Source organism: Sander vitreus, chromosome 3 (assembly GCF_031162955.1).
Source record: "Sander vitreus isolate 19-12246 chromosome 3, sanVit1, whole genome shotgun sequence".
Lineage (NCBI taxonomy): Eukaryota > Metazoa > Chordata > Actinopteri > Perciformes > Percidae > Sander > Sander vitreus.
The window spans coordinates 1,781,881-1,853,389 of NC_135857.1; the positions used below are offsets into that span (position 1 = coordinate 1,781,881).

General features: G+C 40.8%; 5 protein-coding genes across 10 annotated transcripts; 1 reads left to right on the forward strand and 4 right to left on the reverse strand.

Annotated features, from left to right (window-relative positions):
- Positions 1–12,838: 12,838 nt before the first annotated feature.
- Positions 12,839–22,644, reverse strand: LOC144514658 (protein sel-1 homolog 3). Of its 3 annotated transcripts, none has more exons than XM_078245609.1 (23): positions 21,825–22,644; positions 21,260–21,725; positions 20,866–20,992; positions 20,643–20,764; positions 20,427–20,542; positions 20,270–20,331; positions 20,032–20,164; positions 19,820–19,949; positions 19,564–19,701; positions 18,546–18,751; positions 18,275–18,454; positions 16,079–16,198; positions 15,751–15,891; positions 15,553–15,615; positions 15,237–15,410; positions 15,019–15,146; positions 14,847–14,930; positions 14,665–14,755; positions 14,495–14,582; positions 14,318–14,400; positions 14,056–14,183; positions 13,850–13,952; positions 12,839–13,067 (listed from the first exon to the last, which is right to left on the reverse strand). In XM_078245609.1, the coding sequence occupies exons 1-23, from the start codon at positions 21,876–21,878 to the stop codon at positions 12,978–12,980; spliced, it is 3,027 nt and encodes a 1,008-aa protein (XP_078101735.1). In that variant the 5' UTR covers positions 21,879–22,644; the 3' UTR covers positions 12,839–12,977. The 3 variants fall into 3 exon arrangements, with proteins under 3 accessions (XP_078101735.1, XP_078101734.1, XP_078101739.1); XM_078245608.1 differs by having other exon boundaries at positions 14,300–14,400; XM_078245613.1 differs by lacking the exons at positions 12,839–13,067; positions 13,850–13,952; positions 14,056–14,183 and having other exon boundaries at positions 14,310–14,400; positions 14,495–14,578.
- A 773-nt stretch (positions 22,645–23,417) lies between these two features.
- Positions 23,418–50,843, reverse strand: stim1a (stromal interaction molecule 1a). Of its 4 annotated transcripts, XM_078245622.1 has the most exons (14): positions 50,044–50,376; positions 49,770–49,902; positions 45,789–45,919; positions 43,442–43,556; positions 41,521–41,632; positions 40,932–41,047; positions 37,830–38,007; positions 31,190–31,367; positions 30,181–30,348; positions 29,746–29,846; positions 27,417–27,646; positions 26,421–26,501; positions 25,423–25,834; positions 23,418–24,973 (listed from the first exon to the last, which is right to left on the reverse strand). In XM_078245622.1, the coding sequence occupies exons 1-14, from the start codon at positions 50,065–50,067 to the stop codon at positions 24,463–24,465; spliced, it is 2,490 nt and encodes an 829-aa protein (XP_078101748.1). In that variant the 5' UTR covers positions 50,068–50,376; the 3' UTR covers positions 23,418–24,462. The 4 variants fall into 4 exon arrangements, with proteins under 4 accessions (XP_078101748.1, XP_078101745.1, XP_078101744.1 ...); XM_078245619.1 differs by lacking the exons at positions 26,421–26,501; positions 50,044–50,376 and adding an exon at positions 50,676–50,843; XM_078245618.1 differs by lacking the exon at positions 26,421–26,501 and having other exon boundaries at positions 50,044–50,375.
- Positions 50,844–52,419: 1,576 nt separating this feature from the next.
- LOC144512300 (acyltransferase PGAP2-like) lies at positions 52,420–53,884 on the reverse strand. The gene is made up of 5 exons (XM_078242969.1): positions 53,717–53,884; positions 53,381–53,630; positions 52,936–53,042; positions 52,733–52,841; positions 52,420–52,550 (listed from the first exon to the last, which is right to left on the reverse strand). The coding sequence occupies exons 1-5, from the start codon at positions 53,882–53,884 to the stop codon at positions 52,420–52,422; spliced, it is 765 nt and encodes a 254-aa protein (XP_078099095.1).
- Positions 53,885–54,967: 1,083 nt separating this feature from the next.
- chrna10a (cholinergic receptor, nicotinic, alpha 10a) lies at positions 54,968–59,589 on the forward strand. The gene is made up of 5 exons (XM_078242982.1): positions 54,968–55,028; positions 56,629–56,774; positions 56,950–57,104; positions 57,587–58,119; positions 58,889–59,589. Exons 1-5 carry the CDS (start codon positions 54,968–54,970, stop codon positions 59,587–59,589), a joined length of 1,596 nt encoding a protein of 531 aa, XP_078099108.1.
- Positions 59,590–62,180: 2,591 nt separating this feature from the next.
- On the reverse strand, positions 62,181–63,110 carry LOC144512318 (olfactory receptor 13H1-like). Its single transcript, XM_078242991.1, has one exon. The coding sequence runs from the start codon at positions 63,108–63,110 to the stop codon at positions 62,181–62,183; it is 930 nt and encodes a 309-aa protein (XP_078099117.1).
- Between the last annotated feature and the right edge of the window lie 8,399 nt (positions 63,111–71,509).

The following is a 71,509-nucleotide window of genomic DNA, read 5'->3' on the forward strand; positions in this document are numbered from 1 at the left end:
GCTGAAAAAAGATGTCAGTGTGTTGGATACTGTATGTCACTCGCTACTGACTGGATGGGGGGTAAAAAGACGTATTATGTATTTGAGAGCTGAAAAAATGTATTACAATAGTAGGTACATTTTGTAACTAGCTTCCAAACAAGGTGTTGCAGCAATATGAAGTGTGACTTCCGGAGTGACTTCTTTTGAATCGGGACCATCAGTGTCCGCCAAGATGAATCTCAATCCCACAATCAAGTTATGGCGTGTCTGCACAGGAGGCGTTTTAGTCCTCTGTCTCACGTGCAGTATGAAAAGTTTGTATTTTAAATTAATCCAGCTGTCTTCGTAGGCCCGCAAAACGCCTCGCCTTTCACTAGCGCTATTCGTGCGTGAGCGCAACCCACAGCAACATTTTTGCCTATAATATATTTTAAATCTATTCTTGACCATTTTACATAAGCAACGACAGTGACTGTGTGTTGGGCTCTGAGCGCTGCCAAAACAGGAGTGACCTACACGCAACCCTTTGCCTGAATGCATCGTGTGTAGACAAACAGAGGACTGAAGCTGCTGCTCTGCAAACGTGCTGCTGCTTACACTACGCCTCCTGTGTAGAGACTAGGGGTGGAACGGTACATGTATTCGTATTGAACCGAAATGGTACGGGCGTCTCGGTACGGTACATGAATTTACACAGAATACACGGTATAAAAATAAATAAAACTTGCGTGCAAATGAATTAATGTAATGTGGAATTCTGTTACATACGCGTTTCTTAGGGACACCTAATCTGTAGCCCCGCCTTAGCTCTGAAGCTCCCGAGCTCCGCCTACATGTCGAGTCGGTCCAGTGAGTCCACACGAAGCAAACTAGTCCCTTCCATATACAACCAAACACGGACGTAGCTGTATCCCTTCTTGCCTCGACCACAAATGGCTTCCAGGCCCATTTGCTTTGCCGTTAGCTCCACCGTTTGCTGCTAGCTCCGCTGTTAGCGTGTGAAGCTAACACCACAATTCACCAACTGCTCTGGGTAACCGAAGCTGCTCTTTTAACACCCCTGCTCTGTGCATTCACATATGAGAGCAGCGCTTGTCTCCCATATCACACTACTAGCTGATTGTCTTATTATATGTATATAAGTTCCAGATGGAGTCTGGAGATGATGTGGGGTAGCCTACTTATTGTTTACTGTTTACGTCTTACTTTATACGCTTCAGGCTGTTGCAGCTAGCTCAGGGGAGAGACTGGATGACACTAGGTGGTACAGCCTGAGACATGCACAATAAAAAAAATTGCGTTATGCTGTTTTCCCTCCATTGTATTGAACTGAACCGTGATGTCTGAACCGAGGTATGAACCGAACCGTGACTTCAGTGTACCGTTCCACCCCTAGTAGACACTGTGTTACCTTTTCAGCTAGCATTTATTGAATTGTTTGTTTTGTTACACCTAGGGCACACCAATCACATTCAATCAACTCATGTACAACTGCAAAAAACAATGAATTGAGAGCCTACAGTACATTTTGCATCATGTACTCATCTGCTGTATATGTCTAATAAAAGAAATGATTAGGTTTTACTCCAGAGATTCCCTTTTCTGCAGCAATTTGGATTATTTATGATTTATACACTCACAGCAGAATATTAAACAAGAACTGAAAACCATTCAGCTAACTGAATATTCAGAGGGAAAACAATACCTCTTTAAGCATAAAATAGATGTCATTCATGTAACGTGCTCAATAAACTCAATAAAAAAGGTACATAAAGATTTACTTTAAACAATGAAGACAGCTGACACTTTGTCCACATAAATTCCTTTGTTTGTAACTAATTTCTAAAATATGTTAAGTAAATTTTTTAAGTCTCAGTCTTAAATATACTGCAAGGGAAAGGCTAACATTATTCTAATAACAAATCATGAAGAACTCATAATCTAGTTCTACATACAACTACGTTACAGCCCCATCCCCCAAACAAACACACCTGTACTGGTTCTGCACCTCCGCGTTGCCTTTCTGCTGTATATCCCACGAACAAGTCCAGCTCCCACTGCTGCCTGACTGAGTTTCTTCTCTTCGCCTCCGCTGTACACTCAACACTGGCACAGCTCTCTTCCCTTTCACCGGCCAAACAGCCCATCTGCAAAGATAGAGGGAGGGAAAATGAGGGGAATAGGGAAAAAAAGAAAAGGAGAGAAAAACCAATGGATGGGAATGAGAAGAAAAGGAAAAGAGAGACAGATTGCTTTGATAATGTAGATTGTCAGGAGCTGCATTCTTGGTAAGCCAATGTGCACGGGGTAAAAATCGCAGAGTGAAACTAATTTGATTTCACTTTCCTCAGTACTGTGGTTTCCTTTTCTATTCATTTGCTGCATTTCAGCTTTTGAGCTTCAAATCACAAGCCGGGCTTTTGTGCACTTAAATCACAATCTATCTAGGATCTTATTCAAGCACTAGACAGCGTACCCTACAGCCTTTTCAATGCACAAATTAATAGAAAACATTTGAAATTCACAATAAGATGCGGGAAAACAAAAGTATCATGGAAAAACTGAATGGATAAGAACAGGATAGATGTTACATGCCACTGCCAAACAAAAAGAAAAGACAGTAAAGTAGTGGTAATAACACAGGGCAGCAAAAATCTGGAGCTAGACTGAGCCGGCCCGATATATCGGCCATTATACCATGGTCTAGGTGAAAACTCGATTCCAATTGGCTGCAGGGTGTCCATTAAAAGGTGATATATCTACTAAGTAGTTCCGGTGAAAATGTCTGTCCTCTGTTCTAAAAACTGCGCTAAATTAATTGAGAAGTAAAAACAAAATCGGAATCTTATTTCCAAAACTGAGTGTAGTCCTTTAGTGCCTCTGAACACCCCTAAACCTACTTTGTATCACAGGTGGTCATCTCTCATCCCATTCGCTGTTTAACTCCCTACTTCAGGCTGCAGCCAACAGTACACATTGCGTATCACAGTATTTGTTCTTGAAAGTCTGTTGATTTGGGGATAAGGACATGGTTGGATAGTAGGGGTGAAACACTACATGTATTCGTATTGAACCGAAACGGTACGGGCATCTCAGTTCATTTCATGAATTTACACAGAGAAAACACGGTATAAAAATAAATAAAACTTGCGTGCAAATGAATTAATGTAATGTGGAACTACTGTTAGACACGCGGTTCTTTAGGGACACCTAATCTGTAGCCCTGCCCTTAGCTCTGAAGCTCCCGAGCTCCGCCTACATGTCGAGTCAGTCGGTCCAGTGAGTCCGCACAAAGCAAATTAGTACCTTCCATATACAACCAAACACGGACGTAGCTGTATCTCGTCTCGCCCACAAATGGCCTCCAGGCCCGGTTGCTTCACCGTTTGCTCCGGTATTAGCTGTTAGCTCCGCCGTTAGCTCTTAGCTCCGCTATTAGCCGTTAGCTGCTCCGTTAGCTCTTAGCGTCGCCGTTAGCATGTGAAGCTAACACCAAAACTCGTCAACTGCTCTGTGTAACCGAAGCTGCTCTTTTAACACCCCTGCTCTGTGCATTCACATATGAGAGCTGCGCTTGTTTCCCATATCACACTACTAGCTGATTGTCTTATTTTGTTTACAAGTTCCAGATGGAGTCCGGAGATGATGCAGGGTAGCCTACTTATTGTTTACTGTTTACATCTTATTTTATACACTTCAAGCTGTTACAGCTAGCTCAGTGGACAGCCTGAGACATGCACAATAAAAAAATTAGAGGTCGACCGATATGGTTTTCTCTGGCCGATGCCGATCTTTAGAAATCAGGGTCAGCCGATGGCCAATAAATGCTGCCGATTTATTTTGGCCGATATTTGGCCGATATGTGCTTGTTTTTAAACCTCTATTTGAATCAGAATAGCTTTATTGCCAAGTACGTTTTTTACACATACAAGGAATTTGTTTTGGTGTTGTAGGTGCATGTCACACATTCTCTAAAATAAGTTAAACAAACAGGTTAAACAGAACAAACAAGTATATTATTTATATATATATATATATATATACACATATACACACACACACACACTGTATTAAAAATAAGAGAGTAATAGTTAAGATAAAAAGAGCAGATTAAGTACAGTGGCATGTAGAGCCAGAGGTGGGGTGTGGAGAGAGTCAGGGTGGTTTCCGGGCCTTGTTGATAAGGCTAGTGGCAGAGGGGAAAAAACTGTCCTTGTGACGTGAGGTTTTGGTCCTGATGGACCTCAGCCTCCTGCCAGAGGGGAGTATCTCAAAGAGTTTGTTGCCGGGGTGGGAGGGGTCAGCCACAACCTTTTCAGCACGCTTCAGAGTCCTGGTGGTGTAACGGTACTGGCGCGGCGGCAGATTGCAGCCAATCACCTTCTCAGCTGACCGAATGACACGCTGCAGTCTGCCCTTGTCCTTGATTGTGCTAACAGCGTACCAGATGGTGATGGAGGATGTTAGGATGGACTCAATAATGGCTGTGTAGAAGTGCACCATCATTGTCTTTGGCAGGTTGAATTTCTTCAGCTGCCGCAGGAAGTACATCCTCTGTTGTGCTTTCTTGAGGAGGGAGCTGATGTTCAGTTCCCGCTTGAGGTCCTGGGAGATTATAGTTCCCAGGAAGCAGAAAAACTCCACAATGTTAATTGTGGAGCCACAGAGGGTGATGGGGGCAGGTGGGGCTGAGTTCCTCCTGAAGTCCACAACCATCTCCACTGTCTTTAGAGCATTGAGCTCTAGGTTGTTTTGCTTGCACCACTTCACCAGGTGGTCAGCCTCCGACCTGTAGGCGGACTCGTCTCCATCAGAGATGAGTCCGATGAAGGTCCGCAAACTTCAGAAGCTTGACAGCCTGGTGACTGGAGGTGCCGCTGTTGGTGTACAGGGAGAAGAGCAGAGGAGAAAGAACGCAGCCCTGAGGGGATCCGGTGCTGTTGGTCTGTGAGTCGGAGAAGTCTTTCCCCAGCTTCACATGCTGCTTCCTGTCAGACAGGAAGTCAGTGATCCACCTGCAGGTGGAGTCAGGCACACCAAGCTGGGAGAGTTTCTCCTGAAGCAGAGCGGGGATGATGGTGTTAAAGGCAGAGCTGAAGTCCACAAATAGGATCCTGGCGTAGGATCCTGGCGTAGGATCCTGGCGTAGGATCCTGCGGAGTCCAGGTGCCGGAGGATGTAGTGGAGGGCCAGGTTGACTGCATCGTCTACAGACCTATTGGCTCTGTAGGCAAACTGCAGGGGGTCCAGGAGGGGGTCGGTGATGGCTTTGAGGTGTGAAAGCAAAGGACTTCATAACCACAGAGGTCAGGGTGATGGGTCTGAAGTCATTAAGTCCTGTGGTCCTTGGTTTCTTGGGAACAGGGATGATTGTTGAGGTCTTGAAACAGGCTGGCACGTGACATGTCTCCAGTGAGGTGTTGAAAATGTCTGTGAACACTGGAGACAGCTGGTCAGCGCAGTGCTTCAAGCTAGATGGGGAGACAGCATCCAGTCCAGCAGCTTTCCTGGGGTTCTGTCTCCTGAACAGTCTGTTGACATCTTCCTCATTGATGGAGAGAGTCGTCACTGAGGTGGGTGGGGAGGTGGAGATGATGCACTGTAGCTGGAGCTGTTGGGAGGTGTTGCGGGGGATGGTATCAGGGAAGACCCTTTGTTGGGAGGTGTTGAGGGGGATGGTTACAGGACTGACCCGTTGTCCAGGCATCGGTCGTTGGTGGAGTGGGAGACTTTGGGCTTGAAGCTGGTGATCTGTTTGAGCCCTCTCCAGACAGAAGCAGAGTTGTTCGCTGAGAACTGGTGTTGGAGTTTCTCAGATTACCGTTGTTTAGCCTCTTTCACCACCTTGCTAAACTTGTACTTTGCTTCTTTAAGTCTGTCTTTGTCCCCACTCCTGAACGCCTCTGCCTTATCCAACCTTAGCCTTCTGAGTTTGGCTGTGAACCAGGGTTTGTCATTGTTGAAACTCACCCTGGTGCATGATGGAACACAGCAGTCCTCACAGAAGCTGATGTATGACGTCACAGCCTCTGTGTACTCATCCAGACTGTTGGTTGCAGTCCTGAACACATCCCAGTCAGTGGAGTCCAAACACGACTGGCGATCCTCCACAGCTACACTGGTCCACTTCCATGATGTCCTCACTACAGGTTTGCAGAGCTTAAGTTTCTGTCTGTAGGTGGGGATCAGGTGGACCATGACGTGGTCAGATAGTCCCAGTGCAGCACGGGGGACGGCGTGATAAGCATCCCTGACTGTGGCGTAACAGTGATCCAGAATGTTCTCCTCTGTGGTCGGGCATTTAATATGCTGTATATATTTAGGTAGTACATGAGTGAGGTTTCCTTTGTTAAAGTCTCCAAGGACAATAACTAGGGAGTCCGGGTTGGTCCACTCCACACACAGTATCTGGTCGGCGAGCATGCGCTGTGCGTCCTGCACGTTGGCCTGCGGCGGCATGTAAACACCGACCAGAATGAATGAATGGAACTCACGGGGTGAATAAAAGGGCTTACAGTTTATGATGAAAGATTCCAGGTCAGGAGAACAATGCTGCTGGATCACTGTCACATCGTTGCACCAACCGCTGTTGATGTAGAAACAGATTCCTCCACCTTTAGTTTTGCCGGAGAGGTCCGTGTCTCTGTCCGCTCTGTAGAGTTGGAAGCCTGCCAACTGCAGCGCAGAGTCTGGTATTAATCCACAGAACCACGTCTCTGTGAAGCACAAAACAGTAGATGAAGAAAAGTCCCTGTTTTACCCCCAACAGCAGTTGTAATTCTTCCAGTTTGTTGGGCAGTGAACACACGTTAGAGAGAAATATGCCCGGTAACGGTGTGCGTAATCCTCGCTGGCGGAGAAGCACCCGCGCACCAGCCCGTTTCCCTCTCCTCCGACGTTTCACTGCGTGAGCAAAGGTGAGCGCACCTTTGACCAGAATGTCCAAAATTTCCAGTGTAGGGAGAAGAAAAGTAGGAAATAAATCCTCTGGCGTTGTTCCCCTGATGTTCAAGAGCTCTTCTCTGGAGAAAGAGATCCGGGTACCATCGCAAAAAACAAAGTTAAAACACAAAACAACACAACGCGCACAGACACACCGAGTCGACCGTCTGCGTCGCCATCTTAGATCTTTAATAAGATAAAATGTAAAAAGATAAAATGCAACACTAATATACACAGAAAGTGACATGTTATTATTAATCTCAACACTATTTCCTCCTAACTCCTGTTGAATCACATCAGACTAGGGCTCTCTAAAGTCAGTTCTTGTTCACCTTGTTTGTTAGATCATTGTTCATTTGTTGAAGTGTTGTATCTGTGTTTTGGGGATCCTACTGTTACATGTCCTGTTGCACTCATTAGGATCTTATCTGAGCAGATTTCGGTCATTCAAACAACTCTGAGTTAAGGGTTTTATTCGTGCTCGAGTCCATAGATGCAGTTAATGGATACAGGCACGGAGAACTGAAGGCTCTGTTAGAAACAATTAGCTCCGTTAGCGGTTAGCTCCAGTTAGCTCCGTTAGCGGTTAGCTCCAGTTAGCTCCGTTATAGGAGTGGATGAGACTGCCACAGACAGGGGTAACAACCAGACTCTGATAAATGACATTCAGGGAGCTTCCACAGCGCTGTGGCCGTAGTGTTTTGTACGGTTTTATCAGTACAGTTAATCCCAAGGCAAGAACACCAGCAACATGCTACTGCTAACGGTAGCGTCTGAGCCTGAAGTGACTGCGTGAGACACACGGCGCAAGAATTCACGTAATGATGCCAAAAGTCAACCGCTAAAAAAAATTGCTTTCTGCATTTTTGTTTTGCTTTTCCCTCCATTGTACCAAACCAAACTGTGATGTCTGAACCGAGGTATGAACCGAAGCGTGACTTCAGTGTACCGTTCCACCCCTATTGGATAGGTAGCTTGTCTTGTTGTTAAACACACTGTCATATTATTTTTACTGCCTGTCAACCGTACACAATGTCACTGACTTTGAATCTTGCTAGCATAACATTAGCTTTCTGGCTCATAGCTGGGATTCTATGAGCTGAGCGGACTAGAAATATCTCCCGTTGCTAAGTCGTATCTAAGATCTTGAGCAGTGAACGTTTCCATTGCATAAGAACCTTATGGGTTAGGAATGACTGTTCCAGGTATTAGTCAAATCAATGTATAATTCTCAGATTTTGTAAGCTCTCAAATATGGATATCTGTCAGTATTGGTTGGGCTATACACAAAACTGCTGTTCAAAATAATTGAAGGAAGGTGAATGAAAAGTCAAAAATTGATTGGCAATTAAACTTTTGTCAAAGTGCCCTTGTGCAAGCCTTTATTCTCAACTACTCTAATGGAGCTACACAATTGAAAAAGGCAGATTGGTTAGATTGGGTAGCTCTCAAGTGTGTATGCTTTTCTAACTGTAGGTTCTCATCATTTTTAAACCAATGCTTTTGCAATTTAGGCACAAGCTTGGCCTGTTTGAGCTCCGTCAGTTTTCTCAAATAACTTTATAAAAAGGGATTATGAAAACAATGTGCTGATTTCTGGACTTGTTTTACTGCTGAAACATACTTCTAACTGACAGGCAGCATAACTGTACCAACCACTTTGTAATGTAATCACTTTAGAGTTTAGGTCCTTATCAATGTTAACATTATTTCAGCAACCCTCTAATCACGTCACTCCCTATGACGACAGGAAGGTCAGAGAAGAAGTCAGCTACCAGGGTGTAAGAATTCAGCAATTCCACAAAAACATTTGCTGACATAGGGACTTGAACCAGGGTCTAGAGCTGAAGGACACTCTTCCTGCTGACTATACACCCTGCTGTCCAAAAAGTACATTAGTCATATGCCAATGTTCCCTTTCAATTCACAGTTCCTTTCCTTAGAAAACACAATGTGATAACTACGGTGGCAGAGACGTACAGTGGCCGACAGGGGCAAATGCCCTGCAACTTAAGAAAACACACGCAAATAGACAAAACACTTAAGAAAACAACTTCATTAATTTGACAACACATGTGCAGCATTCAGCAAACGCGCTGCATATACACACAACCAAACCAAATACACACAACCAAATACATAAATGCGCTGCAAATATGAAACGATGCAAAAAGAAAAGCACACAAACCCAGAAAACAAATGCAACAAAAAAAACGCAGCATCCAGATTACACAACGGAGGTTCTCCAGACCTCTAGGGGGAGCAGCTAGTGGAACAGCTGGATTTTCGACCCCACGGGGAGAGAGAGCTCTGCCTTTTTATTAGAGTTGGGTATGGCTGCAGCCTGGAGAACTCCATAGACTGTATATTAAATTCATATTATTATTAATAATAACATAATATATTAGTAATATACAGTCTATGCTCTCGGCTTTTCAAAATAAAAGCTTGCGTCTGGTGTTTGTACTTTGGTGTGTTGGATGTTTGTGAACTAAACAGTACGGCAATCATGCTAATGAATACAATAACTTTTTCAGCAGATGTCTTACTTACAACACGTTGGAGTTAGCAAAGCAGTTTTGTGTTTATATGTGCAGGCAGGATTTATTCATTTTGATAAATCCCACGGTAAATTGGCTGGTTTACTAAACAGGGAGGGACTAGAAATCCTGTCTGTTTTTTTGTATTTCAAGAGTGAATTGCTCCACAATATGAATACAGATTGATCACTTATTTTGTTGGTAACCGTTGTTGTATAATCACAATATTACACTTGAGGAGGCCTATACTTCAGTAATGAGCCTTTCGGACCTCGAAATGAAACCCTCTCATGTAATATGGCTTAAACAAACGTCAATGTTAAACGCTGATGCAGTTTTAAATGTTTTATCACCATGAGTTTACAGACGTCTCTGCTGATTGAGTATCACCTGACCTGAGAGACACACCCACCAAATGAGAGAAAACATATCTCAAACATAGACTTCATATTTTCTCTCTCTCTCTCTCTTTTGTTTTTGCATTGTTTTTTATTTGCAGCGCGTTTATGTATTTGGTTGTGTTGTGTGTATTTGCAGGGCGTTTTCTTAAGTTTCAGGGCGTTTGCCCCTGTCGGCCACCGTAGAGACGGTTCAACACAATAACAAAAGCTACAACACAAACGCAAAAGCTACAACACAAACATACAATACAAACGCAAAAGCTACAACACAAATACAGAAGCGACAACGGAAATGAGTGGGTTCTTGACAAATGGAGCCGGAGGAGGAAAGTTCTTGTACGTTTGAGAAGAAAGTGAAACATGGTTCCTGGCTAATTATGATTACTATCGCTACGTGATAGTCACAAATAAGCAATGTTGTTCAATATCTTTGTACTTTCATTATGTATGTACTTTTTATGTATATGTATGTACTTTTATTTGTTATATATAACATATATAATATTTGTTGTGTGTATATATATATATAACACAAATACAAAAGCTATATTTTGTATTGTGTTGTAGCTTTTGTGTTTGTGTTTAAGCTTTTGTATTTGTGTTGAACAGTCTCGGCTACAGTAGATAACACTTCATCACCAGTTCTTATATTTACTGTAAATTCAAGCCTGAATTACATATTGAAAATAGAAATGCTGAGTGACATTAAGTACCCCATAATGTGGCCTGTCTCAATACTGCTCACATGGAAATAAATAGTTCAAGAATCAATGTGCTCATAGACATAAGGGTAATCAAACTGTCTATTCCAGTTTCTAGGTGAAATGCAGATAACAAAAAATAAATGATTTATGTATTATAAAAATGAAAATTGAATTCTTCAACAGTAATCCAACACAATGCTAGAAACCAGTCAGTTCATTATCCATGTCACACCATTCCTACTTCTCATAAAATTGAATCCAGTGGGAGTATTGTCTGCCTCAAAAACTTGAATAGTAGTAAGGATAGGATATAGGGTACAATAAGCAAAGCCAATAACAGGTCATTTATTTAGGAGAACTTCCTTAAAAGCTCCAAAAAGTCAAGATTAGGCAACCGTTTATATTTCTTAAGGCCAGTAACGTACCAACACAGAGGCACATCAACCCTGGATTTTCATCAGACAATGCATAGTCTAGCTATACAAGTCTTTAACTGGAACAAGTACGGAGGCTTAAAACCCAAGACCTAAAGACCTAACATAACCTACATAACGTTATGGTTGATGTTCAATAAGTGAAGTGTTAATAACTAGGCCAGTGTATAGTCAAATCTGAGTACAAGTAGAGTCAGTTCAGATTTGCAACCATATCCAGTAGTAGTAGTAGTATATGCAGTAGTAGGCTACATTAGTAGCCTAGTAGTAGTAGTGTATTTTAGAAGGCTAAAAACCAACAAATATATTACAAAATAGAGTATGTCAATGTCATACTAAATGTAACACAGTATAGCCTATGGCAAACACTTGATATCAGCAGCAACAACATCCAAACAACCAAACATGCAACCAACAAACCTGCTTTCAGTCACATCATTAATGATATTAGCTAGCTTACTTACGTTAATGTACTTGCAGTCTCCACAAATATCACGCAAAATATGTCATGTTACAGGTAGGCCTACGTACATTATAGTTTGTTCATCCAAATGTTCCACTTTTCTTCCTGCTGGTAGACATATAATTTGCGCTTTACTGAGTTTGTTTTTCGAGTTACCAATTAATCAAGGATAAGAAACTTTACCTGCTGCCTCGAGCTCCGTTAATTAGCTACGCCATGCGCAGGGCATGGCCAGGAGAGTTAGCAATGTATTCATACTGCCAACGAATACAATGTCTATAGGAAAATACCTATCCAATAATTCATTGGTTGTATCTTGTCTAAATGTAGTCACATTACAATACATTGAGTCTAAATGTACTGGAAAGTAAGGGCCACTGTTAAAAAAAAAGGCCACAATCATTAGTACAGTAGTACAAGACAGTTCATGTACTGTACAGTTACTATTACACTGACTTTATTCTCAGAATGTTAGATTGTGTTACTCCTGACAGTAGCCCTAATGCTCTACCTTAGGAATCATATACCAAAAACACACCATATATGTTTTTAGTTGTAGAATGTAAACTCCCCCTTAGTTGCAACGTAACGCCCCAAATTCACAGAAAAAATACGGATTACATGATCTTAGTGTCCTCAATTGTAGCTACAGTCATGTAATGCCAGGTGGAGCAGATCTGGGAAATGATTGTCATGAGTCAGGAACATAAACATGGCCAGGACAGACACCTAAGCTAGAAATATGGAACCACAATTCCTTTTCAGTTTGACAGTCAAAGAAGTGACTGCATTGATTCTGAATAAAGCTACGGTTTTGTAATTATCTGAAGAAAGGATTTCTGAGGAGACCATATTTCTGTTGAATTTGTTCGCTTGCAATTATCACTCCTTTATCAAATAGATAGGTTAAAATCTCCTTATCTTCCCATACCTTAAATCCTCTATCTGAGTAGACGAGATCAAAATCAATGTTGGAGTGTATTGGAGCCAGGGAAGACTTGTTTAGATTATGATGTTATTATCCATAACAATTCAGTTTCCTTTTTCTTTTAAACAGTGGTAGGTGTCTTCAGACAGATGTGATTGAAACAGGAAAACTATATTAACAAATGTGTAGGTTGAAGTTCAAATTTAGATTTGTGTCACATTAGTGGAGCCTGGAGTCCTGTCCGATACTTGTTTAGTAAGCCCTTTGTAGTGTGTAGTGGTGATGGTGGATTTGAGGCTACACCTGGGCATTCATTACCTGAAATTCTGATCCACATACAGAACACCACGGGGTGAATAAATCATTACACTAAGAGACAAAAGGACGTCCAAGAATAACATCTTTGACCCACCAGAAGTATCTTGAAACTGCAAGTCTGGTTGCACTTATTCAAAGTCTTTATTGTTCAATCAAGTTATTTGTTTCACAAAAAGTCAATACATTATTTGAACAGTGCAGGTTGACTTTGCTGTTTAGTTCCTGAGTTTGTTGCGCTGACAATCCTGATAAGATCATATTGGTTCTAGTTGGGGGACGGGACAGGTCTCCTGAACACACCAAGGATGATTAGGAATATCGTTGGAGCTGCAACCACGGCAACCGCAGTGGAGAACTGTGGGAAATAGCATGACCAAAATGTCAGCAAGATGTTACATCACAATAATGACTCTGTACTTTGGCCAGTGGTGGAAAGGAACTATGTACCTTTGCTAAAGTACTGTACTTACAGTAAGTACAATTTAGAGGTACTTGTACTTTAGTATTTCCATTTGACGCTACTTTATATTTCTATTCCACCACATTTCATAGGGAAATATTGTGCTATTGTACTACATTATCTGACAGCCATAGCGACTACCAAGAGTTTCTTTAATATTACTCCTTTTTTCTACAATCAAGTTATGAGTCGGATGCATTGTTATAAATTAAAGTGCCCAACAATACATTATATAAAGAGAGGAAATATAATAGTGACCAGCTACAAAATAAATTGATACATTAACTATCACATTGTGCATGTGTTTGAACCAAATGTTGAGCAGGTAAATGTTACAGATTATTGAGTTAATATGTGGGAGTTTACACTAGAAATAAATGATGATAATAATATTAATAATTATCAGCAAGGTACTTTTTCATATAGAACATTTTATTACAAGTTAACTTAATGGTCTTTGTATTAAAATGCACGTGCAAACCACAACTAAAATGCTACATATCAATGCACCAAAATGATAATACAATAATATAACTGAAAAGTAAAATACAATTATGCCTGATTAGTACTTTCACTTTTGATACTTTATGTTTCGCTGATAATACTGTTGTACTTTTACTTGGGTAAATATTTAGTTGCTAACTTTAACAAATGTAGCTGGAGGATATCCCACTAACCTTAATAGCAGCACTATAGTCCTTTTGGAATGACTGAAGATACACATTGAAGAGGGCGAGGCTGCAAGGCAAGTATGAATCTGTATCTTCTGAGTCTCTGCATCTTTGGAAGAAAATATAGAATTATTTTTCTTTCAGATTTCTATTGAAAACAGTATACTGCACTGCACTTACACAACTGATGGATACATACAATTCAAACACACCTTTTGTACAAAGTGCTTAGGAGCAAACTGTTGTCGGCCAGGTACAGCTCTGAAAGGCCAAGTTTAATCAATACTGACAGCGGCAGCTTGTAACCCTCCTCAGCAAGGAGGCCAAGGTTGTACCATCCCTGTGGAAGATGAGTATGGCTTACACACACATGTACGCACACACCCAATTATGAATACAAAACAACCTTGGAAAAATAAACATACACAGCAAAAAATCAATTTAAAAGAAGCCGACCTGTGGCTCGTTCCTTACTGCTGCCAGTGTGTACATTTCTGCTGAAGACAACCGCCTGTCACCCTGCCCCTCGTACAACAGGTCACCCATCCTAATCAAGGCTGGAGAGGCAGAGAATAAGAGGTCAAAAATAGGGTTTAAAGTATGAATGTTTCTACACAAGTTTCCAAATATTTCCAAAGGATAGTTATTTACCATAAGTGTCAGGATGTTGACTTTGGATTGTAAGGTTGTAATATCTCCACATACAGTGTGATGCAAAAGCAGGATCCATAAAACCTAACTTGGGACATACAGAGTAAAAATGTAATTTTGACAAGAATGAATACAATCGTGAAACTCCAAATAATATAGATATAACTCACCATATGGTGATCACATAGATATGCCACATTGAATTGGGCAGGTGAATACCCGGACTCAGCAGCCATCATGTAATATAACAGTGAGCTGAACCTGTTGAAAAGCTAGAATGTTAATTTGCTGCTACTGCAATCAAGTTGCCTGATCAGGGTCATGGCAAGTGTGAATAGAAAAAGAAGATTACATGTCACTCTTGAGATATGAATCCAAGGCCTTCCGCAAGATGCTGCCCAGGTATCCATTGTGCTCAGCTGCCCACTTTACCCACCTGCAGTCAGTTAAAAATACACTTCAGTCACAGCATAAGGACAAATCATATACGTAAAGTGGAATATATAAAAGGGTAAGTAGCTAACAAAACAGCATCTGATGGATGTCTGTTGACACGGCCAGGTATCCCAGTGGTCCAGATGCTAGCGAGGTGAATTGCTCCCCTGATGTGCCCTCTCTCTGCAGACTTCAGGTAGTACTGATAGGCCATAAACTGTCGGAAAGACACATTATTTACCTTTCAATATAAGAACTGCAAGCATACTAGCAGATGATCAAAGAAAGCATTCATACTTGAGCTAACCTGGTCAGCAGCTTTTCCTGGATACAGACCCTGTGAGTACATGACACCGAGATTGAAAGCAGCTTCTGGACACTCAAGGAGATCAGCCTTCTCCCACAGCTGCACTGCCTGCTCGTAGTCCTGCTCAAAGTGCTCATAGTACCAGGCCAGGGCATTGATTGCAGGAACAAAATCCTGTGGGACAGAATATTGTAAGAAGCAATATAGGGAGTGCTAACTTTAAAAGGCTTTTTGCGACAGTAAGTGGAATCCTAATGTTACAGTATTGATAAAAATGAGTAATAAAGTAAGTAATTCACATTTAATCATACAAAACCTTGTCCATTGCTTTCTTCAGAAAAGTGAGAGCTTTTGGGATGTCCTTTTCAACACCATGCCCCTACAGAGAAACACATTAAAATGTGATAATAAAAGCTAATACTTAATGATGCAACCTAAGAAAGGAGTAGTCGTTCAGTAGCTTACGATATAAATGGTCTCATGTTTCTCATTGTACAGCAGGTGACGTTCTCACCTGCAGTAGGACTATTCCATAGTCATACATTGACACCGGTTCCTCCCACTGGACAGCTCCCCTTTCGTAGTGTCTCGCAGCCTTCTGGATGTCTGGAGACACTCCCTGCTGACCCCAGTACAGCATACGGGCAACCGCTTGCTGCAAAACAGTTGCTGAATTATTACAAAAATTAGACATCCTTACCTTGTTTAATTGTCCGTGGCCATTTTGTTTTACTCTGAAATGTGTGCTTTGAGAAACAAACTTACATACTTGACAAACCTGACATACTTTTTATCACACATTGTCTTATCTGACTTTCTGTGCTTGTGATAGAACAGGGTACCTCAGCTTCAGCTGCTCCTCTGCGTGCCTGCAGTTTCAGCCATTGGAAGATATGATGATGTTCACTGGTCTGGAGATTCAACATCTCATCATTGTTTAAGTAAACAGCCTCAACAAAAGTCTAAAAAAAAGAAAGGAAAGAGAGCAAACACATGTAAAAGTCAATGGATTGTCTTTTCTTTTGTATTCCTACTTCCTTCAGTAGAAGGAAATGCAGCTCTGTGCTTTGAATAAACCAATAAAACATGAGCCACTTTTGAGCACTGTAATATCACCAAATGTATCATACTGTTATCTGTCTTGGTATGGAAAGCAGTGACAAAGGTATTGATGATGGAAATCTGAAAACTATAGCCACAATAAGGAGAGCAGAAAATGTATTACAATATCACATATCAGCTCATATGCTGTAATAAGCCCACAGCTTGTCCTCCCAGCCTCTGCATTACAATTACTGTATGTCTGACACTGTTCGACATGACCAAATATATTGTACCCATACTATTCTCTGATATGTTGTGTTAGATTTTTTTTTACAAATATGCTTATGATAATGTAAATAATGCCATTACTTATGATGCATATTAGGCAAGAAAAAGTTAACATTGAATCACATAAACATAGATAAAAAATGCTAAGCTTTTTAATATGGTAGAACTCAGAGTGATAGAGAAAGATATGGCTCTGGTAAAACTGTATAATATATACAGTGGGGAGAACAAGTATTTGATACATTGCCGATTTTGCAGGTTTTCCTACTTACAAAGCATGTAGAGGTCTGTAATTTTTATCATAGGTACACTTCAACTGTGATCAACATGATTTTTAAATAATTCATTTGCATTTTATTGCATGACATAAGTATTTGATCACCTACCAACCAGTAAGAATTCCGGCTCTCACAGACCTGTTAGTTTTTCTTTAAGAAGCTCTCCTGTTCTCCACTCATTACCTGTATTAACTGCACCTGTTTGAACTTGTTAACTGTATAAAAGACACCTGTCCACACACTCAATTAAACAGACTTCAACCTCTCCACAATGGCCAAGACCAGAGAGCTGTGTAAGGACATCAGGGATAAAATTGTAGACCTGCACAAGGCTGGGATGGGCTACAGGACAATAGGCAAGCAGCTTGGTGAGAAGGCAACAACTGTTGGCGCAATTATTAGAAAATGGAAGAAGTTCAAGATGACGGTCAATCTCCCTCGGTCTGGTGCTCCATGCAAGATCTCACCTCGTGGGGCATCAATGATCATGAGGACGTTGAGGGATCAGCCCAGAACTACACGGCAGGACCTGGTCAATGACCTGAAGAGAGCTGGGACCACAGTCTCAAAGAAAACCATTAGTAACACACTATGCCGTCATGGATTAAAATCCTGCAGCGCATGCAAGGTCCCCCTGCTCAAGCCAGCGCATGTCCAACACCATCCCAACCGTGAAGCATGGAGGTGGAAACATCATTCTTTGGGGATGCTTTTCTGCAAAGGAGACAGGACGACTGCACCGTATTGAGGGGAGGATGGATGGGGCCATGTATTGCGAGATCTTGGCCAACAACCTCCTTCCCTCAGTAAGAGCATTGAAGATGGGTCGTGGCTGGGTCTTCCAGCATGACAACGACCCAAAACACACAGCCAGGGCAACTAAGGAGTGGCTCCGTAAGCATCTCAAGGTCCTGGAGTGGCCTAGCCAGTCTCCAGACCTGAACCCAATAGAAAATCTTTGGAGGGAGCTGAAAGTCCATATTGCCCAGCGACAGCCCCGAAACCTGAAGGATCTGGAGAAGGTCTGTATGGAGGAGTGGGCCAAAATCCCGGCTGCAGTGTGTGCAAACCTGGTCAAGACCTACAGGAAACGCATAATCTCTGTAATTGCAAACAAAGGTTTCTGTACCAAATATTAAATTCTGCTTTTCTGATGTATCAAAAAGTTATGTCATGCAATAAAATGCAAATTAATTACTTAAAAATCATACAATGTGATTTTCTGAATTTTTGTTTTAGATTCCGTCACTCACAGTTGAAGAGTACATATGATAAAAAAATACAGACCTCTACATGCTTTGTAAGTGGGAAAACCTGCAAAATCTGTATATCAAATACTTGTTCTCCCCACTGTATATATATATGCAAAAAAAACAAGATATGCGAAACAAGGACACCAATGCATCCGGTTACAAACAAATACATTACCTGCTCTGGTGTGGGATTGTGACGATCTAAAGTTGTCTGTTTAGCAATGTTTGCATAATATGCATAGGCCAGGTCTGGGTCTGTGGGGAGGCCATGGAGACCCTGGTGGTGCAGGTGCCCAAGGTGCAGTAGTGCTAATCGATCATCCTTTTGGGCTGCCAGCAGGGCCAGGAGCCAAGCCTGTCCCAAACACAAGGGCATTGGAGAATGTAAAAAAAAAAAATGTACACCACAGGCAGATTTCTACTTTATCTGACCCAGCAGCACACACCTTATTGGGCTGTTCCTTGACTCCCAGGCCAGAGCTGTAGAGCACTGAGGACATGTGTAGAGCTCGGTTATCAGCCAAGCAGCCAGCTTGGAGCAGCAGTGGCAATATTCTGCTGACCACACCAGCGCCGCTCGCTCTGCTCAGCTTATTAAGTGATAAGGAGTACAGCGCTCTGCCCACAGCTGTCAGCCTAGCTCTTCTTTCTCCTGCAAGTCATACATTGATTTCAGTGCTTTATGTTAGATAATGCATTGATATAATCAGTGAATGATAAGTAGAATATAATGTTTACTCAGCCCAGTAACAAGCAAATCGGTCAGTCGTTACAAACTCATGCTGTGCAGTCAAACTTTGTTCAAACCCACAGATCTTATTTTAAATTTTAAAGGAGATCCCAAAGTTTCCAAATATGCCAAATGTATGAATTCGGGGAAAGGATGCACAACACATCTACAATACTTCCAATTGATGGAATATGTTTGATTATTTAATTCAGAGCAAACATCAAATGGCTTCAATTTAGAGCTGCAACAAGCTTACAATATACTGTCCATGCATTAACACTGTCAGACTATGTAGGGAGATTTTTCCAACCTTAAATAGAGTTGAATGTTTTATTGACAATATAAAAAAGACATATATAAAATACTAATATATGCACAGCCTCACCAGGAAGCGTCATATCTTTGTATAGTATTTGTCAAAAGGATAAAACACAACAAAGCCCAGGAGCTTATGTCTCTTGTGGTCGGTAGCGGTAGCAGTTAATTAGGTGTTAAGAAAATACAAAGTGCAAACTATATTAAGCCCTCTATTTGAAATCCTACTAGAGTAAATAAATAATACCAGTGAAACATACTTAATTGTCAAAGTTGAAGTATTCATTGTAAAAGATGGTTCTCTTTCTCAGTGTTAAATGATTACTAAAAAGCTTAATCCGCAGAGTACAACTACCTTTGTACTCGAGTTTGTTGCCTCCATCTCTGGATATTTTGTACCAGTGCAGTCTATCTCTTACCATGTTTGAAAGCCAATAACTTGGCCAGTTTTGCAGCTTGTCTTCTATGAGGGACAGTCACCTCCCACAGCTCACACTGTGGCTTTGATGGTAGTCTGTCCTTTTCCATCCACTCATGGAAAGCATCGAAGCAGATCTCTGAAAAAAATCACAGTAGACAGCTTCTTTGCACTTTCAGTAGCTCTGCAGAGGGCTCTTGAGAATATTTCAGGTACAGTAACATTAGCACCATCTGGTGGATATATAAGCCTACTACCAGTCTCCTGTTTGGCCTTGAGAGAATAGCCACTGATTTTAACATTCATCTCGAGATGAAATTCTTGACAGGTCTGCAGCCATCCAGTCAGGTTCACGTTGCTGATAACATCTGGAATTACAACTTCAGGCTGGAGAGGAGCAAAAATATCAGACTCAAATGAAATGAATGATCGCCATAGACAATAGCTGTGGGCAGGTGCAGTATATTACCGTGCTGTGAGGTGATATCCTGTTGCGGTAGTAAACCAATGGCCCAAAATAACCTTCCACACCTCGTATGAATTTCCCTCCACCAATCACAAAGTATCCCTCTGTGTCATCCAGCTTCACATTATGCCCCATCCTGTAAGACACAACATGTTGACAACAGATAGGCAGAATACTTGAAGTGCATTTTTATTTCTGATTTCTGATATTTGAATCACTGTTACATCAGATATAGACTTACATATGTTCTATTGAATGATGGCTTCTCTGCTCCTTATCCATGCACACCATGGAGACAGTCACCTGAGACACACACACGACAATGGCCACTTTATTTTTCATTATTACCATTATTTACATACTGTGAGGGCATCTTCTGCGAACAAGAGGCGACTCACCATTCTACCCTGCAACATCACACTGATTTGGCACCACTCACTTAAAGGCACCTTGAATGGGGAAACCAATGCAGAGGATTCCCCAGACTTGCCATCCATCTGGACGTGTAGCTGCCCTGTACATATCAAGCAATGGCTCACATAAGTTCAGATAATGACACTGTGTAGTTGCATATTGGGAATACCTGAACGGTGAGATTCATTTCTTAACCATACCTGATTGTTTGATTAACAGTGTTGGTGTGATATAGTTATTATGGGGGTCTATACGGTAAAACACACCACACAGGTTGTCCTGGCAGTGTCTGGTCACAAATATCCAGATGGAGAACATACACCTGGCAAAAATACAAAGCTATTGGTTAACTATCCTGAAATAAAATTGTCATTACCAGAATAGAAAGCTAGGTTATATGTGGTGTGACTTTTGTTGTCTTACCATGGAAAGGAGATGGCTTTAACACGCGAATACTCCAGAACCTCATTGCTATAAGGGTCCAGTGTCTTTGTGATACCAAAGCTTTCTCCAGTTGAAGCATATATTGAAGACAGCAAATGCACCGTTTCTGAATTGAAGTGTTTTGAGATTTTGAAAGACTACAATTTGTTTTAATCACATAATAATACATCATCCTTTTCCAGACAAGTACAGCATGACATTACGTTTTACACATCCTAAAATCATTAATCTGTGTAGGTTTTTTTCTGAATGTGATGTTCTCTGATTCCTAAATGTTGACAAGAAATTTGAGATTTTTCAAAGCTCCCCTTAAGGTGCCTTTGTCCACATGTGCAGTGTATTGCAGTTTAAAGCTCACTTCAGAAAACCTTACCTTGCTCCAAAGGGCATTGTTTCTTTGAAAACTGTTGAGTTAAATGCAGCATTTGTGTACTCCAGGTAATGCACAGTTGATGCTGTTTTACAGGTCGACTTAAAAAAGGTTTAGGCTGCAAAGTTGCCACATCCTGAGCAGCGACAGGCCTCTCAAATCTACTGTATCTGACTGTCGCTAGGAGGATGCAACTCAGCACCCACGGGGAGTCTGAAATAATCCCATCAGCTTGATACACCAACCAATCCGGCAGGATCAGCTCCAGAGTCATTATTTTTGGGTTACCAGGGACACAGCTCCACTGTTTCAGCAGGAGTGTGGAAGTGATGCCAGTTTCAAAAGATACGATACAGTCCAGTTGTACTGTAGCAGGTTCATCACAAGAGTAAAGTATTTCCAAAAGATGGTCAGGCAGAGGCTCCTCTGGAGGATTCAGGAGTGTTACCTTGTCTAAACCCCAAATAATCTGTATGGAGCAGAAGATATGCACATAGTTGTTAATGAAATCTGTTAAAAGCACAAAGGACAAGTGTATTACAAATCATGAAGGAGAACCTGCTCCTACCTGCATACTGAGCCCAAACACACAGAGACATATGTACGATGTATGGAAATCCATGGCTTATAAAGCTCTTTCATTAAGCTCTCCATTAAAGATTATTGAGCTGCGAAGAAACAAGAAACCTTAAGATCCGGACCTCATCCTGCTTCACCTCACTTATCTTGAAACATAGGCAAATATTTAACAGCACATAGTCCCACCCCGATTGCTATATACACAGTGCAGTTAGGGTGGAGCTTTGTGGACTGGGTTTCATTCCTATACTAAACATACACCCAAAGGTTAACTAATATTATTCACCTATTATGCTGAATCGGCATTTAGATTTTACTTAAAATGATTTGATTTGGGGCAAACTTGTTAAGTACACTGCCATCTTTGAGAAATTCTATTTAAGAGAAGACACATTTGTTTAATTCTACAGATGAGAGGAGAATCCCAGGTGTTGTGCAGCATGTGGTGTAATGTCTATGACAAATCAGCTCATTCTTCATTCAGAAAAGTTTATTGCTATCATGCAGTTGTGCCATAAAAGTTTAGACCGTCACAGAAGATGCAAAATTATCATTTTCTCTGTACAAATATACTGTGTTTAGAAATATTAGCTCAAAACAAAGAGACGGAAAAGTTGGGCTGGGGAGTACAGAGCTTAAGCTGATCCACTCTATAAACCCAATATAGGTTTTGTTACAGCAGTTGACATGCATCAACATTACAAATGCATTATACTGGGAGCGGACAGACGCACACATACATACAGATGGCGTAATCCATTTACAGCTCCCTCGTGCAAAAAAGGTACAAATGACACTTTAAAAAAGTACCAGTTTTTTTTTTTTTTAAAGCTGGTTTCGAAAATAAAATATTCAAACATGTCTTTTACATCCAAACCACCTGTTACATTACGAGGCTGGGGGAGGCCGACTGTGTCTTTTGCAGCACTTTTTGGTTGCTCATTGGTCAGGAACACCCTAAGTGTACTGGCGTCCTTACTACTTTAGCAATCACCTACAACTACTGATGCATAGTTTTGTGCTCATGTGAAGCCGCTGATATTAAAACGTTCTTTGATGTGGTAATCGGAGAATAGTAATTATCTGTAGCAAGTGTAAACATACTGGACTGATGATACTGTTACAGAAACAATACCCTTGGACATTCAGCGTTTAAACTCAGGATACACATCATACACTGTACAGTATGTAGTTTTGTGTTCTGTGTAAAAGGGGCTTACAAGGCCAAACACACTACAAATACAAAGGCCTCTGACAGAAATAGTGATTTGGCACTTGAAGCGTGATTGGTCTTCCATAACTAGAGATAAATCTTCCATAAAAGGTGGATTACAAAGTGGTTACAACTTGAACATTTCTATCTTACACAGAGCGAATGATGATTGCCTTGTAAATAGCCCTTACCAGCACCCATCTGACACTGACAAACTGCTGTGAAGTTCTCATTGTCCACCTTAAACAGTCACTAAAACAAACATAAAACAGCCCAAGCAAATATTGGTTACTCGCTCCCTGTTCATTAAATTAACATTTAGTGGCAAATGTTGGTTCCCATTTACATTTCAAGAGGACAATCTTAAAAAATAAAAGTTTACTTTATTTTATTGGTTGAGTAAAAATGATTAATCACTTCCTCCTCCAGTGAGGATACGTGTTAATCCAAATATTAATACGTGGTTAAACGTTTTGGCATCGTTTAAAAGCTGGACTGCTGAGCAAAGCCCTTCTCTCTCACTCTCTCACGCATCCAACGACTAAACACTAAGAACAAAGCAAAAGGTCTAATGCTGCAATTTGATGGTCCTTTTATAACTTATTATAGAGAGATTTACCGCTTGTTGAACTCTCTTTTGGTTGAGATCCAAGGTTGCAAAATATTATCAAGCATTTTAAATCTATATTCTTTTAAAACCACACCAAGTACTATTGCTGTGCTCAATGGCACTTTTTTTTTTTCTTTTCTTTTTTTTTTTAAACAGACAAAAGTGAAATTTGAGTGGCTAATACTAAACGGAACTCTGAGCTTTCTAGTACTACTCCTCTGTTTGAGGATCTTCTGAATGTTTGCTCTGCCAAGAAGAAGAAAACAAAAGACAGAAAAACATGTAACCATCAATAAAAAACAAAGTACTCAGTGAGAGTGCATTCACTTTGGATTTGTCGGCTAGGTGGTTAGGTAGTAATAAAAGAAACATCAAGTGTTGTCTAAGAAGTTTAAACGACAAGAACCAAGCAAACACTAAGAGCATTCGAGTATCAGACAAACAAAAGTGAAGACATGCTAAATGTTATAGATTGTAGAACAAGAAAGAAAAACCAACTGGGAAACACATTTGCCTTTGAGACTGGCACAAATTCCTGCTGAATAAATAATACTTTACAATCCAATATACAAACCTACCCGTTCCCCACATATTTAACATACCAACCAAATAAGCAGATACAACTCAACAGCTGGTTGCTCCCACAGTTTCTTAGAGTAGGTGACGTACCTACAAAAAGATACAACGGCAACAAATTGTGCCATTGACCATTAATGAACCCACAAAACATTGAAACTTTTTTTCCAAAAACAGACCAGAGGAATACAGTCAAACAGCTTTGCGAGCCTGGAGTTCATGTAGCCCTTATTTCTTCTGTTTCTTGAAGATCTTGAAGGTGTGTTTCTTGCGGCTGGCAGTGGAATCTGTGTCTTCTCCCGTAGAGCCACTGTCCTCCTCCAGCGGGCTCTTCTTGGAAGACAGCTGTGGGATGCGGCTGTTGCCCTTTGCCCCCACTGCCCCTGGTTGCCCTCCTGTAGGCGACGGCGTGTCAGGTTCGGTGGAGTTGGGGCTGAAGGAGCGGGACGACTCTGACAGACTGTTGATCTCTCCCAGGCTGGGAGACTGCTCTATGCCGTACACCTTCTTCATTAGTATGGGGCTGTCAGGGACAGGCTCTGCAGGACTGACCTCATGAATGCGGTTCCCTCCGTTGGGGGTGTGAGCATGCAGAGAGACCGTGTCATCTCCACGCCCAGATATGCCGTGCATGAGAGAGGTGGGCTTGATTAGGTGGCCTTTGGAGCTGTAGGCAGACAGCCGATCACCAACTTGGGAGAGGGACAGGGAGGAGTCGGAGTCAGAGCGATTTAGGTCTCTGTCGGGGGGGAAAAAACACAAGTTAGAGGGGAAAAAAATAAATAAAAAAAGAGCCAAACAGTTTAAGGTTAAAGCCTTGCATGCTGGGGTTTATCTACACTATGCCTGCAAAGCTATGGATACACGCTGGGCACAGCCTGGACACTGGGACTCCACACTTGTTAGTTGGGCAGACTAAGAACAAGAACACAGAGGTTGAAAAAGAGTAAATGCATAGATTTGGTAATGCCTCATCAGGTGCAATGATGAGAAAGCTAAATAAAAGAAATATCAAACCGGAAGAAAGCATGACAAAATAAAATTAAAAGACTTAAAGAAGGAAAAAAGATGGACAGATGAAGATACCCATTCTATGATGCATTGATTAAAAGATGAAATGACAGCAGGTGGTAAAAAACACACCCACGCACATGCGATGTGTGTGGAGAATTGGAAAGAGACGGGTACCCGAAAATGTCTTTGCACGAGGGGTGTGCTTTGGATACATCTGAGGTGAAGTCAGGAATGGGATCCATGGGCTGAAAAGAAGCATGATATATATGGGAGGAATGAGGAGCTACAATGCCGCCCATGGAGCTGGCTAAGCAGGAGGAAGAGGAGGACTGGGAATGAGGGTTTTGGTTGGAGGTACAGATGATGGAGGGGTGAGACACAGCCGAGGAAAGAGGAGGCAGAGGGAGACAATCGAGCTGGCCAAACGAATGGCTGCGCGACTGTCTGAAAGTAGCCCTAGACCTGGAAGGATATAGAGTTCCCTCTCCCTGCTGCTCCGCCAACAGGCAACTCTCTACCAACCTCTGGGAGCCCATGGCCAGCTGGGGGTCAATGTGGCGTTGGCGCAGGGACATCATACTGGGAGCTGTGGGCATAAAACAGCAGCATTATCAACAACCACTTGTGAAATGGGGAGACTGACTGGAGATTAGTGGAAAGATACTCAGGTGCAGGGATACATTTTTCTCGACGTAAAAGTTGGAAAATGATTACATCTCCAAGATAAACCCCATTCACTGATTTACCATTATGATAAGATCCCAACACCACGGTTTTCTCTCTCCTCCTCAAGGAAAAATATTAAATCAAACAAAAGGAGAACACAGTGATGGTGTTAGCAACTTAGATATATCGTTTAAATGAATAAAAGACAAAAATATTAGCCCATTTATGAGAGGTTATGCCCATTTACAATAAAAAGTATGTGACAAATCACTATGGGAAGAAAGCTGGGGGGTTGGGGACAAGATTTAGAGGAGGGGGTAAATGTGGCAAGCAAGCAACTAAGGCGGGGGCAGATCAACGCAGCATGAGTAGGTTCCCTTTCAGCTGTGTCCATCTGCAGCGTACTGTCCCAATTAAAACAGATTACAGATCTATGGCTTTGAGTCAAGGGAAGGGACAGGGATGTCAAACTGAGGACTGAACTGGGGCATGAATAAATGGCCAACCAGGATATTTCCACATGTGCTGAGAGTCTGAACTGACGGACCACAGGTCGCTGGCTCGCCGTTCCAGCAGTCGGGTGCCATCTATAGTTAGCCAGTGACACAGCAGTGGAAGCCAAATGCCAGAAAGGTGGTGGAGGGAGAGAGGGGGGGTGAGATACGGAGTGCAATTAATGTTGAATAAAAGACTTACTCGCTATTGTGGTCGGAATAGGATTCTGCAGAACAAGTTTCGCCTGCAGTTAGTCAAACCCAAACCTAACGTGTGTCAAGTTTTGCCATAATATTAAGTCAAATATAGAGCACATAACAACATGGCTAGACAGCACTATGATAATAAAGATGAGATAAAGGGGTTTACCCAAAATTATTGCAATGATAATAATAGTTTTTGTTCATAACGATTTTGTAAAAATGATGGGCAGCTTGTGTGTGTTTTTTGGCTAATATTCAACCTAGATAAGAATTTAAATTGGGCAATAACTGCATTTAATATGCTTCCTTTGGTTGCAGCTTTTTGACCCAAATTCGTTTTAAAAAGGTCTTTAGCATATATAAGGACACGACCACTACAAACAGATCAGCACAAAAACTTGCTCTCATGAAGAGGTATATTTTTCTTGACATTTCAATTTCCAGAGGAAAGGCACAGGATTCAGTTCAGTCTTCATTATCTACCGAGTCTTTTATCAGAAATGAGAACAATCAACAAAGGAATTCAACTTGAACTGTGTGAGAAAGAACAAGACAATTATGTGAATTTACATGACACACATTATACAAATGTAAAACAACACTCATTCAAATCATAGACACGTGTGACCCTCACTACCTCCATCACCAGGGAGGCCATATGGACAAATTCAGGTAATTATAACATAAAAGGTCCAAATTCTCATGTGGGCTGATTTTTGGATTTTCCCAGCAGCGCCTTGGAGTGTTTAGGGGTTTGTTTGCTAATCCCCACAGAATGGCCGAGAGACTCGGATGAACTCTTACATTGCAGAGTTCCAGGCACGAAATCCTCATCCAAGTCGTCCATGTCCTCAGACATGATGAAGTGCTGAGGTGTAGCTCTGCCACCCATGAAGCTGGGATCAAGGTTGAGGGATGAGGTGAGAGAAGGAAGGCCTGGGTTATTAACGATGGTAAAACCTGTGAGGATCTCTATCTGCTGCCAACGATGAAGCCTCTCCCGCAGAGCAGCCGTCACCTCACCCAGGCCTTGTCTATGAAAGATGAAGAGAAAGAAGGAGAGGAGAAATAAGTCCAGAGGTGAAGTAACTTAATATCACTTTATCAAGAGACATAATGGGCCCTATTTTAACGATCTACGCGCATGGCATGAAGCGCCTGGCCCAGGTGTGTGTAGGGTGTGTCCAAATCCACTTTTGTACTTAGTGTCTTCATTAATCAGAGGTGTGTTTTGGGCGTAACATGCAATCAACCAATCAGAGAACATCTCCCATTCCCTTTAAAAGCCAGGCGCGTTTGGACCTTGGAGCATTGCTGTTATGATGGAGGATTTGCACCGTAATATTATTATTTGTAATCTTTTGCATGTGTGTGTGCTGCTGTGCGTCCCTGTGTGTGTAACAAGCATAGTGTGTGCACAAGCCTAGGAGCATTTTACTAATGCTCTGTTAAAATAACAATGAAATGCTGCATTATTGACTTTAGACCAGGTTTTAGTTGGTCAATGGTGCCATCACTTCCCACTGCCTCAAGATAGCAATACACCCAGAATGCACCTGAACACACCTCCCTGTAAGATCAGCACGCCATTGGGCGCACAGATGGGCGCAGGTGCATTTGATATTTAAACGACGTGGGCGCTGGACGGGAAACTGACACCTGCGTTGGTCTTAAACTAGCAAAGACACTTGCGTCGGGCTTTGTGCTGTGCCGGGTGCGGGATAGGACCCAATATCTCAAATTAAAAAAATTGCGCTTTTCCATTACATGGTACCTGCTCAACTCGCCTCTACTCGCCTTTTTTGGTTTTCCATTATGAAAAAAAGTACCTGGTAACTGCCAACAGCTACTTTTTTTTTAGTGCCACCTCAGTCGAGGTTCCAAGCGAGCTGAGCCGATACCAAAAGGTGACGTGAAAGCGACAGACGGGGGTGTCCTGAACAAAGCTGCCATTTTTATATAGTTTAGCCAGCTGTGTTTTTTTTTTGCTGCCTCCAGCTTCTTTAGAAATTAAATGTGTCTTCTGGCTGTGGCAACAACACCACACCTTCCACGTTCTGTGTGTGTGTGTCTGTGTGTGTCGCGTTAGGTCACGGCAGTTTACTGCGGCGCCGCTATATAAGATGACCAGCCACGCTGAGGCGGTACTAAAATCTGCAATGGAAAACGGACGCACAGTGTGTCGAGGTGAGGCGAGCAGGTACCATACTGGAAAAATGCCGTAAGTAAGTACATTTCTTTGCTAATCTGATAGACAGAAACATGTTAACACCCACATTGCCTATTTGGGATCCTATACAAAAGAACAAAAAAAGCAATCAGGAGAGCAAGAGCTGATCAAGTGGGCTCAGGTGGACTGAAACGATTCCTTGAGTAACTTGACTACTACAAATTGAGCTTCCTTTCAAATCCCTACAACTGTACAGAACCCAGATGATTATTACTGTCACACAACACGTTCACAGACTGCGCACAGTGAAGAAATAAAGGTGCAGATTGCAAAATGGAAGAGAGAAAATAGCAAGGAGCGAAGAGAAGCGACAGGCCAGAGAAAATATAAAGTGTCCAAAGTTTGGGATCATTTCAAGCGGAAACAAAACAAAAACTCTGTACATTGTGTCTATTGTAAAACAGAACTAGCTTACCACAGTAGCACTACATCAATGCTTCAGCATCTCAGCAGAAAGCATCCAGTCTAACATTACGCAGCCAGTCGACGGAGCGGACCCAACACAATGTAACGTTAACATAAATCAATAGGACTGCTACATGAGATGAGAGCAGGGACACAGAGCTGGTTAGCCCATTGGGTTAGTTGTTCATTTTAAGAGACCAGTCTTAATATGTCTTTTGTATATTTACTAGTATTTATTTTCTGATTCCTCAATTAATTGATGGAATAATCGGTAGAGTACTCGACTACTAAAATAGTCGATTCCTGCAGCCTTATTTAAAATGATGTCCAGAACAAGGAGTCAAATTACACAGAGCAGTAATTTATTCCCCTCCTCTTCATGTAATGTTAATCCTGTCCCAATGGGGCTTACATCACTTGTTATTTTTAAAAATGAAAATGCTGTTAGTTTTCTAAAACTTTATGAGAAGTATTACACAATTAAAATGTCTGACTTACTTTGCTGCCAGTATTTTGTGGTCCACATCATCCAGAGAGGAGCTGTGAGCCACATGGAAAGTCCCAAAGAGAGTGTTCCTCTTTTTCTTTATCTTCTCTGCCTGTGAAAATGAATGACCAAACATACATCTCTGCTGTATTGACATTATCCACACACTATGTTAACAACAGTCCAATAAGTATTCAAAAACATGAATAGCAGTTTCACAAGACCGTAATCAAGATGAGTTAATGAGGCTGCTTTCATTTTTACTGTAAACATTTTTGCATTAAAAACTGTTTTTCAGGTTCAGATATTATTTTCAGGCTAGTCTCAAATATTAAGTCTCTGGTGACTTTGTAAAATGGTTGGAATATAATTCAGGGGTTGTCCCCCAATCACTTCAAAGCAATACAATCAACAGCGTGGCATTTCTTAGGTTTTTAAATGCTTACCCCTTCTTTGGCCACAAGGAGCTGCCGTTCAGCGTTTTGCTTCTTGATGTTGTAGTACTGCATTTCTACCTCATGGGTGAGCTGCAGCCACTTCTGGAGAGACTCTGGCGGTGACCAGCTACTGCGTGACTCCAACTCCTTCTCTGCTTTCTTCAAAGCCATGCGCACCTGCGACAAATGTCAAACAGGAGGTGAATTAACACATGAAATCATCACACCCATTATATTATCTGCAACCAAAATGCAAGATTAGTATGTTGAAGAGTAATTTTATTTTGATATATTTAATTTGTCAGGGACAACACATATAGGCATCGTTACATCTAAAGTGCAACTGATGCAATGCATGTGGGACTTCAAGCCATAAGATAATTTGCAGTCCTTAATGTGCTACTTAAAAAGAAACTAAAACACTTTTACTTATTTGATACTCAACGAAACACCCAATTTGTAGAAAAAAAAATTCTCAATTGTTGTAAGCGGTCACAAAGTTTTATTACTCACACATACAAAAGACTGACATGTCATCTCAATATTATATACTCCAAAACTCAAAATTAAAACCATGTTTATTAGTTAGGGACTGATGGATCCTGAATATATGAGTGGAAGTAAGTGGTGAGTGGCCTTGCCACAGACCACGACATGAAACTCAAAGCATCTTTAAACTACACTCGATCTGATAGCCTTGCATGTTTCCAATTGGTCACCATGTTTCTGAATGGAAAAAGAAAACGGTGATAAAAGTGTCACTGTGATAGTCCTTCAAGCTAATACTCATGTGTTTTACTTACTTGTGTGGGATGCGCTATGCTGTTCCTGCCAAATTCCTAATTCCTAAGACTTCAGTGGTCGATTCACTCTAGAGCCAGTGTGAATCTGATAAAACTAAACAAACTGTGCAGTTGCCACCCTGCCAGTACACACTATTCAATCCGTTTCAGTGCTACTCCTTTATGCTGAACTTTAAACTCCATGTTTAAAATCACATTTATCATTTTGCAATTACCTGATCTAGCTCTTCTTCAGCGTATTTCTGGCGACTCAGTTCATTCTCTGTGCCCTCACGCAGCTCCCTCAGACGCTGGGCCTCCTGCTTGGCTGCATCGATCTCATCCCTCATCTTTTGCTCCAGGTTCACCTTCTCTACTTCTACTGTACGGTGCTCCTCCTGGGCGATCTGCAGCCTAAGAAGGAGAGTAGGAGACAAACAAAGGAACAAAGCGAAAAAAATCGTTTCAATGTTTATCTTAGAAGCAAGACATCAGTGGCTGCTTAATAAGGCCAAACGAAGACACATAAAAGTGGTAGGTGCCAGTTTCAGTGGGCATTTTCTGTGGGCAGGCATGACGTGTAAGCATGTGAGTGCCATTTACTATGTGTGGAATGTAGGAATTGCATCAGCTATGAATCACCAGAAACAATGGCTAATAACATATAGAAAGCAAAGAGCTGTGGTCAGCTGCTAGGCAGCTCACAATAAACTGACATCAGAAAGGCTGGGCGGAGAATGGGAACAGCTGCCACTGTGTAACTTTAGAACAGTAGAGCGTGGTACCCAATGGTCCTGTAGGATCATATGGGTTGGTTTGTATGTGGGATATTCTTAGACTAGCCTCCTAAAAAAAGTCTACTTCTAAAAAGAGGGGTTTGTCACCCATGACATTATTTTTATTCGTATAGTTTATGCAGTTAGTGTAATCTTTAAAAAGACCCATTCCTCAGCATAACTCAACAGGTATGTAGAAAAACAACATGAACCAAGAAATAAACAGTTTAATTTGATCTGTAAACCAAATGTGGGACTAAGCTCTCAATTGATAATACTTAATGAACTTTACTTGAACAGTCCTTTATCAGGCTAAGCAGTTATTGGGACTTGGGAATTCCACTGTTATATATATATAATACTGCGACTTATGACAACAAAATCCTGCTGTGAGTCTCCAGACATAAAAGGGCAGGAAGCAGTACCATACTTAGTCACTAGGGTGAAGCACTCTCCTCCTGTCAGGCTCAACACAACAGCAGAGGGAGCAGTGAAATGAAAGGTGATCCATAGAGCTAGCTATGGAAAATGTGGGTGGTGGGCAGTCCTGCTAATGCTTTCGACCCTGACCTCTGCTATTCTCTAGCTAAGATTTGAGAGCACTGGCAGAGCTACAATATCCAGCGAGAAGACGCTAAATGCTATTTTACCTGACCTGCATTGCAGGGCTCACAGGACGCAGACACAATGTCTCTGCAGACTTTGCAGAAGAAGGTAAATAAAAACCTACGTTTTTTTTTAATACGCTAATATTACTATATGTGTATTTATCTTACTTCCCTAAATACCTCTCCAAAACTTCCCTGAGCTAATAAAATACACTGTGCAAAGAAAAGTAACTTAATAATGGCCATCCAATGCAACATTGTTGTCCTTGTTGCCAGTCCTTTTCCAGGATGTTCATCTGCACACAACAACCCGATCCAAATGCGGGTGAATTAGCACTAGAGCTGACATGTTAAGCAGTCATGCTTAACACCATGTCCCACCAATGAGACAGAGGCTGGGTCAAACAGAGTTGGAAATCCAGCTCCAGTCAAAGCCTCCTCCCACTGTCTCCCAACAGGGCAGCCATGGTTGGGCCAGGCTACTTGATACCACCACAGGATCTGCTCAAAGGTATGGAAAGACAGCAGCTGGCAGCAGGGATCAGGAAGAAAGGCACGGCTACAGACAGAGGACATACCTCTCTCTCTCGGCTCCAAAAACATGTACTGTATGAGATGGTCTCTTCTTGCTAGCCACACTGACCTACAATTATGATATAATATCCCTTCCAACAGGCACAGTGCTCGGCTTTAATGCTTAACACCAACTCTGAAATGTCTGAGGATCTTAGTCGTCTACTTCAGGCAGTGGATACATAGTTTAGCTTGACTGATTTCTGCTTATCATTCTGATTCCGATTTAACAAGATTAATACACAAGCTACTGTAAATCCTCAGTATAATGCATACGTATTTTAAAATGATTATGCTTTATTGGACACAATGTACTTTATGCAAAACAGGCATAAGACAATTGGTTTGTTTGTCCTTACTCTGAGCTCTCATCCACATCAGATTAGATTTAAATGTGGTTGCACAACACTACTGAATTACAGCAGGTAAATGATACTGTAAGGCTCAAGGAATAGCCGTAACTGTGGGATATGGTATATAATGCACTGGTCAAGGTACTGCATGTGAAGCAACCCAGCACTGTCCCAAACAACTAAAAATATACTACAATTAGCTATGGCAAGAGTAGGTACCTGCAGAACATGCTGAATAATGTCTGCCCTTGTGTGCCTTTAAGATTTATTCTGCACAAGAGAATGAAGTATGAGCAATTAGATTAGCAGGAAGGAAATGTCAGAGCCAACTTCCAAGTTGGCAGTGGCATGTGTTTTCACAATGGTCAAAGTATAAAGCTACAGAGGAAACACACAGACTGGACTGGCAGTCTACCAGAGGGACAGAGTTTGACCTCAAAAGGTTTGTCCCCAATGGAGTGGTCAATGGCTCTTTTGGTTGGAATTCAGCAGGCAAGTCCTACAGAAAAATACTTTATACCTCATATACAGGTGCTGGTCATATAATTAGAATATCATGAAAAAGTTGATTTATGTCTGTAATTCCATTCAAAAAGTGAAATTTGTATATTATATTAATTCATCACACACAGAGTGATATATTTTTTAATTGTGATGATTATAACAACTAATGAAAATCCCAAATTCAGTATCTCCGAAAATTAGAATATTACTTAAGACCAATACAAAAAAGGATTTTTAGAAATGTTGGCCAACTGAAAAGTATGAACATGAAAAATGTACAGAACTCAATACTTAGTTGGGGCTCCTTTTGCCTGAATTACTGCAGCAATGCGGCGTGGCATGGAGTCCATCAGTCTGTGGCACTGCTCAGGTGTTATGAGAGCCCAGGTTGCTCTGATGGTGGCCTTCAGCTCTTCTGCATTGTTGGGTCTGGCGCATCGCATCATCCTCTTCACAATACCCCATAGATTTTCTACAGGGTTAAGATCAGGCAAGTTTGCTGGCCGATTAAGAACAGGGATACCATGGTCCTTAAACCAGGTACTGGTAGCTTTGGCACTGTGTGCAGGTGCCAAGTCCTGTTGGAAAATGAAATCTGCATCTCCATAAAGTTGGTCAGCAGCAGGAAGCATGAAGTGCTCTACAACTTCCTGGTAGATGGCTGCATTGACCCTTGACCTCAGAAAACACAGTGGACCAACACCAGCAGATGACATGGCACCCCAAACCATCACTGACTGTGGAAACTTTACACTGGACTTCAAGCAACGTGGATTCTGTGCCTCTCCTCTCTTCCTCCAGACTCTGGGACCTTGATTTCCAAAGGAAATGCTAAATGTACTTTCATCAGAGAACATAACGTTGGTCCACTCAGCAGCAGTCCAGTCCTTTTTGTCTTTAGCCCAGGCAAGACGCTTCTGACGCTGTGTCTTGTTCAAGAGTAGCTTGACACAAGGAATGCGACAGCTGAAACCCATGTCTTGCATACGTCAGTGCGTGGTGGTTCTTGAAGCTCTGACTCCAGCTGCAGTCCACTCTTTGTGAATCTCCCCCACATTTCTGAATGGGTTTTGTTTCACCATCCTCTCCAGGGTGCGGTTATCCCTATTGCTTGTACACTTTTTTCTACCACATCTTTTCCTTCCCTTCACCTCTCTATTAATGTGCTTGGACACAGAGCTCTGTGAACAGCCAGCCTCTTTAGCAATGACCTTTTGTGTCTTGCCTTCCTTGTGCAAGGTGTCAATGGCCGTCTTTTGGACAGCTGTCCAGTCAGCAGTCTTCCCCATGGTTGTGTAGCCTACAGAACTAGACTGAGAGACCATTTAAAGGCCTTTGCAGGTGTTTTGAGTTAATCAGCTGATTAGAGTGTGGTACCAGGTGTCTTCAATATTGAACCTTGTCACAATATTCTAATTTTCTGAGATACTGAATTTGGGTTTTCATTAGTTGTCAGTTCTAATCATCAAAATTAAAAGAAATAAACAGTAATATATGAAATATATCAGTCTGTGTGGAATGAATGTATACATTATACAAGTTTCACTTTTTGAATGGAATTACTGAAATAAATCAACTTATTCATGATATTCTAATTATATGGCCAGCACCTGTACAATATATTATATTAAATATGCTTCCACTGGAGCATGACTGAGATAATACAGTATAAAAGTAAGAGGTGTTACTGTACAAAAAAGCTGAATCCAAGGCTGACACAAACACCAATCTCAGTTAAGTCAGTGAAATGTAACTTCTCTGTACAGTCTATTTGCTTTTCATCAGAGCATACCATGTTTCAACAACCTGTGTTTTCTAAACAGCAAGCTGATACAAAGAGCAACTCATAAGGGCAGTATAATGGCCTGAACATGTTGATGCCTACAACAGCTCATCTCTCCCTGTTTATATTTCCTCAAGCGTCAACACAGGAATGTTATTCAGTTATGTAACAATGCATGTCACTGCTCCCCTCAGGTTAAGGGCTTTCCATTTTGGACACTCACTGTACTTTCCTTTATGATCAACCTTGGGTCAATTTCAACTTTGTACACAATTTCAAAAACTAAATCAGAACATTTTTATGAAATGTCCTTTGGAAAAAACATTGGTCCAAGAAGATAAATCCTTCAGATTTTCAATGACACAATGTGATGCCAGCACATGCTCACACTGACCACCAACTGTCACATTCTACAAATTGATTTAAATAATTTATTTTCTTTTAAACTAACCCTATTCTAGGCAGAGGGCATTTCGCAGAAAAGCTGCCACTTCGCGGCTAAGCTAGGCTAGCGGTGGGTGCGTCAGACAGAGTTACAACACGCACGGAGATGAGAAGGGTATGCCTGGACTAATCTAACTCTGGGGGATACGTTGAATAAGACAAAGTCTCAATAAGTCGGCGTGTTCCTTTAAAATGCAATGCATTGGTGGCGTAGACTTATTCAACTAAAGTGAAGGAAGCTCATTTTTTAACAGTCCCTTTCAAGTTCATTTTAATCAATATATTTATGTATTATGCTAATAAATATGTAGAAGATGCAGATGAAAAACATCAGCAGCAAAACATCAATTGCCATTTCATTGTGACTTTAAACAATTTGACAGCACTATCTGTGCACCAAAAAACAAAACACAGACCTGTATATGAGATGAAACTGTTTGAGTGTCCTTGAAAGGAATAAGAGGAGACAGTGCACGCTTAAAAGCACATTCAGAGCATTCCTTGAAGTATTAACAGGACCAAAATAGTTAGATTTGTGTTTATAACATTCAATCACTCCTCATGACACTGCATTTGGCTCTATTTTGGGTGTTTTATTTTAAAATATCTCATTTCAAAACATTTTATCATTAAGGCAACAAAGGCCTGAAGTCTGTTTGGCCAGAAAACACCAGGTGAAGTATCCCGTGTCAGAACAGAATGTATGCAATCCTGCAACATTCACAAAATAAATTATAGCTGAACTGCAAGGTTGACAGAGGTCATCCATTTTTGGGACAAATCTTTTAAAGACCAAAAGCAAAGCAGTGTAGCGTGTAACGAAACAAGTTTGAAACGTTACTGCTTGTATCTGCAATTCATGCTTTTGCCAACGTCTCAAAGCTTACAGTTTGATCACAGGTGAGGGCTGGAAAGAAAATCTTCTGCGATTTTATGGTCATGCTTTGGAGCCGGCTAAACCCTGATGGTCTCCGCACTCAGCTGAGCGGTGACATACAGCAGCCTTTGTACTTTTGTGTTTGGTTTTTTGCACTCTCAAAAGACTGGGTGGAAATGCAATGCATTTAAATAATTCAAATGTGGAAAACACTGCACTTGGGAATTAGCTTGTGAATGCAATGCTGCAGTGAACTCTTGAGATATAAATGACACGTCCTGATTGGAGAGTTGTATAAAGTTGTCAAACCTGCTTAAAGGAGACCTATTGTACTAGTTTTCAAGTTCATACTTGTATTTTTACTAAAACATGTCCACATGCTTAAACATTTTTTAGTGCTGCTCATTACTGAGGCACAAAGACCTCTGTCTGAGCCCACTGTGTACTCCATTGAAGTCATCCCCGGCTGCATTGGCGCGCGCGTGCGTGTGCGTGCCTTTATGCGTCTGCCTTTATGCCTTTGTATACTCTTTATACTGTGAAAAATCACCCAGAAAGGTTTTTAAATCAACTCCTACATAACCGGACATGTTTCAGCAGGAATGTGATCAGAAATTGGGGAGAAATTAATTGTCAGCCAAGATTACAGGTTTCCATGACGATAGCATGTTGCAACATGAAACGTGTATGCAATAAAAACACCATCGTTGCTGCCTGGAGCAGATGACCATATATAGAAAACCGGCCCTGTATGACATCATTCCATTCAAGAGTAGAAAAAACGATTGAAACCAGAGCGTTCAGAACAATGTGAAATCTGAGGTTTGCCAAGTTAAAAAAAAAAAGCTGTGGAAATTAATACTGTGTTTTATGTGGAGACTCATGGTATTTGTGCACAATATAGTACTTGCAGAGTATAACACAGTTTGTTGTGTGGGTTGAGAGAAAACCCCCTTACTTCTGTTGTAGGTCATGCAGACTCTGTTCAGCTCTCTGCAGGCCCTCCAGGTCTTTCATCATCTTCTTCATGTGGTCCTTAGAGTAGCGATTCTGAATATAGGCAAACCAGCAGCCCCCCATGCCTATGACTATTGACACTACCAGCATGAAGTCCTTCAAGTGGTTATGTCTATTCACTGATAGAAAGAGAAAAATAAATACGTTTTTTAGTAAGGTAAACATTAAAATCATAAGATAAACACAAAAGAGGATGTGCATTTCCTCCAGGAAATATGTATCAGGAGTAAAAGATAAAGCTGCTAACAATAAGCAAGCTTCACAAGGATGTGGTGTATAATAACATAGCCTAGTCATACTGCCAGTGCTGTGGAGTGACGCAAATAGAAGCACAAGTCCAGGTTGTGGTGAGAGAGACCAGGATAAAGTCAGCTAAACACGGCCTATTTCAGTCTGGTAACCAACGCTAATAAACATGCACAGAAAACCAAACGGCAACTATAACATTTTGGTAAACATGAGGAGCTATGAATCCTAATAATAACAGTGTGATTATGCGGTCATGTTGTCATTATAGGGGATTAGTAGATTAAAAATCCAGCAGCTAGAAAGCAGCTGTTTCATTTGTAAGAAGCCTCAGATTAGATTCAGATGAAGTTTTAGGTGAGGAGAATTTTTACAATCTTAAAACCCAGAAAAACACGTCCATTTGTCATTTCATGATGTAATGCAGCAGTTGACTAACAGCCTGAATATCAGCCTAACAAAGCAAAGAATAAGGAAGGTTTTTCTTGCAAAACCTGCAAAGGGGTGTGAGATGTCAAAAGCATGACTTCTACTTCCTGGATTGAGACAGAAAGGAAGTAAAATTAAGGGAAAACACCAAAAACATAATTCTTTCTTTGTATGGTAAAAGGCACATCACGTGTCGTCTCCAGCTTGTTCTAAATGATTTTTCAGGATTGCTGTGTATATTCCTGCAGACTTGCTTATAAAAGGCCAGAACAAACAGGTTTAACAAAGTCAAGAAACTTGGACCAGCTGTGCCCGCTATCGTGTCAAAGTAATAAACCTGAAGTAGAAAACAGAAAATCTACAGGACAGCTGTAAACCACTACTGCTCCCATCTCTTCTTAGGCCGGTATATGCAGATCATTACCTCTTAACCACCAAGAGGAAATCACCTTAAAATGAGGTCACGGCATTTAACTATAATGCATGCGTGCTACATTTTTCATGGGTCTGCATTGTGACTGAGCACAGATGCTAAGAAGGAAATACTGACATTATCTTTGAGATAATCTAAAATATAATTTCCTGATGCTAGACTGTTCTCTTGGTTCCATTTACTGCTCTTACAACACTATCGGTCCTAAACAGGAAACACAGTTTGCCTTCTGACATCATCACCCAAGTAACTGTACATACACTATATTCACTGCCTTTTCAGAAATACCACCATGAGAGCATTGAGTGACATTTAATTAACCACAAAAACTGAAAATGTGTTTGGGTTCATTATTAGTACAAAACTGTCCACGAGATTAGGATCAACCCATTGTGATACGTGTCTTAAAAGGCTGCTACTATATACAGTGAGCCTGACTGACTACTAGCGGGACCCCCTGGCTTTGAGAGGCTGTCAAAGCCAGACAGCGTTGCTAATGTCTTCCTTCGGGTGTGACTCTGACAAAACACATCCACAATGACACATGCCAGACACAGACGACGACACACTAACCCTCTGTGCAATTTTTCTAATGCAAATTAGTTTTTCCTTTGAAGGTTCATTACATTTTCTCTGATGATCGCATATATCTGCCCTCATGAGCACTTCTCTTCCAAATACGCACCCTTCCACTTCTTATTAAATCCATTTAACTATACAGCAAAAAAGGATCAAACCTCAAGGCTGGGGAGGTATCTGCACACCATTATATTTTGTCTACAGATTAATATTTCAATTTTTCACAACACCTAGTCAAGACTTTTTCTGACTAACTCAGTACTGCAAACTGTTAGTATTCAGCTGTCAGAGTGTAACTATGTTTTTAACAACATATTTTTCATGTCACGCTGGGAAAATGGTATCCCAGTGTCAACAAAGATTGCGTAAAAAAATATAAAGTACTGGCTAGAGGTATGACAGCTGAGACACACCCCATCCACTGAGATGTTACACAATCTTAAAAGAGAAAAAATGAAAAGAAAGAAATGAAAACCTGAAGGACTACAATCTGTAGTTACAGATGTGGTGCAGTGATGCTGGAGATGAGACCGAGAGAATGAGTTTTTGCGTTTATGTTTATTTGTCTCAGTACGCAGAGGGGAGTGTCTGGAATACAGAGCAGTGTGATCTAACCCTCAGCTCACTTCCACAGTTTCTGGAACCGATACAGGTGGTAGCAGGATTTCCCCTAGATATCAAACGTGGGCTTACTAAAGTGAGTAAATGAGTAGATTGGTGAGTTAATGAGTAAGTGACTAAATAAATAAATGAAGCAAACATGACCACAACATATCCCAGAGACAAGGTGCTGATGAAAAAAGACAGTAGCAGGTAACAGTGGTCAGGATGTGTGTAATGGTGGTAGGCAGTTAACTGAAACTCAAAACGTCCTACAGATGTTTCAAAGGAACAGTCTTCCAATTCAAGATAATCAATTTGGGATTTTCTGTGAGGGAGTGAAGTGTTGACTTGGTCATTTGGAAGGTTTTGTATGGCTCGCTGATGACCAGTTGTATGCAAAAGAACCCGTTCCAACATATTTACAGAGTGAGCAATGCTTTCGGAAAAACAACAAAATATTGTGGGTGCACGTAACTGTCAACGATGCAAAAATCCTCCAACCTTGTTTTGATTAACCGAGTTTTTTTTATAATCTAGATCAGTATCTCAATGAAAAAAATAGCAATGAGAGAAAACTAGAGTATGTGACAGATTTTGTTTTTGATATCCTGCCTATTAAACAGAAAATAAAAAATGGGACTGAAACACCTTCTCATCTCTAGTCAAGTATCTGGAACAAATCTACTGATGTAGGAATAAGAATACAAATCTGAGCTGCAACAGGAATTAAAAAATAATAATAAAGTCACATACTTAGGGGCGCTCCAAACAGTACAGTGTCCAAAGATTTGAGTTGCAACTTTTGCACATGGCTGCGATCCAGAATCTTCAGAATAGAGAGTGTCAGAGTGGTGTTCTTCACAGCGAGCCTGAGAGAGAACAGACACACGGTCATTTTACAGGAACAAGGAAGGAAGAGCAACGGGTGTAATCCATTCTGAGCCATGTGTAATACGAGCCCTTAACAGATCTTATGAGTCCAATCCAGATTTAAAACATGAATGGTCATTAGATACACTAATTGTGGTGCATTACAATAAATGTAGGAAAGCTGACACTGACTGATCAAAGTAAGGAATGTAATGACTTATAAAGAGAGTAATGTAAATGGGTTTTAATTGCTGGCACTGAAGAAGTTGCAAGTCAATTAAATGTGTTGGCATCATTCCCAAATTGTGCATAATTGTTGTCACAAGTACACTTTGCAGCTTGAGTCTTATCACTTTCATTCAAGTATTCCATTTTCATTTCACAAAAAGGCTTGCCAGTCTTATATAAACCACAACTTATTTGTGACACATTCTTTATTTGGAGAAGTTAGAAAAGTCCTGATATCTCTTACCTTGGCATGACACTTCCATTAAAATTCTTCTTGCGAAAGGCCTCCACATATTGTGGCAGTTCCACATAGGTGATGAGCCATTCCACCACCTCATCCACAGTCCAATTATACACTGAGGGGAAAAAATAAAACACATTTAAACATATAGTTACAGTGCTCATCGATTCTCATTCATTGAATACCTGCAGAATTCAGTATTAAGAAGGCTACGTGGCTACAATAGGTCTCCATCACTGATGGTGCAGTCAGAAAGTATTAGTAATACGTTTTTCATTATTGCTCGCTTCCAAAAAATTCCTTTTGAAAGGGCTATGTGGTTAAACCGCTGCCTTTTATGTATAACAATGTTTGAGGGTGTTCACATCTATGTTCACTGAACAATGTCTGCTTTTTGGGGCTGCACAATTAACCGCAATTTTATCGAAATCGCAATATGGCCTAGTGCAATATCCTAATGGCAGGGGGGGGCGAAATATTTGTTAACGGCAAACCATTCTGAATTAAGTATTGTGGTGGTGCAGAGACGTCCCATCCTACAAATCGTATCCTACAGACTAAAGGCAAAAATCTTTGTTTGGTACAGATCCTCGCATAAATCAAACATCATTTTATTTTATTTTTTTTTTTCCAGTGAAAATGAGAATAATGATACAAAAATGATCATTCCCTCCAATATCGTGAATCATATCGCATTAGGAATATCAGTCAAAATAATCTCAATTAGATATTTTCCTCATATCGTGCAGCCCTAGTGGTTTTTACAGTGATCCTTAACAATCGGAAAAATCAGTTAAGACATTTTTTGGGGGGCCAAGAGGTTAGTCAGCTGACCTCAGTCCAACTGATGATGTGTTTCACTTGTTTAAGAACAGACTGAAAGGCAAAAAAACCAACAGGAATTCAATATGGCTGCAGTACAGGCCAAGCACATCATCACCAGGGATAATCATGTGTCATGTGTCTGCTGAAGTTTATGGGTTGTAGACTTTAAGCAATCAGTGATGACAAATCTTTAAACAAATATTAAATATAACTGTGGCAAAGGTTGTGTTAACTTGTTCAAATTCTGTCTGTCCTTGATGTGTTTACAACCTTCAAATTAAAGTGGAAAGTCAGCATTAACCTAATCGATATCATTTGATTTGTAACCTACGTACAGAGCCAAAACAACACAATGCGTTACTATCGTTAACACTTTTAACTGCACTATACAGTTTGACACATGAGATATTATATGTGCAGCCGTATCCTGAATGATGTTTGAGGTATCCTATAGCAAAGCATACATTGGATTGCCCACACTAATAATTGGAAAATACAGTCCCCAGCTCCTGGCAGAGAGTCAGTGTGGGACGGCTGTGTTAATGTGTTGTTCTATTAAACAAAAACCCAGTTTCCTGGCTTAAACCTCCAGACTCAAGAAACGGCAATGCGGTATAAGTCAGTAATGTGAACAAAAAAGGTTTTCTCCTCCTAGTGCTGACTCTCCACTTTTCCCACAAAGGGTGTGAAAAGACATGGGTGCCAGATACAGCACATGAAAAGTGCTTCCAAAAAGTACACGATAGCCTAGCCAAACAGATAGGCAGAAGGAGGTGAGAGTGTGGATGTGAATTTTGTGCTGACAGAGTCAATGATGTCCACTCTGCCACTGGCTGGAGCTGATAAGTAGACTGCACTTTGCTTGACATGCTATCTGATCAACTGCCATGCTCATTTGTTCATCGAGTGAGAAGGTCAAGGAGGGGCAATGTGTAACCCACACTTTCATTCACAAGGAAATATATAATAACTGGCTATTTAAAATACTGCTGTGTCATAGTAGCAAACAATGTTCATGGTCTACAACTCAAACAAACAAAAACAAAAAGATTTGAAAGAAAGCCCAGGCCCTCAGGGGGAAAATGCTTTAAAGCAGTACCTTCAGAGCTCTTCCATGCTTTCCACAAGTCCTCCACACTGATGAACTGGTCATCACCGTGGAAAGTGTTATGCTTGGCCTTGGGGTCGTGGTAGTTTAGATCTTCTCTCAGGAACTGCAGGATGACAAGGAGGATTGTAGTGGTTACAAATAATCCAATTTACACAAGTTTTGAATGAAAAAGTAGGTATAACACTTAACAGGCCTCAACTCAAATTGCTGTACACATTGTTTTTTTGAATGTACCACTTAGTGACATGGTTTGGGTTTTCCTTTTGACAACTTCAGGAAATAATGGCCACAGACCATACTTCTGAGTGGGGGTTTGGTTGAAAATGTTTTATGAATAGCTGGAGGACGAATGCTACATTTTCAAATAGTGTTGGAAATTTGCTGTTGAGGGGTTTGGATGGCACTGTGACCTGATTCACTACTGTGGTATTTATGAAAAGAAAAGAAAATGCAATTCTTGTGGCTTATGCATGTGTTTGATTTACTCACTGTGAATGGAAGATGAAACATTATAAATATCTCAACCATACATGACCTGAGAAAATTACTATGATGTTCCACTGGAACAGCTCAGAACTTCCTCCCTTACTGGTATTAAGGTTATTCTACAACACAAGAGTATTGATATATACCTACAAACCAGACAGTAATTTTATTAAAAACCAACAGAGCTGAGAAAATCAAATGGGATAGGGTTTGTGACACAAAGTGTAACACGTTTTTTTTCATAAGGGACCTTTTTACCACAGAAAAGTTCACTGCCTTTGTGATTCTCAGACCAGCCACTTGTGGGTAACAATTTTCAACGGCTGAAATGACGGACACTGATGATGGCAGATTTCAGGGGCTATAGACAATTAATTAGCTGTCATGAGAATATAACATTTGACCACCCAAAGATTTATTTCCTCAAATATAATAATATAACTTCCTTAAGTGTTGAGAGCAATAGAAACAATATACACGTCTCTTGATTACTTTTTGGCATCTCTGGCTTGAAAATGAGAATCCTGCATGTTGTACAAATGACACCATTGCACAGAGTAAATGGCACCCAAACCCAAATTTAGTCACTTGAGTTCCATTTTCGCCCCCCATTGGTGCTGTAGTGGTCACCTACTAGCTAATGGAACCGCACTCCTCGTTGCCCACTTATTTTGTAGGCTAACTTAGTCACATACATAACATCTTGCACTCCCACAAAAGCCAACTCATGCAACAATGGGTGGAAGACAGTCATGATGCATTTCTTTCTTGATAGATTTTTGTGAGAGGATTTTTACTACAGGGTAGAGAGATGGTCTGTACTGCAGGTGAAATATCACACTCCTAAAAATATATTCCATTGGAAAATTAGCAGGACCTGTTATAATGTGGCCACAGCCCAAAGCTTATTCTTAAAAGCCAGGTGCAGACTGTGATCTTGGTCATAAAGAAATCAGCTATCCTCTTTATTTAATCACTGTATGGTAACAGGAAGTCAGACTACTGTCTTGAAGTGCCCTTATTCGTTTTGAGCTTTCCAATTCTCGACTCAAAGCCACTACAGATGCTACAGCATGCTCACTGTACTGAACTTTTTCTGATTCTTTGCCTTTGGGGTATTTGCATGCCAAGTGCCACTTCTAAAAGCAAAGAAGGCTTATGTCTGGCCTTAACCAGATGCAACAGGCTGAACCAAACCGAAATGAGGCTCCTCAAGACCACATGTAGTTTAGACTACAGCTCAGGATGTAAGCTAAATGGATGACAGGCAGTGTCTTTAAGGCACCAGTGATGCCTGAAAAGCAACAGACTCGACTTCTGATGAGCATTATACAGCTCTGAATGGACATAAGCTGTAACTGTTTATTCTGTGCTTTCATTATGCTTGACTGTATTGGAAAAAAAAGCAGCAAACACTATTTTTTAATGGAATTAAAAATTACAAACATAGGCACAAACAAGGCTTAATGTAAAGGTATACTAATGTTCTGTGTTTGTACAAATGTGGCAACATCAATGACTACAACATGCATGCCACTTTTGCCACATGAATTTGGTTAATTATTGACCAAAACTTCCGGAAAAGGGACACTGGAGCACTTACAGGACAAATCCTCCAGTTACTCAGAGTAAGTTAAGGACATTACAGGGCAGTGAGTAACTGATTAATCTATCTTAGCAGCAAATCTTGTGACGAGTCAGATGACAAAAGGATTACAATGAAGAGGCTCACAGGTAAGCCTCTTCAGACTGAATGAAGACCACCTCTGTGACTGTACAAACCAGAACACCCCCTACAACAGAGCTACATCAGCTCCTGTTGATGATGACTTTTTAGGCTGATACTTACACCGTCTGTCTCTGCCACGTCTACATTGCCGTTTGCGTCATCGTCCATCTGCTTGTGGATACTCCGGATAGCCTCATAGCTGAGAATTCCATTCTCATCCTTGCATAGCGGCTCATCGATGCGACACAAATCTGGTGGAGAAACCGAGTGTTAACAGGCAACTTTGAACCTCATTGATCACCCACAGATTTGTCAAGTTATATTCACATTACTACTACTACTACAACAAAGATGACTATCATATGCCAGGTTGAGAACGTTCTGAAACAAAATGCTGTTTCAGAACGTTTTGGTTTAATTTTTGTTATCCTGAAATGCTCCAAGGACTTCAACACTTTTTGTTGTTTATTTCTGTATCATACTTCTGGTGTCTCCAAACCACCAAAAGTTATCAAAACTGCACGTGTCTTAGAAGCATGCAGTAGCCTACTGTACCCACAGTTTAACTAAATACTATCCAATAGATGTTTAAAAGAAATCCTAGTAATGGTCCTTCAATTCAATTTCTTTTATAGTGTCATATCATAATGGAAGTTATTAGGGGTGCACGCTTCAGAAAATGTAAACGGATTCACAGTATGTAAATGTAGTTACTTTTCCCATGGGATTGCTATCTATCTATTTTTGGAATTCTATGAATTGATTTTGAATCGCGATACGAATGTGAATCGATTTTTTTTTGCACACCCATAGAAGTTATCTCAGGACACTTTAAAGATAGAGTAGCCTAGTTCTAGACCACACTCTTTAATTTACAGAGACGCAACAATTCCCTCCCAATTTCTTCCGGTTGCTTTGTGATATTACAGAAAACTATAGTCCACTGAAGTTCATATTTTAGATTTCAGCACCAAATGTGCAATTTTGGCAATGCCAGGAATATCTTAAGTGTTCATTTAAAATAGAAACAACCAGGTCTATAAAAGATAATTACAATTTTTAATTTGAAGCACTGAAGTGATAATTTACTAAAATACTGATTTTTAGCTCAAAGCCACAATAGCTCTCTTAATTTCAACTAATCCTGTTATGGCCACAAACATGACTTAACCTTTTGTGCTTTTTTCAGTCCTGTGTTGGATTTCCCTCACTCACCCTTTCCCTCTTGCTAATATAACTGAACTGCAAAATTCCTTGACTGAAGACAAAGCCTTGTTCATGTGAAGCCTTTCACTCAATGTGGGGACGTTACCAAAAAGCCATGAAAAACACGCCATGTCCCAAGGTAAATCGGCTTTTAATAATAAGGGGCTTTCAACTCTTTTTTTTTTTTTAAATCATCAATTTCACAGTTATTGTCAGGAAAACTTGGTTTGTTGGTTGCATTCAACTGTTTTTAACATTTTGACAGTCAGCCCTCTGCAACTTGTAAACATTTCAGTGTGTAGGGCAGGGCTCCACAATTAATTGTAGATAATTCAGAAATGTATGCTTCCATGATTATCATGTAATTTAGCTGCAAGTTATCTAGTGAAGCCTGTCGCCCTCTGTGTTCCCCCTCCTTCCTGAGGGATTAGAGATCCTCTGCTATAGATTAAAGATAATACCACCACTCCCACTGAAAGGAAACCTTGTTTGGCTTGTACTGCAGACACTTGGGAGTTGAGTGAAAGGACATAGGCTACCTGTCATAACAGTAAGTTTAAATGTGAATATCAATTTAAATCAGAGGACACTCACACACTGTGACTTTGTGATTTCCAATCTCAGAGGCCTTCTCCTTTTTTAATTAATTTACCGGTATTTAAGAAGCATATGAGCTGAGCCAGCGACAGAGAGAACGCTTCAGTAGAAGCTGGTGTGATCCTGTGAGGAGCCAGAATCGAGCCAGAGAACCAAACCAGTGTGTCGAGTGTGGAAGCTGAGTGTGTGTTGCTTCAGGCGTGTGCTGAAGCCAGTGTTAATTGAGATTGTTTATTTAAAACTTCGCTCTTTAGGTTTGCCTTTTGTGATTTATCCGTCTTCCTTTTGTGAAGACCATTTTCAGTTTGTTGGTTTACCAATAAATTACTTGATTCATCTTGGACCGTTTTCACCTTTCCCTTGGTTTTCCCACAGGTTTAGTTCATTGTTAGGGTCCTCTGCCCCTAGACACGATAGGGACATAACAGTCATATAATAGTGTATAATCAACTGCATGCATTTGGTTTGCACTGAGCTGGCAGTTACAGCTTAATGCACCCTTCTATGGAACAACTTATCACACCAATCCAATCCGCGTTTTCTTTATTCCCAGAAACATGTGTTATGACAGGTTGGCTCAGTGGTTAGAGAGACGAAACAGAAAATAAACTTTGTCACAGATTAACCCCTGCAACAGTCACTGCATGTGTCTATGAACGGTTTGTAGTTGGCAAATTGTGCCTTATATTTCTCCACATGAACTAGGAAGGGCTAATGCACAACGTGAACTTCCGTGTAGAGAAGTTAATTTTTGAGCCCAAGTATGCAAGCATTCAGCTTCAGAGAACCTGCAGAACTACATACCAAAAATGCAATTACTCTCACTCATTCACACTCGCCATGTTAAACTAAGAGTGACAGTTACCCTAGTGAAAAACAACCACCTGCAACACTCTCATACACCCAACTTGGCCCTCTTTCTCATTTGGCTTGCAAACCTCCAGGGACACAAGATAAGAGATTTACATACAAGTCAGCCTGCCTTTTTAAAGAGCTCAAGTTACATGAGTGATTCTGTGTGGCTGTGTGTAGGTGAAGAACACACCCCATAACTTTGCTACTTCATAACTGCAGCAGTTACGATGTCCTATCGCCATTCAGTATACCTCATCAAGCTTAGACAATCACTGTCAAGAATAAAGTCCTTCCCACACTGTGGCCTCCTGAGACATGTGACACACATTAGGAAAAATGTGCTTACACACTGAACTATGTGGTGGGTAAAACGTTCCTGGTTAACCAGCACATTGTTCACAAGTACTAATAAAAGATCACAACATGCACGTTTGTAGTGTTGGGTTTTTTGCCGAAATTGTTGCTAAAAGAGATAAGTCAAGATAAATATTTCAAAACATATATCTGAACAGTTGCGCCTTTTGTAAACAGTTAGAATTCTTGCACTAGCACACTTTAAAAAAACCTGAGTCAGTTACATACTGGCTCATTTTATAGTCTCAAACTGCAGCTGCTGTTATTCATGTGAAATCACTTTATGGATTGAGGCAACAGATTATCACAGTGATAGAGGGTTAGGTTAAAAATACTCATCTAACAAGATGAGTATTTTTACAGAAGGAGCTTGTTAAATTCACTCAACATGTTTGAGCTTTAAATGAAATCATCCATTAAAAACGGAAAAGATATGTGGTATAATGTAATGCAGTAAGTCAGTGCAGGAGTACACTGTACTGAGAGGCCCACATCGCCTTTAACATGCATGCAAGTCTACACATTAGGTTTCGTAGTTGATAATTTAGGTGACATACATGATAGAAGTGTGAATCCTAGATATGAGTGTCTACATAAGGTCAATATGGAGTCCTTTGTAGTAGCCTATTGTGCAATCAATCATTTAATGATTGCATAGACTTGTGTCAGCTAGGCCAATCTTTATATACCAATTTAAACAATGAAAGTGTCACAAAGAAAAACAATTCATGTTGGTTAAATATTCACAATGTATTGATTCTAATTTATTGGAAATAATTTAACATCTGGATTATTACTACCTGATTCAGAAGGGACTTAACCCCATACTCATGTAATCCACTAACCATTACATGCATTGCCTCCTGTTTGTCTAGGTGGCTTGATCTGAGTTGGAGGCAGGACTTAACAGAGAATGCCAGCTGGACTATTCTCAGCATGGCTACATTTAGTGCCTGCACAATCACAAAGATGTGGCACAAACAGTAATACTCCAACTGCCAATCTATAGTATTGTCATCTTAGCTTTAAACAGATGGATACAAAAATATATACTTTTAAAATGCTACAGCACCATGATTGAGTACTCACCTGACACCCCATTCTCAACAATCTGACTGTCCGGTGTAGGTGAACTTGGTTTTTCAGTCCAACTTTCTCCAACGAGACACAAGCAAAATATCCACAAGGTCACCAATTTGTTGAACTCCATGACTGGTGTGCGCTGGGGGGGGGGAAAGACAGTCCCATTGACAATTCTGATAACTCTAGCAAAACGAATTTGCAGTGGTTCTGTCTAGCATGCTAAGTTAATCAATTATAAACAATGTAGCTACTTTGTCTCTTAGAACATATGGCCATACACCTTAGAAAGGAGAGGAAACTGCATCAATCAGCTTGGAGCACACCAAAAAAAAAATAAGGTCAGTTACATAAAGATCCCCTGCAGCAACTGCAGACACATGCTATCACTTCTCAAGTATACATCTTCTTCCTGAATGAATGAATGAATGTAACGTTACACAGTCGCTTGTTATATCTGGCTTTTGTCAGACATTAGCTAAGCTCTTATTTTGTCCGTTTAGCTGTGATTGACGGCATGTTTACAAGCACATGTCACTTCAGGGAGAAAAATAATAAGACTAGGAAAAGTAACAACAGCCTGTTCCGTGTGCGTAGTGGGTATCGGACAAGCCCCGACTAGCTAGCATCTCGGCTAACTAGGAAATAAAGTAAAATATCCAACAAATGGGGCGTAACGTTACTGAGGAGCCTTCACACTGATAACGCTTCCGTGTTTTTTCAGTTTACGTCGGTGTCGACTTAACGTTACTACATTCTCCACAGACAAACGTTAGCCACCGCTGACGTTTAGCTAACAACAAGACAACGCAAGACAAGGGACGTTAATAAAGAGGAACTGTAGTTTTAGCTAGGCTAGATGATACTGTTACTATTGGAACACCGTAATGATGAATAACAAAATAACAAAGTTACCTGTCATGTATCAGAGCCAGCAGATCTGTAGTTTCACATCAGTGTTAACATTGCAGCAGAGTTGAAACACAGCGAACTCTACCTCCTGTTAAGAAAGGTCTCGGTCTTTCCCCCGACCGAGACTGGACCGAAAAAGCCGCAGAATGTTGAAAGACCAGTTGGCTTGTCTTTCTCTACGCCACAGAGTACCTGGTTATTATCGGCAGGTGTCGCCCCCTAACGTCCGGAGTTTGCACAGGATATCGTGTCGAATTAATTCAGTCTGCCATCTAGCGGATTGTTTAAGTCACCACACTGAGACACAATGGCCTCTAGTATGTTAAAGGACAATTACACCAATTTTCAACATTTCTTCAACAGTAAGCTATGTACCGGTCAATATGACTGGGCAATACAAATACTTTTTACTTTGTCAAAAGTAGGAAAAGCACAGGTGTGGGCTCACTGTCACACTTTACCACCATATCACATGTCTGCCTTTACATTATTCTCTACTGTATGTTGGAGGACATTTCCAATAATTAGCCTAATTGACCTAAACAAATGTAATGTACAAGTGGGACAATAGTAAGTAACAATAGGCGACTGTTTTCTGGGTTCTGTTGTTGTAAATGAATATGATTTATGGTCTTGCAGGCCAAATGAAACGTCTTGCTCATGCTTGGCCAGTACTTGCATCATCATGGTCGGATTTAACAGGAAGCTTCAGAGCTTTGAAAATGTGTTATGGTGTATAGCATACACTTATATCTAAACATTATATTTAAAGTACACTTACCTTACTATTCTATAAAGATGGAGATATTGCATAGTGGTGCATAAAATAACATAAGATGCTTAAGTGCTGTTAGAACTACTAAAAAAAAAAAAACATGAAAGTGATATGCCTTTGTACATGGCCACTAGGTTTTTATCCAGCAGCATTAACGTTTGGGTCACAGTTAGGTAAGCGATGTGTGATCCTGCAGCAGATTAACAATGAGCACTGAGGTCACATGTAGTACAGAATATTCACATTTAATAACCGGTGCATACATTTCAACAGCTAACAATCAAACAATTATTAAAAGCGTAGATATTGTTGAAATATAAATGAAAATGAAAATTGAAATATAAGTATGGCTAATATTAAAGTCTTTTAGCAACAGATGTCTTAACACTGCATTTGAAGAATGATGGTAGAGTGGCCCTGGGTGGAAAATGTTTTTGGGAATGGTGTGAATTAGCTTCACTGTGTCACAAGCTATAGTTTCTGTGTTGACAGTTTCAAAGTTGTGAATGCTGTGAAGGAAAGGCCACATGAACACCCTGCTTTCCACTATTTCATTCCCTAAATTGATAACCATATACCCTTTTTGCATTTTTTTAAATAAAGGCTAAGCATATTTGAAGGACTGTCACTTTACTTTTGCAAATACAGTACGACCACACATTATTTTGTGCATTGTACAAGAGTTGAAATTTCACATTACATAAAATAGTGTACTGTATGTAGCTGAAGCCATTGATGAATGAGACAATGAGGCACAAAAATGCACTCATAGCTCATTGTGTATCAGTAGCACATGTGTATAGCTTTTGTTCAAACTTGTCTGACATCTACACCCTCTAAGGACTTCAGAGTCGTCATCATGGAAATATGGAAAAGGCCTTCACCCGACTCTTCCCCTTGTGCAGGATCAAGGCTGTTAACATCAGGGGTTTGAGTGGTTGTACATTTAGCACTTAGTCCTTGAGTTTCTAGTCAGAAGTCTTTATCTTCGGAGGATGAGATGACCATCACCTCCCGGCTCTTAAAGTCCCACACTGCTGTGAGATGGAAGGCCATATTGGAGAAGACCACTAGATACTCAAACAGGGCAAATAATGTGTAACCTGTGAAAAGAAGAAACAGGGATATATGACAGACATATGTTTTGGTCAGTATTTTGTAGCTACAGTTTTACATTACTGTCCACATGACCGACAAGTTTTTGAATGTAGTATCATTCTCCAGGAAGCACTGTTATTGGCCCTCACAGATTAGAACGTAATGATCAAACTCAATGAATACTTACTCCCTGATTCACAGTACATGTTGTGTTTCCAATAAAAGAATACGGCGAAAGCACAGAAGGATACGTTGAGAAGTAAGAAGCGTACTTTCCAATGGTGAGACTTGGCATCCTTTAAGGGAGAAAAAAGAATACTGAATATAAATGAAATGCTGCAATTGACATGATGGATTTCAGTCTGTAGTGTTTGATTTGGCATTCCTTACCTCAGGACTTAATGAATACTTCTTAATAGTCTTCCATAAACGGCAGGTTATCAGCATGTGGATAAGGGAACTGACTATGAAGAGCACAAAACCTTCCTTATGTACAACTAAGGAGCAAAAATATACAAAGAGAGGGATACATTTGGTATAAAGTAAAGCACAGTAATTGTAATAATGAATTTCCAAATAAAAGTTCAACTTTGATTCAATGCATTAACCGGCCTTTCACAGTGGCCTAACTCTGTATCATACTTCAAACAACTGAAATTACAATTCATTAATTTCCCCTTTTAATACTAATTTAAATGCACCAACATTTCACAAAAAATCAATCATGATCTCTGTTAATTTAGGAGGTAAATTAAAGCTTCACAGCGTGTCATTTTTCAAAGGGAAAACAGAGGTTTAAATAAAACCTCTCCAATAAAAACTATGGGTTACTCACAGTATGTTTCACTGGATGATACATATGTGAGGAGCAAGAGGCCGAGGTTTTCACAAATAGAAAAGGCCAGGTTGAAGCAACAGAGTGAACTCTCAGGGCACCTCGAGGAAAAACGTGTTTTGTAAAATTTGAAGTAGGTAAATGCCACCAGGATCCTTGGTGCCGAGTGCAGTCCAATACAGAACCGCCATATGTGGCACTCAGGACTTAGGCTTATTGAGGCACTGATAGATGGCAGGTAGTTAGGAACCTGGAAACACACAGTAATGATTTAGTATATCTTAAAAAGAATCAAGAAAAACATGGTTGGTTCAGTTTTCAAAAAAAGGAAATTACCTGGCAATGTGTACTAGTAGAGTCCTCATGATGAAAAACGGAGGATATGAAGACACATGTTATTAGGCCAAGCAGTGGTAGGCACACAGTGGCCACAACACAGGCGGGGAATGATACTCTGATGACCAGGGGCCTCTCATGCCCCAAGATACTTGAGCCTTGTAGCATCTTGGTCTGAACAGTGAAAACATATGATTTAAAAAACATCTTGCAAAGGCAAATGCATGTGGCATTAATAACTTTCTCCAATTCGAAATACAATAGGCTACATATAAGGGTATTTATGGAGATTAGTACAAATATATGCAGTTAGATGCTGTCAATATTCACTCTATTATTAGGCTCTAGGACATCTTGATACCATAGTTTGTTACATATACATGCATTTACTGAACATCTAAAGTCTGAAAAACCAAATCAACCCACCTCCACTTGGTTTACTGTTTCCTAATAATTTCCACCAAAAAAATTAAAGCACTTGGCTTGTCAATAACGACGCTATAACAATAACATTCATGATATCAGGCAGCAGGGTGGAGCAGAATGTTCCCGATAGGATGCTGCCTTTAGAAACGGGCTGGGGATCATCCAGCCATCTTACATTCCTGTGACAATTTTGCATCCACTAAATTCCATTTGAATGAGTGCAGCATCCTTCTTCTTGGGCGACAGAAAGCAGGAGGAAAATACAGTGCGTGAAAAACATCAGCCCCCGGAAGAGAAAGTGAGCGGAGGAGAGGGCTGAGGCTGCTACGTTTGCGCGGCGCAGCCTATCAAAAAAATATACACAGATCACATACATGTTAAATAATGTAGGGTATAAAATGTGTCTCTTAACAATGTTAGAACAGGCTGTTTAAAACAAAACAAAAAAATATCGCGTAATTGTTAGTGGGGGGCGATGATGGGAGCTCTGCGTGGTGCTGCAACAGAACACAGGACCGATTGTTTTTACACTGTAAAATATATCCTATCAGAGACATGATGTGCTGTACGTGTGCGCAACTAGCCGTTTGTGAGTCCGATGGGCTGTGTGTGGGCCTACTGTATGTGGTTAACATGTGCTGCTGCCCCGCCTCTCTTCTCTTCTCTTCTCTTCTCTTCTCCAGTATAGTCCGTGGCATTTGGTGGTCTGTGCAGTTCACCAACAGCTGCATTCGCCCTCAGTCTGATTTCTTTTTAGTGAATGAAACGTGTTAGGCACACAGCAGCTCAAATGGTCTTTGGGTCGAGATAATTTGTTTCAGCAAGATGAAACGATGGAGAATGCAAACTTTATTTCGCTTCCTTCTGTTTGTCAGTATTTTGCAAAGTAAGTTTCCATTCCTTTTATTTTTAATTTACCTCATGTGATCTAAATCGCAGTTGTTTTTTTTTTAAATTGTCTGCAGTTTATTGCAGTTAATTCCAATGAGAACACGCTGTGCCAGCAAAAATATTTGCATCAAATATAATATTATTTATTTTAATCAGTAGTCAGTGTCATTTTAATATTTTGTGGATCATCCATTTCCTCTCAGATTTCCACCCCTTTTCCACGCAAGCTGTTACCCAGAATCCACAAAGTTGGAGCCATTTGTTCAGGGATTTGCTATCATCGTAATCCCGTAGACCTTCTTTGTATTTAGCTCAGGGGCTTTATTAAAACAGCGTTTCAGAGTTAACATCTGGCCAGCAAAAATCCATTGTTGACACTGCAAAAAAAGCTCCAGTTAAAATATGAACTGTTTCCATTTTAAAACTAATCTAACATCTCATAGAGTTCTTGGTAACTTGGAATTATCAATGTAGAAGTGGTATGAAAAATACCCATGAACAAGTATATCTAAAGATGGCGTTTACTGCTCATGTTGAATCATTTTTCGTATTACTGTTTTGATTTAATCTCCCTTTTTAGGCTCATTTTGATACTCATATGTTGTTTGTCATATCAATGTGTTGATATTCAACACATGCTAAACTCCACATTAACAGTCTGAACACAGAAACACTGCTGGTACTTAATGGCAGATTTCCCTGATCCCTATCTAGAGCTTTATAGTAGGGCAAACTATCTGGACATCCCTCGTTGTCCCCCATCACCATCTGTCACGAATTCACATTTTCTATTCACATCTGACCACCTCAGCATCCACTGCATGCATTTGTTTCGAATGTCACCGTCTGGATAATTGATTGATCAACCATGATCACATCAGAATGTCCTTTAGAGAAAATACTTAAAGGTACACTGTGTAGTGTAAGTATTTTATTAGCTAAAATCAATGTCTTCATTCATAAATATGTCCTCATTGGTGTAAAATTACCTCTGCCATTGATCTGACTTGATCTGATCGTAAGCAAAGAATTTCTTATCTGTATTTACACTGGATGCGCAAGTCCAAGGAGGCTTCCATGTCGCATGCCGCCATTTTGAAAAACTAATCGCTGAGAGGGACATACAGCACTAGCCTACCTGTCTAGCTAATCCACAACGCGTTTTGGTTCAGAGTCAGCGTCACGTGACTGAAACCAGCTGAAACGGAGAAGGAGATCAGTGAGAGGCGCTTGTCACTGCCCCGGCAAATTTCAAAGCCTGGACTGCACTTTAGTTCATAACGGAGGATCATGCTTATGCCGAGCGCCAGGAGAAGGAATCCTCGTCGCCAAAAAAGCGAAAAAGGGAATTAAAAAGGCAACGTGACACATAACGGCTACCGTAGATGCAACACACATTTGAAAAAGCGAGGCGCACTATTCGTTTGAATGCCAAATACAATTTCCCCACTAGATGGGAGAAATTCATACCTAGTGTACCTTTAATTTTGCCTGAGTAATACAATATAAAGAAAACTTAATGTGGCATGATTAACTGAAATAAAACAGGTGCCTTGGGGTGATATGGGTGTCAATTGTTTCTCTCCCTGTCTTAGCCTGTTGGTGTGCTCAGGGGAAATACGCTCAGAAGCTCCTGCATGACTTATTCACTGACTACACTAGTGCCCTGAGGCCTGTGGAGGACACAAACACCATACTGAATGTGACCCTGCAGGTTACACTGTCACAAATTATCGACATGGTAAAACACCACAGTGCACACAAGTCACCACCACATTGTATGTGTTAAGTGAATCTGTGCAGATACCCACACAATAATGCCATTTTTATATTTAAGCATATCTCGGTTTTACCTGCAAAATCTGTTTGTCTTCTGTTGTTGTCAATCATTTTCTGTAATTTTCAATGTTTTACAGGATGAACGAAACCAAATTTTGACTGCATATTTATGGATACGACAAGTGTGGGTTGATGCACACCTCAAATGGAATAAAGATGATTACGATGGACTCGATACCATTCGAATACCTAGTAGTTATGTATGGAGACCTGATATAGTCCTATATAACAAGTAGGTCCCGACTGGTATTGGGTTAATCAGTGTGGCTCCTGTTGGTCAGTATAAAAGACACAAGCTGAACATTCCTCGAAGCCATTATTTGTAGGAGTGTCCAGACCCTTTGTCTGTTTTTTATACTAAAGTAATGACAAGAAAAACAGTATTATACATATTGAAACTTTACAATTACAATTGGAGTCAGCACATTTATGACAAAGAGCAAAGAGGAAGGAACACTAACCACATGCTGATAAATTGTAACTTATTGAAAAATATATAAAATGCAGACAACACTGAGGGATGAGTACAACTCTCTTAAATGTGTTGACTCTTCCCTCAGTTGGTGTACTTGTGCCTTTACATCCTGATCAAGTTTCTTTCTAAAGTTTTCTCTATCTACTCCAGGACATTACAGCTGCTCTTCAATTATTTTTTAAAGGTTTTCATTTGCTCCTGTTATTAAACTCAGTTTCTAAGTTGTATTTGTTTTTCAGTGCTGATGACCATTTCACTGGCTCCATGGACACCAATGTGGTGATCCGGCATGATGGCCAGATAATGTGGGATTCCCCTGCTATCACCAAGAGCTCCTGCAAAGTGGATGTGTCCTTTTTCCCCTTTGATTCTCAGCAGTGCAGGTTTACATACGGCTCCTGGACCTACAACGGTAACCAGCTGGACATCCTGAACGCCATGGAGAGCGCTGACCTGGCTGACCTGGTGGAAAATGTGGAGTGGGAGGTGATGGGAATGCCGGCTAAGAAGAACATTATTCAGTATGGTTGCTGTGCTGACCCTTACCCTGACGTGACCTATACACTGAAACTGAAGAGAAAAGCTTCCTTTTACGTCTTCAACTTGCTCATACCATGTGTGATGATCTCTTTCCTGGCACCACTGGGCTTCTACCTGCCTGCTGACTCTGGAGAGAAGGTGTCTTTGGGTGTCACCGTGATGCTGGCACTCACTGTTTTTCAGCTGTTGGTTGCAGAGATCATGCCACCCTCTGAGAATGTGCCACTTATTGGTAAGGGCAATAAACTAGGGGGTCAAATCCAAACATGTGTGATGATTAAGGGCCCTTTCACACCTGAAAGTCCGCACCGAGGTCCGAACCAAAGTTCATGTTTCGGTTAGTTTTGGTTTGGTTTTACATTGCAATTATGCGAGCGAACTGAAGAACTTTACATAACATACTTGCATCCTGTCGTCATCATCTATGTGGGCTGCGTCTTCCTATACTTGACATTGATGGGTTGTAAATGGATGTGCGTCTGACGTCAGCGTGTTGTCAATTTGGCGGGTAGATAATACTCTTTGGCCTTGACAAGAATATATAAAAAGATGCATATATAGTTGCCACTATATTGTTATTATTATGGCATTACTACCTGCAGCACCAACTATACTCGAGGCTAGTTCAAGTTCGCCAAATGAATGTCGTTGTGCAACCTCTTTATCGCCGCTGGCAGGAAAGGAAGAGAAGACTGCAAACAATCTGCTATTTATTATCTTCTCTCGTTGTTTATGCTGGAAAACCGGAACTCTGAGAGTCCAAACCATCCAAAACATGATTTTGATATAGAAACGAACCGAACCATGGTTCAGTTTGATCTGGACTGAGACTGCCTTTTTTTGTCCAACCAAATTTTATCCCTTTGGTCTGGACCGTGGTGAGGTTTCACACCTGTAATTTTGGTTCAGCTCAAACAGAAAAGTCTGAAAATCCAGACTAAACTAAGTAGGTGTGAAAGGGCTCTAAAACGTTATGTTGATTTCCTTATTTTCTTCCACAGGAAAGTATTACATTGCAACAATGACCATGATCACTGCCTCCACCGCCCTGACCATCTTCATCATGAACATACACCACTGTGGCCCGGATGCCAAACCTGTTCCCAAATGGGCCAAGAAAGTCATTCTGCAGCACCTGGCCAGAATGTGCTTTGTTTATGAAGTCGGGGAGAACTGCTTGTCACCACAGCCGGAGAAACAGGAGCCTCCTCTTGTAAAGAACATCAACTGCACCATGAATGGTCAGATAGGACAAGGCAGAGAGGACTGTGTCTTCAAAATGGAGAGAGGACAAGAGACAGTGGGCTCCATGACTGCAGAGGAGAGGGAAGACATGGATCAGATGATGAGCCCGATAGGCTCAATTGGGAAGAACCCCACCGACAACTACAGCACTTGGAAGAATGGCATTTTCATGAGCATGGACTGTGGAGATTTGGGGGGTCAGGGTAGATGCAGGAAGGGAGGTGTGAGTGATGGAGACAGAAAAGACAGAGATGTTTCCTGCAACAGCCAAAGCAACGAGAAGCAGCTGCTGCGTAACATTGAGTACATAGCCAACTGTTACAGAGATCAGAGGGCAACGCAGAAAAGGACTGGGGAATGGAAGAAAGTAGCAAAAGTTTTAGACCGCTTCTTCATGTGGATATTTTTCATAATGGTGTTTTTAATGAGCCTTCTCATCATGGGAAAAGCCATCTAACTGCAGATCTGAGAAGTTGACTTAAAGGACAATTCTGGCGCAAAATGAACCTAGAGGTTAATGACATATGTGTACAGAGTCGAACGTTCTCTGGGATATGTTTTCATGCTGATCGAATGCGTCTCTAGCTTTAAATAAGCTACCGCAAACCGGTGGTTAGCTGCTAACGCTAGCTACGACGAACGCCGTGCAACCAGTAACCAGTAACATAGCACAAAGACAGCGTTTGTGATTCGACTGCTCATGACTGTTTTCCAAGATGGCTCCCGCATGTAAACATGAACGCTACTGTCTTTATAATCTATCTTTTTAATAAACTGTCTGTACACTTACAAAGTTGTCAATGCTTCGGTTTGCATGTAGGGACCCTCATTATGCTACCGTTGAAGTGTGGTGCTATTATGAGCCTCGTTAGTGGTATAGAAATAGCGATTTACCCTCTGCCCCGAAAGCTAGCGTTAGCAGCTAACCACCGGTTTGGGGTAACTTGTTTAAAGCTAGAGACGCATTCGATTAGCATGAAAACATGTCCCAGAGAACGTTTGACTCGGTACACATATGTTATTAACCCCTAGGTTCATTTTGCGGAATTGTCCTTACAGGACAGTGTTAATTGGTGTACATAACACAGATATTATTACAGGTTAGTACAGATTTCATTAAGTACTACACTTTATCCAATAATTTGAATAACATTCATATAGCACTTTTTCTTAAAGTCTTAGAAATGGTCTATTCTGGAGGTCATGTCATCACCCACCCTACTGCAGTCCTAATTATAAGTAGAGTTAGATATTTGATAAACGTCTTGTTTATGGGTTTTGTTGTTGTCAACTTGCGTTCCCCAACTTTTGTCCCAATCTTGTGTGAAAGTCACTAAGCTCAGCCAAGAAATATAAGTCTGTTAGCTAATCAATACAAATTTCTACTGATGGTATTTCCACAGTGTTGTGCTTTTATTTTAAATAAAGGAAATGGTTTAGTTAATTAGTTTCTATACACTTATTTCTTTGTGTCTAAGTCATCGGATGACAAAAAACTTACTGATTCAGTACAAAAGTGAAATGATAGAACAAACAACACACCAGACAGTTGTTGCTCTGATGATGTCGGGGGCATCAGCATGTGGCTTTATTTTAGTAATGAAAATAAATACATTAATAAACACATTAGCATAAGCATGATGTATTAATATTTGCAATATGTATGTGTATTAGACTGTAATAGACTTTAGGTGGAGGAAAAAGAACTACTTCATCCCTTAAATACAATCCCAATACAAAAATTTACTAAATTTACTTTCATGACATGAATCAGTGAAAGAGAGAGAATCACCCAACTTTACAGAAGAGTCATTAAGAGATACAAGCAGGCAAGCTTTTGTACATGAAATCAGAGCAGGAGAAAACCAGGTCTCAGTGTAGCTCACATGGATTATCTGTTAAATCCCCCGGATCACCACCATTTGCTTGGCTCTTGATGCGTATTATCCCTGGTCTATGACTCTTTAATCTGAACCCAAAGGAAAATAGAATGCTTAATCAGCAGAACTGTGTTTTGAATCAGTTTTGATTTGGAAAAAAATGAATTGAGAAATGTGTATTGTCAAGTAGAGAATAGCTTTTCAGTCAGAATTAAACTGAGATGCAAGGGACAACTTAATCAGAGAGTTCCTGAGGCCTACAAGACCAAAATACTTTGTCATTACAGCAAACGGACAGTAGTTCTGGGAATATTCAGAACATTTCTACTTATGTCACTTTAAGATTTTGTCATATGAAAAAAGTCAGATTTAGTTCAGAATGTTAATATATATCACATATTTATCCATATAAACAGGTCAAAAACCAAACAGCTTTCAATTTAGGATATTTAAGAGGATGTTAAATATATCCTTTGGAGTTTTAGGACCAAAGAGTATATGTGTTGGGTATACAATATTGTACAACAAGTAGTTTTTTATATTGTACGGTTGTACTGTAGTGACACACATTATTGAGATCTAATTCTGACTTCAAGTCTGTCAATGAATATGCTACACGAAGCATACTACCTGCAACTCAGTGGAAACAAATACATGAAAATACACAAATCTTATGCTCATCGAAACTCATTATAGAAATAGTTTAGGCAAGGTCAATGGAAATTATGATTTTAGTGAATTTCATGCTAATCTAGCATTAATACACAAGAGGTTGGTAAAGAACTTGTTTGTGGGCTCTAGCACACAGGGGGGCAGGGAAACCAGCGTAGACACTTATTCTAGTCTTCATAATTAATGATGATAATTTGCTGTGTTCATCTTACAAATTTATCAATAAACCACATGTAATGTGGTACCAGAAGACACAGATGGTGTGTTTCCTTGCCTTTTTATGATAGTTTTTAAGACACTGAACCTAATCAGAATTTCACATACTTACATGACTATGCAGAAAGAAATGTAACTTCAATAAAAAAAAAAAAGTAGCTATTGTTTTAATTGAAGCAGGCATCTGCATATAAAACATATTTGTGTTCAGACCAAGTGTAACAGGTGATGTGCATCTTTATATCCAAAGTAACAAAGTATGAACAGAAAAGAGAAGGTTTTAGGTTGGAGCCACTTTTCTTTGCACTATTTGGGTAATTATAAAACGTAATGATCTTGTTTGCCATCCATAAATGATTGGATTTAAATTAGCAGGGACCACATGAAATGAAATGTATGCAATTTTCCTTAAATCTGGGTAATTTGGGAAACGATGCAATATGATAGTTGAAAACCCCGACCACAGCATAATGAGATAAAGAACAAGGTGGCTGGCACATGTTTGAATTGCTTTGTGTTTCATCTCTTTGTTTTTGTTGAACCAGCAGATGAGAGCTATTCTGAAATAGGTGACAGCTATGCCACCCATTGAGCAACTAAACAGCAACACCGTGAAAAAGAGTCCATAGATATTGTTGATGGACACATCCTCGCAAGAAAGCTTGAACAGTGACGCGTTGTCACAGTAAGCATTTTGGATAACCGATCTACAACGGGTCAGCCTCACTGTCAGACCTATCAAAACAGACACTAGCACTAATGACACCCCCCATGCAGATGCTGACAGCACAATCACAGTTTTGGTAGTCATAATTGACTTGTACCTCAAGGGGTGACATATTGCCACGTATCTGTCAACTGCCATAATGATGAGAATCATATGTGAGGCTGATCCGAACATGTGGCTGTGAAAAGCTTGAACCACACACTGGTTGTAGGTGATTAACCGTTCCGTTGAAATAATGTGAGCCATCAGCTGTGGCAGTAGGACTGTGTTACCTATTAGATCATTGACAGACAGGTTACAAAAAAGAATGTACATGGGCTGGTGCAAACTCTTTTCAGTGACAATAAGCACAATGACTCCAATGTTAGAAAAAAGCAGGGTAAAGTAAACAAACAGCAATAGGAAAAATAAAGGGTATGTGAACTGTGGGGATATGTCAAAACCTTGGATCGTTAGGATATCACTTGTCATGTTGCTTTCCATTCTGTTGCAATTGATGAAAGACCTAAAAGAGAAACAATGTTAGAAGTTTTAGTAGTGATGGGTGAAATAAAATCTACATTGAAACATATCAAATTTTAAATTCTGGGCATTGTTATATTATTTAAAATATGAATAATGAATAAAATACTTACAATAACAAATCAGAATATAAGAAAAGCATCAATTACATTGTGATAGCAGGGACAATTACATTATGAACATAAAATTAAGCATAGAGATGTAACATTCTGTACATTAAATTGACATGAAATGATTTGATCCACCAGATAATAGTACCTTGCGTGTGGAGGTGGGAATCCTGACTCAGCAGCTGGCTCTTCCTAGCTTTTATGTTCAACATGAGTAATGTGTGATGTGAATTCCCTTTAGGAAAATGGGTTAGGCTCCTTGTACAGATAGAAATCTTTGGTTTGATATTTCATTTCATTTAGCTTGTTTAGCACGTGAAGGTCAAGAAGCCCCTGAGATCATAGGTTATCACAGGGACATCACAGCCATTTTTGTGACTAAATTCAACCTGTCCTCCTGTATGTTTTTCAATAACTCACACCAGTCAAATCCAACAAGTACTGAATATATTAATAGAGGACTCAAATTCAATTAAAATGCTATGCAATTCCATGTCAGCAAAACAGTCAGAGTTTAAAATGAAATTAAGTTAAGTTTGTCAGTATTTCTCAGTACTTGTACTTCAATCTAATCTAATCTTAATTCAAATCAGTGTACATCACAGTTGTTATATCACCTGAGCAATTGATCGAACAAGGGAAAAGCGCTCTAATTTGATTTATCATAGTTACATTAAGTATGAAAAAAACCTAAAATTGATATTTGAACACCAGAATTCTGAGGCATCTCACAGTCATGATAGATATTACAGGTTACAATATAGTCTTTAGGGGACTTCCAGTCTGAGCGGTGCCATGTGAGGACGCGTTCTTACTGAGCTCCTCACCAACACTATTAATAAATATAGAAGCAGCTATTTAATGTAAAGACCTTGAGTCTCGCTCATGATCGAAGCCAAGACGTCGCACCAGACTCGCTGAAAATGTCTAAAAACCACAGAAAAGTGCCTGATACAAGGGTTAGCTCCAAGGCTAGCCCAGAGGCTAACACTGCACCGGAGGCTGTACCTAACGCCGCACTTGAACGCGGACCCGGACATGAGGCCATCTTCCTAGCAATCGCCGAGTTGAGGACCTCTCACCAAAGCAGAGGCACAATCCGTTGAAATTTGGAACCAGGTTGACCAGCTAAGAGCAGAAATTAAACTAGCCAACGATAATGCTAACGCCAAGAGTGAAGCCCTAGATAAACGGGTGGTCGCCCTCGAGTCTGCAGCCGACAGCCACTCCAACTTGATTGCTGCTCTGGAGCGGGACATGGCTAACGTGTGGATTTGGAGGCACGGTCGCGCCGTAATAACCTGCGAATTACCGGGATAAAGGAAAGACGGGAGGACGGGAAGTGCATGATGGATTTTATATCTCAGTGCCTGAAGGAGACGCTTGGTCTCGATAAGCCCCCTTTATTGGACCAGGCACACCGTACGCTGCGCGTGAGACCAGGTAACCCGCCGGGAGGCTTCGTCATCAGATGCCATTATTACCAGGAGAAGGAGGAGATACTAAGGAAAGCTGGGCAGACGAAACAACTGACTACGGGGGACGGTGATAAGATCCGCATCCAACCAGACTACACACAGCCAGTAGCCAAGCAGCGGGCAGAGTTCAATGAAGTGCAGGGCCTGTTAAGGAGCTGTGAGGGAATCCGCTACGGCCTGTGGTATCCAGCGGAGCTGAGGATAACGACGCCGGATGGCATGCGCACAAGCTTTAAAGACCCAAAACAGGCCAAGGATTTCATAATGAAAAACCTGAAGTGCGCAACCTGAAGATGTGATAGCGCGGGGTGATGTGCTATCCGTGGTTTCCCACATCCTGTATACAGAGGTATGTTTGACTAAGAGTATAGGACTGCCATCCTGATAAAGACTTTGTTTAAGCAAAGGGGATCTTAATATCTCCAATCACCAGCCAAAAACCGTCAGCAAAGGCGCAAATTTACGACAAATTTTCTGTTTTGGGCTGATTTGGCCTTGATAACACATAACTGGTTGATTTAAAATGTACACTTCCTTAAACCTCTTCACTGTTCATTTTGGCCAAAGGCCTTGTTAGCACAACTGGACGGTTTGGAAACGCCACCGAAAGTTAATATTGTTCTATTGTGTCCAGTATGTACCAGTAGAAATTTATTTATTTTGATTTTGGTTTTGAACTGTTAGGGCCCTGATAACGTATGGCTGGTTGGTTCAGAGACTCTGTCTATGTTGGTTAAGGTTACTCACATAAAGTAGAATATAAATAAGGTGCTAGATTGGAAATGTATTGAGTGTGTACTGTATTTGACTACAGTTAAGATCAGCTGCAACATGTTATTCTGTCATTAATATAGTTTTGGTGGGACTCGGTCTCACGAGGTAAGCTTTGTTATGTTGTTGTATATTTAGTTGCAGCACTGCGTTGCCGATGTGTGGAGAAGGAACTTTGTTGACACTGTTCTTGATTATAAAAAGGTTTATTATATCAGAGATTCCAGCATCAATTTACAGACTCCATGGACATCTGGAGAGACGACCGACCCAATCTTCAAAATTTGTCGCTCTGAAGTTCTGCGGCTATCTCACTGTATATATTCTGTGCATTTAGTGGGGGTGTGAGCATATGCTTGGAGTAGGGAACTGACCATTTAAGGCCCCATACATGGTATAGCTCCAACAAAATATCTTCTGTCTTAGGGGGCCCCTTCTAATGTTAACAGTTTCCAAATGTTTCAGCAACAGTAGGATAAAGTTCATAGGAATTCCCTTATATGGCAATCCTTAAGTCAAAGTTGTAAATCTTCAGATACCACATTGTGCAATAGGGTACGACTGGGGGAGTATGCAGACCCCCCAGTTTGGGGAGAGGCCAACAATGGGGTTTTATGAATGATGTGTTTGATTCTGTGTTTTTGTATTTTCTGTTGTTTTCATGTTTTTTATTATCGATTTTAATTGCACAATGTCTACACAGAGATCTGTCACTTGTGAAAAGGCTTTATGATCAGGCTGTTTCTAGGCAGGCTGCTGTCAGGTCATTTCAGATACCAGAATATGGCGACCCCTAATGTTAGTGCTTCGGGGCGGGTAAACACTAAATTTACAAACTGGAACACCAAAGGGCTTAACCACCCAGTAAAACGTAATAAGGTGTTTTCTCATTTATCAAAGCTGCAAACAGACATAGCATTCTTAACTGAAACACACCTGCTTGATAAGGATCACTCCAGACTTAAGAGAGGGGGCTTTTCCCAGATTTTCCACTCCAAATTTAACGCTAAATGCCATGGTGTGGCCATTCTCATCCATAGGGAAGTGCAATTTGTACAAACAAATACGATTCAACATAAAGACGATCGGTTTATTATTGTTCAAGGACATTTATTTAATTTACCAGTAGTACTGGCCTGTGTTTATGCTCCAAACTGGGATAATGCACACTTTTTCACTGACTTTTTCTCACTCCTTCCAGCATTAAACAATCACCAATTGGTCCTCGGGGGAGATTTAAACTGTGTTCTAGATCCCACTATGGACCGTTCTAGAGCTGTACCGGGAACACTTAGTAAATCAGCAGAGACTATTAATGCTTTTCTCCAAGCGTATGGGGTGATTGATGCATGGAGATATAGAAATCCGGTTTCTAGACAGTATTCTTTTTTTTCTCCAGCGCATAATTCGTATTCCAGGATAGACTATTTTTTGCTGGACAAGAAACTCCTCCCCCTGCTGAGGTCTAGTGAATATGATAGCATCGTTATCTCTGACCATAGCCCAGTAACAATGGTGCTTTGCTTTCCAGATAACAAGCCTCCACAACGCACCTGGAGACTTAACCCACGTCTTTTGTCTGATGAAGATTTTGTTTCCTATCCGCCCAAACTGACTTCTTTCTAGAAACAAATCTATCACCAGACACGAGCCACTCTAACCTGCAATAACAAGCAATGAAAGCGTATTTACGTGGTCAGATAATATCTTATAATGTAGGCATGAACAGAAGACGGTCAGCACGCCTTAATGCAGGGGTGTCCAAACTGCGGCCCGCGGTCCATTTTTAATTGGCCCGTAGCAAATTCTAAAAAATATAATGGCATATGGCCCACACATGAAATTCATGCTTGACTGTATTGTACTTCTTAGTTTTAACACTAGGGGGAGCTACTGTCTTGAACAAGACAGCCTCTCCACAAAACAAGAGCAGTCAACAAAAAACTTTGCAACAAGTGACCCAAAAATAGCAGAACCAAAGAAACGAAAAATAGCAAGTGAGTGCAGGAGATTTCAGACACGGTGGGAAAATGAATATTTCTTCAGTGAAGTCAAGGGGAAGTGTATCTGTTTGATTTGCAATGAAACAGTCGCAGTGATGAAAGACTATAATGTACGATGACAGTATGAAACCAAGCATCCAAACTACACGTCCTACACTGGTGCTGAAAGAGAACAGAAAGTTAAGCAAATGGCAACTAGCCTGCTAGCTCAACAGCAGTATTTTTTCTGTGCTAACAAAACACAAGAAAATGCCACAATAGCCAGCTATGAGGTAGCTCAACTCTTTGCCCAACACAGGAAACCTTTCTCAGATGGTGACTTCATAAAACAGTGCCGCGCACAGCTTTTAATTTTTTTGCGGGGAGTTGACGATAACTTTTGCATTACGGAGGAGCTGCTTGATCTTAGGAGTCTAAAGGGCACAACAACAGGTAAGGACATTTTTTGGGACGTACTCTACCATTCTGATGTGCGCTGGCTAAGCCGTGGCTCCGTGCTGCAGCGTTTTTTTCCCCTAAGATCAGAAATCGACCAGTTTTTGAAAGAGAAGGACCGGCCTCTTGAGCTGAGTGACCCTCTGTGGTTAGCAGACCTGGCTTTTTTAGTTGATCTTACTAATCATCTTAACACACTGAACAAGAGCCTTCAAGGCAAAGACCAGCTCGTACCACAACTTTACGCGCACATGAAAGCGTTCTGTGTGAAGCTCTGTCTCTTTGAGACGCAATTACGCAACTCAGTCAGCGCTGAGTCAGCAGAATTCAGTCAGCGCTTCCAAGATTTTTCTGTCATTGAGAAAGACATCAAAGTGTTCCCGACTCCCTTCCTGGTGGATACAACAGAAGTGGAAGAGAAAATGCAATTAGAACTTATTGAAATGCAGTGTGATAATTCTCTGGAGAATCAACATCAGCTTCTCTCTCTACCCGACTTCTACCAGAGCTTGGAAAAAGACAAGTTCCCTCTGATGAGACGCCACGCAAAAAGAATGATGAGTCTGTTCGGTTCAACATACATATGTGAGCAAACATTTTCTGTTCACTCTGAACAAAAGCAGATTGAGAACCAGAATGACCGACAGCCATCTCTGTGATGTCCTTCGCATCTCAACCACCAAACTTACTCCTGACTTGCCAGCCATCCTTCAGTCCAAAGCGCAGCATCACTGCTCACACTGAGCGCAATGCTGCTCCCATTATAGGTAAGTTACAAATATAATACACAGTAATCATGTGTTAATAAGCACAATTACTTAATTGCATAGCAAGCCAAAAATATACACATCCCCTTATGTGTCCCCCTTTATACAGGGCTGTGAAGGGGATCACCACCCTGACTGAAGCAATCTGAGGCTGTTTTGAGAATCTCACCCCTACTCAGTGGCCCAGCCCTTTTGTATATTTTTCTGTATGTGGCCCTTGGTGAAAAAAGTTTGGACATCCCTGCCTTAATGAGTTGATCTCTTTGATAAAGCATGTTGATCGTAAAAATTCTGAAGCTCCATCTGTGGATCTTTGTAAAAAGAGAATAGGTTTGCTAACAGAATTCGATATCCTCTCATCCGGAGTAGCTGAGGAGCTTCATCTTAAATCTCGTCAAGAATTTTACGAGCATGTGGAACAAGCCAGCAAACTACTAAGCCATCAGCTAAGGCAATCCGCAGAGGCTGGATTTATAGCAGAGATTATCACTCCAGAAGGGATAACCACAGATCAAAAAAGCATAAATAAACAATTCAGAAAATGTTATGAGGACCTCTATACCACTGAAAATTGTGATAGCACTAAGTTAGCTCAGTTTTTCGATAGTCTTAGGATTCCAACCGTAGGCCGACAAGACAGGGCAGATCTTGATCGAACATTTCAGCAGCGGAAATTTATTGGGCAATTAAAAAGATGAAGAGCGGTAAGGCTCCAGGGCCGGATGGCTTCCCTATTGAATTTTTCAAAGAATTCTCATTCAAAGTAAGCCCTCTTTTAAAAAACGTATATACTGAGGCATTGGAGCGCAATACTCTCCCTCCTACAATGACCCAGGCCACCATCTCAGTCCTTCTTAAGAAAGGAAAGGACCCTCTGAAATGTGAGTCATTTCGGCCTGTGAATCTACTCTGCTGCGACTACAAAATCTTGACCAAGGTTCTGGCTAGTAGATTGGAGTCTGTTATGCATACAGTGATACAGCCAGATCAGACTGGTTTTATTACTGGGCGGCAGCTTTTTGGCAACATACGAAAGCTCTTTAATATTCTTTATTCCCCGGAAACTCCACCTACGGCAGAGGTTTTGCTCTCCCTCGATGCTCACAAAGCATTTGACCGGATTGACTATGAGTATCTTTTTGCAACTCTGGGGAGGTTCGGTTTTGGACCGGCTTTTTGTTCGTGGATAAGGATCCTGTATGCTACACCGCAGGCCTCTGTCTGTACTAATAAAATAATCTCCAACTATTTTCCTATATGTAGGGGGACAAGACAGGGCTGTCCATTGAGCCCACTTCTGTTTGACCTTGCCAGTGAACCACTAGCGGTTGCACTTAGGAGTGCCGAGGAGCTCATGGGTGTTGTTAGGGTGGGGTCAAACTCACAAACTGTCTCTATATGCAGACAACCTGGTACTTTACCTGTTCGATCCTTGCACCTCTATTCCTAAGACATTAGAAATTATCTCTAGTTTTGAAGAGATTTCATGCTACAGAATCAACCTTACTAAGAGTTTGCTCTTCCCTATTAATGACCAGGCTTGACAGATGTCTTTTGAGGCATGTCAATTAAAAGAAACTCGTGACACTTTTACCTATCTTGGCGTTTCAGTAACCAGCAAATACAGTGATTTATGCAAGCATAACTTTAAACCAGCCCTGGAAAGGGCCAAACAGGACCTTATCCGTTGGTCAGCGCTGCCTATATTGCTTGCTGGCAGGGTTAGTTCCGTCAAGATGATAATTATGCCCAGGTTCTTATTCTTGTTTCATACAATACCTGTTTTTATCCCAAAGTCTTTTTTCAGAGAGCTAGATAAATCTATATCTACCTTTATCTGGAATAAGACAATGCCATGAATAAGGAGGGCACATCTTGTGAAACAGAAAGAGGTGAGAAGGTTAGCACTGCCAAAGTTTTTACAATATTACTGGACAGCTAATATTTATAAACTAATATACTGGGTCTCTGCGTCTTACGAGGGGGGTGGACCTGTATGGGTTGAAATGGACATTCCGCTCATCCGGTGTCCCTACCTTCTTTAGTATGTGCGCCATTGCCACTCAGTAAGCAGCGCCTCACAAATAATCTTATTGTGAGTGGCTCACTTTGAATATGGTCCCAATTCAGGACCCACTTCAAACATAGACAGGCTATGCCCTCTCTCCCAATCTCGGCCAACGCACTCTTTCCACCCTCACTCATGGATACAGCATTTAAGTTATGGTTCAGGAATGGTCTGAAACGGGTGAAGGATCTTTTTAAGGATGGTGTGTTCATGTCATTCGAGCGGCTGGTAAACAAGTATAATATCCCCAGTTCGCATTATTTCAAGTATCAGCAGGTGCATGTCTTTGTTCGGAAACATTTCCCTTCCTTTCCGTTACTCTCGCCAAATGACTGGATAGATGAGTGGTTGGAGGGGGATCTAAGTCAAAGAGGAGGAGTGAACAGATTATATGAGGATATCCAGATGATCGCCTCGCCGTCACTTAGTCATATTAGGGCAGGGTGGGAATGGGAATTAGGATTTGAAATGTCGGACGTCTCCTGGCAAAGCGTAATTAAGAGAATACATTCAACTTCGATTTGTATCAGACATGGTTTACTTCAGTTTAAGGTGCTCCACAGGCTTCATCTATCTAGGAGTAGGCTTGCCAGGATATATCCAGATGTCGATCCGACTTGCTCCCGATGCTGTCAGGCTGCGGCCACCCTCTATCATATGTTCTGAGCTTGCCCAAAGTTGATACAGTTTTGGTCTTTAATTTTTGTTACTTTTTCTTACATCTGTGA

Coding starts and splice junctions, on each gene's coding strand:
- LOC144514658 (XM_078245608.1), bottom strand. CDS start 21,878: ATGGATTTCCATACATCGTACATATGTCTCTGTGTGTTTGGGCTCAGT. Junction 21,726..21,824: donor TGTTTGGGCTCAGTATGCAG/GTAGGAGCAGGT, acceptor TGCTCCATACAG/ATTATTTGGGGTTTAGACAA. Junction 20,165..20,269: donor CATCATTCAATAGAACATAT/GTAAGTCTATAT, acceptor TGTGTCTTACAG/GATGGGGCATAATGTGAAGC.
- stim1a (XM_078245622.1), bottom strand. CDS start 50,067: ATGCAGTTTCCTCTCCTTTCTAAG. Junction 41,633..43,441: donor AGCATGGAAGAGCTCTGAAG/GTACTGCTTTAA, acceptor TTTTCCCCTCAG/TGTATAATTGGACTGTGGAT. Junction 41,048..41,520: donor AATGGAAGTGTCATGCCAAG/GTAAGAGATATC, acceptor GTTCTCTCTCAG/GCTCGCTGTGAAGAACACCA.
- LOC144512300 (XM_078242969.1), bottom strand. CDS start 53,884: ATGCTACAAGGCTCAAGTATCTTGGGGCATGAGAGGCCCCTGGTCATC. Junction 53,043..53,380: donor ATCATCCAGTGAAACATACT/GTGAGTAACCCA, acceptor TTTGCTCCTTAG/TTGTACATAAGGAAGGTTTT. Junction 52,842..52,935: donor AGTATTCATTAAGTCCTGAG/GTAAGGAATGCC, acceptor TCTCCCTTAAAG/GATGCCAAGTCTCACCATTG.
- chrna10a (XM_078242982.1), top strand. CDS start 54,968: ATGAAACGATGGAGAATGCAAACTTTATTTCGCTTCCTTCTGTTTGTC. Junction 55,029..56,628: donor GTTTGTCAGTATTTTGCAAA/GTAAGTTTCCAT, acceptor TCCCTGTCTTAG/CCTGTTGGTGTGCTCAGGGG. Junction 57,105..57,586: donor GATATAGTCCTATATAACAA/GTAGGTCCCGAC, acceptor TTTGTTTTTCAG/TGCTGATGACCATTTCACTG.
- LOC144512318 (XM_078242991.1), bottom strand. CDS start 63,110: ATGGAAAGCAACATGACAAGTGATATCCTAACGATCCAAGGTTTTGAC.